We start from the raw sequence: 72,089 nt of genomic DNA on the forward strand, positions 1-72,089 counted from the left end.
TGCAGGGATGAATTATCCTTGACACCTCAGGATCTGTGGACCCCACAGGATCCCCACCTACCCTACCCCTCTCTCCACCCTATATAAATCCATCTTTACCCCCTCATTTTCACACATCATACATACTACTTCTCCATCTCCTCTATTTTCTTCTTCTTCTACTCCTTTCTTTCTTCTTCTGCTCGAGGACGAGCAAACCTTCTAAGTTTGGTGTGGTAAAAGCATTGCTTTTTGTTTTTTCATAACCATTTATGGCATCTAAGGCCGAAGAAACCTCTAGAAAGAGGAAAGGGAAGGCAAAAGCTTCCACCTCCGAGTCATAGGAGATGGAGAGATTCATCTCAAAAGCTCATCACTAAGAAATGGATGGAGCAAACAAGAGCTTGAGAAAATTCCTCATCATGAAATCCCTGAGATGCCTCAAGGGATGCACTTCCCTCCACAAAACTATTGGGAGCAAATCAACACCTCCCTAGGAGAATTGAGTTCCAACATGGGACAACTAAGGGTGGAGCACCAAGAACATTCCATCCTCCTCCGTGAAATTAGAGAAGATCAAAGAATCACGAGAGAGGAGCAACAAAGAAAAGGAAGAGACATTGAGGAGCTCAAGCACTCCATAAGATCTTCAAGAGGAAGAACAAGTCGCCATCACTAAGGTGGACCCGTTCTTTAATCTCCTTGTTCTTTGTTTTTCTGTTTTTCGAATTTTTATGCTTATGTTTATCTATGTTTGTGTCTTATGATCATTAGTGTCTTAGTGTCTATGCCTTAAAGTTATGAATGTCCTATGAATCCATCACCTTTCTTAAATGAAAAATGTTCTTAATTGAAAAAAGAGAGGAATTGCATGAATTCTGAATTTTATAACAGACTAATTATTTTGATGTGGTGGCAATACTTTTGGTTTTTGAATGTATGCTTGAACAGTGCATATGTCTCTTGAATTTGTGGTTCATGAATGTTAAAATTGTTGGCTCTTGAAAGAATGATGGAAAAGGAGAAATGCTATTTGATGATCTGAAAAATCATATAATTGATTCTTGAAGCAAGAAAAAGCAGTGAATACAAAAAAAAAGAAAAAAATGAAAAAAGAAAGGGGAAAAAGAAAAAGAAAAAAATAATAATGATAAAGTCGTGATCCAAGGCAAATAAGAGTGTGCTTAAGAACCCTGGACACCTCTAATTGGGGACTCTAGCAAAGCTGAGTCACAATCTGAAAAGGTTCACCCAGTTATATGTATGTGGCATGTATGTATCCGGTGGTAATACTGGAAGACAGAGTGCTTTGGGCCACAGCCAAGACTCATAAAGTAGCTGTGTTCAAGAATCATCATACTTAACTAGGAGAGTCAATAACACTATCTGGATTCTGAGTTCCTATAGAAGCCAATCATTCTGAATTTCAAAGGATAGAGTGAGATACCAAAACTGTTCAGAGGCAAAAAGCTAAAAGCCCCGCTCATCTAATTAATACTGATCTTCATAGATATTTTTGGAATTCATTGCATATTTTCTTCTTTTTATCTTATTTGATTTTCAGTTGCTTGAGGACAAGCAACAATTTAAGTTTGGTGTTGTGATAAGCGGATAATTTATACGCTTTTTGGCATTGTTTTTAGTATGTTTTTAGTATATTTTAGTTAGTTTTTATTACATTTTTATTAGTTTTTAGTTAAAATTCACTTTTCTAGGCTTTACTATGAGTTTGTGTATTTTTCTGTGATTTCAGGTATTTTCTGGCTGAAATTGAGGGACCTGAGCAAAAATCTGCTTCAGAGGCTGAAAAGGACTGCAGATGCTGTTGGATTCTGACCTCCCTGCACTCGAATTGGATTTTCTGGAGCTACAGAAGCCCAATTGGCGTGCTCTTAATTGAGTTAGAAAGTAGACATCCTGGGCTTTCCAGAAATGTATAATAATCGATACTTTGCCCTAGATTTGATGGCCCAAACCGGCGTTGCAAATCAGCTTCAGAATTCCCGGTGTTTAACGCCGAAACTGGCACAAGAATTGGAGTTAAACGCTCAAACTGGCATAAAAGCTGGTGTTTAACTCCAGAAAAGTCTCTACACATGAAAGCTTCAATGCTCATCCCAAGCACACACCAAGTGGACCCCGGAAGTGGATTTTTATGTCATTTACTCATTTCTGTATACCCTAGGTTACTAGTTCACTATTAATAGGACCTTTTGATATTGTATCTCTACCTCATGACACTTTACATGTTTCTTATTGTATCTTCTATGGCATGAGTCTCTAAATCCCATGGTTGGGGGTGAGGAGCTCTGCTGTGTCTTGATGGATTAATGCAATTACTACTGTTTTTAATTCAATCACGCTTGCTTCTATTCTAAGATATCACTTGTTCCTAAACTTAATGAATGTGATGATCCGTGACACTCATCATCATTCTCACGTATGAACGTGTGCCTGACAACCACCTCCGTTCAACTTTAGATTGAGTAGATATCTCTTGGATTGTTTAATAAGAATCTTCGTGGTATAAGCTAGAACTGATGGCGGCATTCAAGAGAATCCGGAAGGTCTAAACCTTGTCTGTGGTATTCTGAGTAGGATTCAAGGATTAAATGACTGTGACGAGCTTTAAACTCCTGAAGGCTGGGCGTTAGTGACAGAAGCAAAAGAATCACTGGATTCTATTCCAACCTGATTTAGAACCGACAAATGATTAGCCGTGCTGTGACAGAGCGCATTGAACATTTTCACTGAGAGGATGGGAGGTAGCCATTGACAACGGTGAAACCCTACATACAGGTTGCTATGGAAGGAGTCTTGCGTGCATGAAGAAGAAGACAGTAGGAAAGCAGAGATTCAGAAGATAGAGCATCTCCAAAACCTCAACCTGTTCTCCATTACTGCAAAACAAGTACTTATTTCATGTTCTTTTACTTTTCACAATTAAACCTGATAATTATTGATATCCTGGCTAAGAGTTACAAGATAACCATAGCTTGCTTCAAGCCGACAATCTCCGTGGGATCGACCCTTACTCACGTAAGGTATTACTTGGACGACCTAGTTCACTTGCTGGTTAGTTGTGCGGAATTGCAAAAGTGTGATTGCAATTTCGTGCACCAATGAGCTATCTTCTTACAAGTTTACTTGTCAAAATATGATTTGAATTAGTGGAATTTGAATTATTTTTGTCTTGGAGAACTTATTTACTTTTAACCAAGTAGGTAGAATCATTTTTGCATGTAGTTGTATTCATATAGATATGTTGCATTTCATAAATTCTACCATTCCCCTTCACTCTTTTAGTTCTCTTGAGCTTAGCATGAGGACATGCTAATGTTTAACTGTGGGGAGGTTGATAAACCACTATTACATGGTTCATCTTGTGCTCAATTGAGTGGTTTTTATCAACTCTTTACCCATTTATTCATACTAATCGCATGTTTTACGTTTTCCTTCCGGAATTTGTGCTATGATTGAAAACATGCTTCTTTGGTCTTATATTTGCTAATATTAATCCTCTCTTATTACCATTAGATGCTGTGATATGTGTGTTTAGTGATTTCAGGGATTATAGGGCAGGAATGGCTTGGAGGATGGAAAGGAAGCATGCAAAAGCGGAAGGAATACAAGAAATTGAAGGAACTACAAAGCTGTCAACCTGAACCTCTTGCACTAAAACGGTCATAACTTGAGCTACAGAGGTCTAAACGATGCGGTTTCAGTTGCGTTCGAAAGCTAACGTCCGGGGCTTCGATTTGATATATAATATGCCATAGTTGCCCAGAAGCTAGGCGACGCGAACGCGTCATCCACGCGGACGCATCGCAGTTACGAAAATCAGCGTGGCAGATTTCTTCTCCAGTGATTTCTGGGCTGTTTTCGACCCAGTTTGCGGTCCAGAAAACAGTGATTAGAGGCTATAAAGTGGGGAAATCCATTCATTCATAATCAAGCTTTCATAAATGACAATTTTAGTTTTAGATGTAGTTTTTAGTGAGAGAGTGATGAGCGGATAATTTGTACGCTTTTTGGCATTGTTTTTAGTATGTTTTTAGTATGATCTAGTTAGTTTTTAGTATATTTTTATTAGTTTTTAGTTAAAATTCACTTTTCTGGACTTTACTATGAGTTTGTGTATTTTTCTGTGATTTCAGGTATTTTCTGGCTGAAATTGAGGGTCCTGAGCAAAAATCTGATTCAGAGACTGAGAAGGACTGCAGATGCTGTTGGATTCTGACCTCCCTGCACTCGAAGTTGATTTTCTGGAGCTACAGAAGCCCAATTGGCGCGCTCTCAATGGCATTGGAAAGTAGACATCCTAGGCTTTCCAGCAATGTATAATAGTCTATACTTTGCCTGAGATTTGATGGCTCAAACCGGCGTTGCAAATCAGCCTCAGAATTTCCAGCGTTTAACGCTGGAACTGGCATAAAACTTGGAGTTAAACGCCCAAACTGGCACCAAAGCTGGCGTTTAACTCCAGAAAAGGTCTCTACATGAAAAGTATCAATGCTCAACCCAAGCACACACCAAGTGGGCCCCGGAAGTTGATTTTTACGTCATTTACTCATCTCTGTATACCCTAGGTTACTAGCTTACTATTAATATGATCTTTTGACATTGTTTCTATACCTCATGACACTTTACACGTTTCTTTGTGTATTTTCCACAGCATGAGTCTCTAAACCCCATGGTTGGGGGTGAGGAGCTCTGCTGTGTCTTGATGGACTAATGCAATTACTACTGTTTTTCATTCAATCATGCTTGCTTCCTTTCTATGATATTACTTGTTCTTAAACCGGATGAATGTGATGATCCGTGACACTCATAATCATTCTCAACTATGAACATGTGCCTGACAACCACCTCCGTTCTACCTTAGATTAAGTAGATATCCCTTGGATTCTTTAATCAGAATCTTCGTGGTATAAGCTAGAACTGATGGCGGCATTCAAGAGAATCCGGAAGATCTAAACCTTGTCTGTGGTATTCTGAGTAGGATTCAATGATTGAATGACTGTGACGAGCTTCAAACTCCTGAGGGCGGGGCGTTAGTGACAGACGCAAAAGAATCACTGGATTCTATTCCGGCCTGATTGAGAACCGACAGATGGATAGCCATGCCGTGACAGGGTGCGTTGAACATTTCCACTGAGAGGATGGGAGGTAGCCACTGACAATGGTGAAACCCTCGTATACAGCTTGCCATGGAAGGAGCCTTGCGTGCTTGAAGAAGAAGACAGTAGGAAAGCAGAGATTCAGAAGATGGAGCATCTCCAAAACCTCAACGTGTTCTCCATTACTGCAAAACAAGTACTTATTTCATGTTCTTTTACTTTTCACAATCAATCCTGATAATCTCTGATATCCTAACTAAGATTTACAAGATAACCATAGCTTACTTCAAGCCGACAATCTCCGTGGGATCGACCCTTACTCACGTAAGGTATTACTTGGACGACCCAGTGCACTTGCTGGTTAGTTGTGCGGGATTGCAAAAGTGTGATTGCAATTTCGTGCACCAAGTTTTTGGCGCCGTTGCCGGGGATTGTTCGAGTTTGGACAACTGACGGCTTGTCTTGTTGCTTAGATTAGGACTGTTTTATTTTTGTTGGTTTAGAGTCCTTTAGTTGAGTCTAGTTTCATATTTTAAGTTTGGTGTCAATTGCATGCTTTTGTTTTTTCTTTTAATTTTCGAATTTGCATGTCTTTAGTCCCTTTTTGATCCGTAAAAATTCTAAGTTTGGTGTCCTCTTTGTGTTTCTCTTAAAATTTTCGAAAAGTAGTGTTTGATTTTATAAAAATTTTAAGTTTGGTGTCATTTTGTTGTTTTTCTCTTTCCTCATTTTAAAAATCAAATCTTTTTCATAAAAATTTTTCAATCATATCTTTTTAATTGCTATTTTCAAAATCTTTTTAATTAACTAATTGATTCAGTTCTCAATTTGCTTTGATCTTATTTTCTTTTTAATTTTCGAATTTTTATTTTATCTTCCTTTTTTTTATTTTATTTTTTTTTTCGTTTAATTCAATATATATATATATATATATATATATATATATATATATATATATATATATATATATATACTTTGCTTGTGAATCCATATCATTTCCCTTTATCCATCATGGACCTAAGTGGAATTGAACAGTCCAGAAGGACTCTGGGGTCTTATGCTAACCCCATTACAGCTGCATATGGGAGTAGCATCTGTACACCTCCCATCAAAGCAAGCAGCTTTGAGCTAAATCCTCAACTCATTATCATAGTGCAGCAAAATTGCCAGTATTCCGGTCTTCCACAGGAAGAGCCTACTGAGTTTCTAGCACAATTCTTATAAATTGCTGACACAGTACATGATAAAGAGGTGGATCAGGATGTCTACAGACTATTACTGTTTCCATTTGCTGTAAAAGATCAAGCTAAAAGGTGGTTGAATAACCAAACCTACAGCAAGCATAAAGATATGGAAACAGTTATCAGACAAATTCCTGAATCACTTTTACCCTCCAAAGAGGATGACACAGCTAAGGCTAGACATCCAAGGCTTTAAACAAGAGGATAATGAATCCCTTTATAATGCCTGGGAGAGGTATAGAGGTATGCTAAGAAAATGCCCCTCTGAAATGTTTTCAGAGTGGGTACAGTTAGACATCTTCTACTATGGGCTTACAGAAAAAGCTCAGATGCCTTTAGACCACTCAGCTGGTGGATCTATACACATGAGGAAGACAATTGAAGAGGCTCAAGAGCTTATAGACACTGTTGCTAGAAATCAATATTTGTACTCTAGCAATGAGTTCTTACCAAAAGAGGAAGTCATGACAGTAGTCACTGATCCTAATCCTCAAGAACAGATGATTGAGCTTAATCAACAATTGCTCCTGATGATAGAACAATTAGCAGAATTTAAAGAGATGCTCCACGAAACTAAAGTTGCTAACAAGAACATAGAACTGCAGTTGAATCAAGCAAAACAGCAAATATCTAAACAGATAACAGAGGAATGTCAAGCAGTTCAACTGAGGAGTGGGAAGACACTGAATAACACTGCTCAAAAGAGCAAAAGGCCAAATAAGGAACAATTGACAGAGGATAACCAACCCACTATTCAAAATCCCTCTGAGGACAGTAAGAGCCCAGAGAGGAATACTTTTGGCGTTCAAACGCCAGAGAGGGAAGGAAAGTTGGCGTTAAACGCCCATTCCTTGCCCAGTTCTGGCGTTCAAACGCCAGAAAAGGGGGAAAAGTTGGCGTTAAACGCCCATTTTCCACCCAATCCTGGCGTTCAGACGCCAAGGGAAGATCAGACACCTGAGAGTGCTGACAGTAATCCCTCTAACAAGGCTTCTTCAACCACTTCTGTAAGGAATAAACCTGCAGCATCTAAGGTTGAAGACTATAAAGCCAAGATGCCTTATCCTCAAAAACTCCGCCAAGCGGAACAGGATAAGCAATTTGCCCGCTTTGCAGACTATCTAAGGACTCTTAAAATAAAGATTCCGTTTGCAGAGGCACTTGAGCAAATACCTTCTTATGCTAAGTTCATGAAAGAAATCTTAAGTCATAAGAAGGATTGGAGAGAAACTGAAAAAGTGTTTCTCACTGAAGAATGCAGTGCAGTCATTCTGAAAAGCTTACCAGAAAAGCTTCAAGATCCAGGAAGCTTTATGATACCATGCACATTAGAAGGTGCCTGCACTAAGACAGCCCTATGTGATCTTGGAGCAAGCATCAATCTAATACCTGCATCCACTATCAGAAAGCTTGGGTTGACTGGAAAAGTCAAACCAACCCGGATATGCCTCCAACTTGCTGATGGCTCCATTAAATATCCATCAGGCATAATAGAGGATATGATTGTCAAAGTTGGACCATTCGCCTTTCCAACTGACTTTGTGGTGCTGGAAATGGAGGAGCACAAGAGTGCAACTCTCATTCTAGGAAGACCTTTCCTAGCAACTGGACGAACTCTCATTGATGTACAAAAAGGGGAAGTAACCCTGAGAGTCAATGAGGATGAGTTCAAGTTGAATGCTGTAAAAGCTATGCAGCATCCAGACACACCAAATGACTGCATGGGCGCTGACATTATTGACTCTCTGGTAGAAGAGATCAATATGACTGAAAGCCTAGAATCAGAGCTTGAGGACATCTTCAAAGATGCTCAACCTGATCAAAAAGAACCAGAGGAAACAAAGGAATTTTCGAAAATTCCTCAGGAGGAGGATAAGCCTCCCAAACCTGAACTCAAACCACTACCACCATCCCTGAAGTATGCATTTCTGGGAGAGGGTGACACTTTTCCAGTGATTATAAGCTCTGCTTTAAATCCACAGGAAGAGGAAGCACTGATTCAAGTGCTAAGGACACACAAGACAGCTCTTGGGTGGTCCATAAGTGATCTTAAGGGCATTAGCCCAGCTAGATGCATGCACAAGATCCTGTTGGAGGATAATGCCAAACCAGTGGTCCAACCACAAAGGAGGCTAAATCCAGCCATGAAGGAGGTGGTGCAGAAAGAGGTCACTAAATTACTAGAGGCTGGGATTATTTATCCTATTTCTGATAGCCCCTGGGTGAGCCCTGTCCAAGTTGTCCCCAAAAAGGGAGGCATGACAGTGGTTCATAATGAAAAAAATGAACTGGTTCCTACAAGAACAGTCACAGGGTGGCATATGTGTATTGACTACAAAAGGCTCAATACAGCCACCAGAAAGGATCATTTTCCTTTACCATTCATAGACCAAATGCTAGAAAGACTAGCTGGTCATGATTATTACTGCTTTTTGGATGGCTATTCAGGCTACAACCAAATTGCAGTAGATCCTCAGGACCAAGAGAAAACAGCATTTACTTGCCCTTCTGGCGTGTTTGCCTATAGGAGGATGCCTTTTGGTCTGTGCAATGCACCTGCAACCTTTCAGAGGTGCATGCTCTCTATCTTCTCAGATATGGTAGAGAAATTTCTGGAAGTCTTCATGGATGACTTCTCAGTATATGGAGACTCATTCAGCTCCTGTCTTAATCACCTAGCACTTGTCCTGAAAAGGTGCCAAGAGACTAACCTGGTTTTAAACTGGGAGAAATGTCACTTTATGGTGACTGAGGGAATTGTCCTTGGGCACAAAATTTCAAGCAGGGGAATAGAGGTGGATAAAGCAAAGGTAGAAGTAATTGAAAAATTACCACCACCTGCCAATGTTAAGGCAATCAGAAGCTTTCTGGGGCATGCAGGATTCTACAGAAGGTTTATAAAGGATTTTTCAAAAATTGCAAAACCTTTAAGTAACCTGCTAGCTGCTGACACACCATTTGTGTTTGACACACAGTGTCTGCAGGCATTTGAGACCCTGAAAGCTAAGCTGGTCACAGCACCGGTCATCTCTGCACCAGATTGGACATTGCCATTTGAACTAATGTGTGATGCCAATGACCATGCCATTGGTGCAGTGTTGGGACGGAGGCATAACAAGCTTCTGCACGTCATTTATTATGCCAGCCGTGTTCTAAATGATGCACAGAAGAATTACACAACCACAGAAAAAGAGTTACTTGCAGTGGTCTATGCCATTGACAAGTTTAGATCCTATCTAGTGGGATCCAAAGTGGTTGTGTACACTGACCATGCTGCTCTTAAATACTTACTCACAAAGCAGGATTGAAAACCCAGGCTTATAAGATGGGTGTTGCTTCTGCAAGAGTTTGATATAGAAATAAGAGACAGAAAAGGGACAGAGAACCAAGTAGCTGATCATCTGTCCCGAATAGAACCAGTAGCTGGGACGTCCCTCCCTTCTACTGAGATCTCTGAGACTTTTCCAGATGAGCAACTCTTTGCCATTCAGAAAGCTCCATGGTTTGCAGATATTGCAAATTATAAAGCTGTGAGGTTCATACCCCAGGAGTACAGCAGAGTGCAAAGAAAGAAATTAATTTCAGATGCCAAGTACTACCTATGGGATGAACCATATCTCTTTAAGAGATGTGCAGACGGAATGATCCGCAGATGTGTACCCAGAGAAGAAGCACAAAGGATCCTATGGCATTGCCATGGATCACAGTATGGAGGACATTTTGGAAGTGAGCGAACAGCCACTAAAGTCCTCCAATGTGGCTTCTACTGGCCTACTCTCTATAAAGATTCCCGAGAGTTTGTGCGTAACTGTGATAGTTGCCAAAGAGCTGGTAACTTGCCTCACGGATATGCCATGCCTCAACAAGGGATATTAGAGATAGAATTGTTTGATGTATGGGGCATTGACTTCATGGGGCCATTCCCACCATCATACTCAAACACTTACATTCTGGTGGCAGTGGACTATGTATCTAAGTGGGTAGAAGCAATAGCTACACCCACTAATGATACCAAGACCGTGCTAAAATTCCTTCAGAAACACATCTTCAGCAGGTTTGGTGTTCCCAGAGTACTAATCAGTGACGGGGGCACTCATTTCTGCAATAGACAGCTATACTCTGCTATGGTTAGATATGGAATTAGCCACAAAGTGGCAACTCCGTATCATCCACAGACAAATGGGCAAGCTGAAGTCTCTAACAGAGAGCTAAAAAGAATCCTAGAACGGACTGTGATAGCCCGAAGAAAGGATTGGGCAAAGAGCTTGGATGATGCTCTGTGGGCATACAGAACAGCATTCAAGACTCCTATAGGAACCTCTCCATACCAACTGGTGTATGGTAAGGCCTGTCATCTGCCCGTGGAACTGGAACATAAAGCCTACTGGGCAACCAGATTCCTAAACATGGATGCTCAGTTAGCTGGTGAAAAAAGATTGCTCCAGCTAAATGAGCTAGAGGAGTTCAGACTCAATGCCTTTGAAAATGCAAAAATTTATAAGGAAAAGGCAAAGAAGTGGCATGACAAGAAGTTGTCATCCAGAGTCTTTGAGCCAGGACAAAAAGTTCTGCTCTTCAACTCTAGGCTCAGATTGTTTCCAGGAAAACTTAAATCCCGATGGAGGGGTCCATATGTGATTACAGGAGTATCACCATACGGGTATGTTGAGCTTCAGGATATTGATTCTGACAAAAAGTTCATTGTTAATGGACAGAGAATCAAGCATTATCTTGAAAGCAATTTTGAGCAGGAATGCTCAAAACTGAGACTTGAGTAATTCTCAGTAAAGGTCCAGCTAAAGACAGTAAAGAAGCGCTTGCTGGGAGGTAACCCAGTCATTAGCAGGTTATATGTTTTGATTTTACAAAGGCAAGTATCAAAAATGAAGGAGTTCACAGAGTTACAGAAGGATTCAGTGCAAAAAGCATAGAAAAAGAGCTTACTGGCGAAAAAACGCCAGTAAGGGGCATTTTGGGCGTTAAACGCCAGAATGGGCACCATTCTGGGCGTTTAACGCCAGTAAAGGTGCCATTTTGGGCGTTAAACGTCAGAATGGGCACCATTCTGGGCGTTTAACGCCAGGTGTGCAGCATCCTGGGCGTTTAGCAAAACGCCCAGTGATAAAGGAATTCTGGCGTTTAACGCCAGCCAGGGCACCTGGCTGGGCGTTAAACGCCCACAATGGGCAACAAATGGGCGTTAAATGCCAGAATGGATGCCATTCTAGGTGTTTAACGCCAGAAAGGTGGGGGGACCAAGATTTTGCTTTCCAATCAAATTTTTTTCAAACTTTCCTTTTCTTACCCATACTTTTCTACATAAACACAATTCAACCTTTCATCATTCACTTTCAAATCTTCAAAAATCAAAATCATTCTTCAAATCTCTCTCAAATCAATCCCAAATCTTGTTCAAAAACTCACCCTTCTCTCAAATTCTCTCCATATTTTCTCAAATCTCCTTTCAATTTTTTCGAAATCTCCTTCCCCCCCTTATGAAAACACGTTCGGCCCCTTCATTCGCCCACACCATTCGAATTTTCTCTTCTCCTCTTTCTCTTCTTTTCATTTCTTTTGCTTGAGGACAAGCAAACCTCTAGGTTTGGTGTTCTTTTCCGTGATCACTAAGCCAAGATTCATCAAGATCATGGCTCCTAAGGGAAAACAAACCAATTTAAGAGGAAAGAAAGAGAATAATCCAAAGAATCTTTGGAATCAAGAGAAGTTCTTAACCAAAGAACATGAAGACCATTATCACAAAATAATGGGTCTGAGGTCAGTGATCCCGGAAGTTAAATTTGATCTGGAAGAAGATGAATATCCGGGGATCCAAGAGCAAATTCGAAACAGAGGATGGGAAGTTCTAACCAATCCTGAAATAAAGGTTGGAAGGAATATGGTTCAGGAATTCTACTCAAATCTGTGGCTAACAGATAAGCAGAGAATGACTGGAACTACTTACCATACTTACAGAACCATGGTCAGAGGGAAAGTTATGTACTTCCATCTGGACAAAATAAGAGAAATCTTCAAATTGCCTCAACTGCAGGATGATCCTGAATCCTTTAATAGGAGAATGGTGAGAGCAGATAAAGGGTTGGATCAAGTTCTAGAGGACATATGCCTCCCTGGAACTAAGTGGATAACCAATTCAAAGGGTGTCCCAAACCAACTCAAGAGGGGAGACCTCAAACCAATTGCAAGAGGTTGGCTAGACTTTATTGGGTGTTCCATATTGCCCACTAGCAACCGTTCTGAGGTCACTATCAAGAGAGCAGTGATGATTCATTGCATTATGCTTGGAAAAGAAGTGGAAGTTCATCATGTGATTGCTTGTGAGATCTACATAATTGCAAATAAGAATTCCACTGAAGCCAAACTGGCCTACCCAAGCTTGATTTCCTTGCTCTGTAAAGAGGCTGGGGTAAAGATGGGAGTAGATGAATTCATACCCATTGAACATCCAATCACCAAGAAGTCAATGGAAGGACAAATGCAAGACAACACTATCAAAAGGAGGGCGCAGGAGTTCCTCCCTGAATTTCCTGAAATTGGCTACTGGGCCAGCCTAGAAGCATCTATCACCAAGTTGCAAGAAACTATGGAGCAACTTAAGGAAGAACAGCAGAATCAGAACTGCATGCTCTGCAAATTGCTGAAGGAACAAGAGAAGCAGGGGCGTGAACTTCAAGAACTGAAACGCCAAAAATTCTCTCCTCAATTTGAGGGAGCATCCACTTCTCAAAATCAAGGTTGTTGAGTCCTAACTCTGTGAAAACCTCTATCATTAGGAGCCTATTTAAATTTTTTGTTTTCTATTTTTCTATTTTTAATCTCATCTTATATCTATCTTTGAGTCTTGTTCTTAATTAATAAAATTTAAAATTCATGTCTTAAAGCTATGAATGTCCTATGAATCCATCACCTCTCTTAAATGAAAAATGCTCTAATCACAAAAGAACAAGAAGTACAGGATTTCGAAATTTATCCTTGAAACTAGTTGAATTAATTTGATGTGGTGACAATACTTTTTGTTTTCTGAATGAATGCTTGAACAGTGCATATGTCTTTTAATTTGTTGTTTTGAGAATGTTAAAATTGTTGGCTCTTGAAAGAATGAGGAAAAAGAGAACTGTTAGTGAGGATCTAAAAAATCATCAGATTGATTCTTGAAGCAAGAAAAAGCAGTGAATACAAAAAAAAAAGAAAAGAAAAAGAAGGAAATAAAGTTGTGATCCAAGGCAAAAAGAGTGTGCTTAAGAACCCTGGACACCTCTAATTGGGGACTCTAGCAAAGCTGGGTCATAATCTGAAAAGGTTCACCCAAGTATGTGTCTTTGGCATGTATGTATCTGGTGGTAATACTGGAAGACAGAGTGCTTTGGGCCACAGCCAAGACTCATGACATAGCTATGTTCAAGAATCATTATACTTAACTAGGAGAATCAATAACACTATCTGAGTTCTGAGTTCTTATAGATGCCAATCATTCTGAACTTCAAAGGATAGAGTGAGATGCCAAAACTGTTCGGAGGCAAAAAGCTACTAGTCCCGCTCATCTAATTGGAGCTAAGTTTCCTTGATATTTTGGAGTCTATAGTATATTCTCTTCTTTTTATCCTATTTTGATTTTCAGTTGCTTGGGGACAAGCAACAATTTAAGTTTGGTGTTGTGATGAGCGGATAATTTGTACGCTTTTTGGCATTGTTTTTAGTATGTTTTTAGTATGATCTAGTTAGTTTTTAGTATATTTTTATTAGTTTTTAGTTAAAATTCACTTTTCTAGACTTTACTATGAGTTTGTGTGTTTTTCTGTGATTTCAGGTATTTTTTGGCTGAAATTGAGGGTCCTGAGCAAAAATCTGATTCAGAGACTGAGAAGGACTGCAGATGCTGTTGGATTCTGACCTCCCTGCACTCGAAGTTGATTTTCTGGAGCTACAGAAGCCGAATTGGCGCGCGCTCAACGGTATTGGAAAGTAGACATCCTGGGCTTTCCAGCAATGTATAATAGTCTATACTTTGCCCGAGATTTGATGGCCGAAACCGGCGTTGCAAATCAGCCTCAGAATTTCCAGCGTTTAACGCTGGAACTGGCATAAAACTTGGAGTTAAACGCCCAAACTGGCACCAAAGCTGGCGTTTAACTCCAGAAAAGGTCTCTACACGAAAAGTATCAATGCTCAACCCAAGCACACACCAAGTGGGCCCCGGAAGTGGATTTTTACGTCATTTACTCATCTCTGTATACCCTAGGTTACTAGCTTACTATTAATAGGATCTTTTGACATTGTTTCTGTACCTCATGACACTTTACACGTTTCTTTGTGTATTTTCCACAGCATGAGTCTCTAAACCCCATGGTTGGGGGTGAGGAGCTCTGCTGTGTCTTGATGGATTAATGCAATTACTACTGTTTTTCATTCAATCATGCTTGCTTCCATTCTATAATATTACTTGTTCTTAAACCGGATGAATGTGATGATCCGTGACACTCATCATCATTCTCAACTATGAACATGTGCCTGACAACCACCTCCGTTCTACCTTAGATTAAGTAGATATCTCTTGGATTCTTTAATCAGAATCTTCGTGGTATAAGCTAGAACTGATGGCGGCATTCAAGAGAATCCGGAAGGTCTAAACTTGTCTGTGGTATTCTGAGTAGGATTCAATGATTGAATGACTGTGACGAGCTTCAAACTCCTGAGGGCGGGGCGTTAGTGACAGACGCAAAAGAATCACTGGATTCTATTCCGGCCTGATTGAGAACCGACAGATGGATAGCCGTGCCGTGACAGGGTGTGTTGAACATTTCCACTGAGAGGATGGGAGGTAGCCACTGACAACGGTGAAACCCTTGCATACAGCTTGCCATGGAAGGAGCCTTGCGTGCTTGAAGAAGAAGACAGTAGGAAAGTAGAGATTCAGAAGATGGAGCATCTCCAAAACCTCAACCTGTTCTCCATTACTGCAAAACAAGTACTTATTTCATGTTCTTTTACTGTTCACAATCAATCCTGATAATCTCTGATATCCTGACTAAGATTTACAAGATAACCATAGCTTGCTTCAAGCCGACAATCTCCGTAGGATCGACCCTTACTCACGTAAGGTATTACTTGGACGACCCAGTGCACTTGCTGGTTAGTTGTGCGGGATTGCAAAAGTGTGATTGCAATTTCGTGCACCAGAGAGGCTCTCTCCTCTCTCTTAGGATTTAGGATTAGGATTTTTAGAAATTAGGAATATTTCATCTTCATCTCAGGTTCAGTGTTCTTTGTATTTATTTATTTTCAATGTTCTATGTTTGGATTGATTTTCTTAATTAATGTTATTTGAGGTATTTCAGTTTATGATTGTTTTATTTATGAATGCTTTTAATTTAATTTAGATAGTTTCCCTTTTGGATTTGGTTGATTAATTGGTGACTCTTGAGTTATCAAACTCATTATTGATTGAAAATTGGAATTCTTCAAGAATTGATTCGAGATCCAATAACTCTAACTTTTCCCAAGGAAAGACTGGGACTTGAGGATTCGAATTAATTCTACCACTTAACTTACCTTCATAGTTAGAGGTTAATAAAGTGGGAGAAAAATCCAATTCTCATCACAATTGATAAGGATAACTAGGATAGGACGTCCAGTTCTTCAAACCTTGCCAAGAGATTTTATTTTATTTTCCTTTATGTCTGTGCCCATTGCCCAAATTCCAAAACCCCCAATTTACAAAACTCATAACCAATAATAAGAACACTTCCCTGCAATTCCATCAGAAGACGACCCGAGATTTGAATACTTTGGTTATCAATTTATTTAAGGGTTTGTTACTTGTGACAACCAAAACGTTTGCACGAAGGGATTTCTGTTGGTTTAGAATCTATATCTACAACGCGACTATTTTTGTAAAATTCTTTACTAGCAAAAATTTAACGTCAGATGTCCCAACAATGCTCTTAGCATTTGTGAAGCTCCATGGGAGCTCACTGTCAAGCTATTGACATTAAAGAAGCGCTTATTGGGAGGCAACCCAAATTTTTATTTATCTATATTTCTATTGTTCTTTTATGTTTTATTAGGTTTATGATCATGTGGAGTGACAAAACAATTGCAAAAATTAAAAACAGAATAAAAAATAGCAGAAGAAAAAGCACACCCTGGAGGAAGAGTTGTTTGGCGTTTAAACGCTAGAAACAAGCACCAAGCTGGCGTTTAACGCCAGAAACAAGCAACAGGCTGGCGTTAAACGCCAGAAATAGGCTACATTTGGGCGTTTAACGCCAGAAATAAGCTGCAGTCTAGCGTTAAATGCCAGGATTGCATACAGAGGGAGTTTTACACGCCTAAAAGGTGCAGGGATGAGAAATCCTTGACACTTAAGATCTGTGGACCCCACAGGATCACCTCAGGATCTGTAGACCCCACAAGATCCCCACCTACCCCACTTCTCTCTTATTCACACAATCCAATAACACTATACCCTTCACTAATCACCTCAATATCTCTTCTCCATTACCCCTTCACCAATCACATCCATCTACTCTTCCCCATAAACCCCACCTACCTTCAAATTCAAAATCTCTTTCCCACCCAAACCCACCCTAAATGATCGAACCCAAACCCCTCTCCCTCCACTATATAAACCCCTCCATCCTTCTTCATTTTCACACAACACTACCCTCTCTTCTCCCCCTTGGCCGAAACCCACACCTCTCTCCCTCTCCTCCATATCTTCTTCTTCTTCTTCTATTCTTTCTTCTTTTGCTCGAGGGCGAGCAACATTCTAAGTTTGGTGTGGTAAAAGCATAGCTTTTTTGTTTTTCCATAACCATTGATGGCACCTAAGGCCAGAGAAACCTCGAGAAAGAGGAAAGGGAAGGCAACTGCTTCCACCTCTGAGTCATGGGATATGGAGAGATTCGTCTCAAAAGCCCATCAAGACCACTTCTATGAAGTTGTGGCCAAGAAAAAGGTGATCCCAGAGGTCTCTTTTAAGCTCAAAAAGGGCGAATATCTAGAGATCCGACAAGAGATTAGAAGAAGAGGATGGGAAGTTCTCTCCAATCCCATTTAATACGTCGGAATCTTAACGGTTCAAGAGTTCTATGCAAACGCATGGATCACTAGGAACCATGATCAAAGTATGAACCCAAACCCAAGGAATTGGCTTACAATGGTTCGGGAGAAATGCTTATATTTCAGTCCGGAGAACGTAAGGTTGGCATTCAACTTGCCTATGATGCAAGAAGATGCACGCCCCTACACTAGAAGGGTAAAGTTCGATCAAAGGTTAGACCAAGTCCTCATGGACATATGTGTGGAAGGAGCTCAATGGAAAAGAGACTTAAAAGGCAAGCCGGTTCAATTGAGAAGACTGGACCTTAAGCCTGTGGCTAGAGGATGGTTGGAGTTCATCTAACGTTCCATCATCCCCACTAGCAACCGATCCGAAGTAACTGTGGATCGGGCCATCATAATCCATAGCATCATGATTGGAGAGGAAGTAGAAGTTCATGAAGTCATCTCTCTAGAACTCTACAAAGTAGCCGAAAAGCCCTCTACCTTGGCAAGGCTAACTTTTCCTCATCTTATTAAGAAATCCCTGAGATGCCTCAAGGGATGCATTTTCCTCCAAACAACTATTGGGAACAACTCAACACTTCTCTAAAAGGATTGAGTCATAACATGAACCAATTAAGGGTGGAACACCAAGAGTACTCCATCATTCTCAATGAGATTAGAGAAGATCAAAGAGCTATGAGGGAGGAGCAACAAAGGCAAGGAAGAGACATAGAGGAGCTCAAAGACACCATTGGTCCTTCAAGAAGAAGGCGCCACCCTCACTAAGGTGGACTCATTCCTTAACTTCCTTGTTCTTATCTCTCTGTTTTTTGATTTTATGCTATATGTTTGTCTATATTTTGAGTCTTTACTACATGATCATTAGTATTTAGTAACTATGTCTTAAGGCTATGAATAATTCCACGAATCCTTCACCTTTCTTAAATGAAAAATGTTTTTAATACAAAAGAACAAGAAGTACATGAGTTTCGAATTCATCCTTGAAATTAGTTTAATTATATTGATGTGGTGACAATACTTTTTGTTTTCTAAATGAATGCTTGAACAGTGCATATTTTTTATCTTATTGTTTATGAATGTTAAAATTGTTGGCTCTTGAAAGAATGATGAACAAAGAAAAATGTTATTGATAATCTGAAAAATTATGAAATTAATTCTTGAAGCAAGAAAAAGTAGTGAAAAGGAAGAAGCTTGCGAAAAAAAAGAAAGAAAAAAAAAGAAAAAGCAAGCAGAAAAAGCCAATAGCCCTTAAAACCAAAAGGCAAGAGTAAAAAGGATCCAAGGCTTTGAGCATCAATGGATAGGAGGGTCCAAGGAAATAAAATCCAGGCCTAAGTGGCTAAATCAAGCTGTCCCTAACCATGTGCTTGTGTCATGAAGGTCCAAGTTAAAAGCTTGAGACTGAGTGGTTAAAGTCGTGATCCAAAGGTTCACCCAGTCATGTGTCTGTGGCATTTATGTATCTGGTGGTAATACTGGAAAACAAAGTGCTTAGGGCCACGGCCAAGACTCATAAAAGTAGCTGTGTTCAAGAATCAACATACTTAACTAGGAGAATCAATAACACTATCTGAACTCTGAGTTCCTATGGATGCCAATCATTATAAACTTCTAAGGATAAAGTGAGATGCCAAAACTGTTCAGAAGCAAAAAGCTACAAGTCCCGCTCATCTAATTAGAACTAATATTCATTGATATTTTGGGATTTATAGTATATTCTCTTCTTTATATCCTATTTGATTTTCAGTTGCTTGGGGACAAGCAACAATTTAAGTTTGGTATTGTGATGAGCGGATAATTTATACGCTTTTTGGCATTGTTTTTAGGTAGTTTGTAGTAAGATCTAGCTACTTTTAGGGATGTTTTTATTAGTTTTTATGCAAAATTCACATTTCTGGACTTTACTATGATTTTGTGTATTTTTCTGTGTTTTCAGGTATTTTCTGGCTGAAATTGAGGGACCTGAGCAAAAATCTGATAGGAGGCTGAAAAAGGACTACAGATGCTGTTGGATTCATACCTCCCTGCACTCGAAATGAATTTTCTAGAGTTGCAGAACTTCGAATGGCGCGCTCTTAATTGTGTTGGAAAGTAGACATCCTGGGCTTTCCAGCAATATATAATAGTCCATACTTTATTCGAGTTTAGACGACACAAACTGGCGTTCAATGCCAGTTCTATGCTGCATTCTGGAGTAAAACGCCAGAAACACGTCACAAACCAGAGTTAAACGCCAAAAACATGTTACAACATGGCATTTAACCCCAAGAGAAGCCTCTGCACATGTAAAGCTTAAGCTCAGCCCAAGCACACACCAAAGTGGGCCCCGGAAGTGGATTTCTGCACTTAGACTTATTTCTGTAAATCCTAGTAGCTAGTCTAGTATAAATAGGACTTTTTACTATTGTATTTTCATCTTTGGATTATCTTTGGATTATCTTTGGATTATCTTTTGATCCTTTGATCACATTTTGGGGGCTGGCCTCACGGCCATGCCTGGACCTTTACACTTATGTATTTTTAACGGTGGAGTTTCTACACGCCATAGATTAAGGTGTGGAGCTCTGCTGTTCTTCGAGTATTAATGCAATTACTATTATTTTTCTATTCAATTCAGCTTATTCTTATTCTAAGATATTCGCTGCACTTCAACATGATGAATGTGATGATCCGTGACACTCATCATCATTCTCACCTATGAACGCGTGCCTGACAACCACTTCCGTTCTACCTTAGATTGAGCGTGTATCTCTTAGCCTCCATTCCGAAAGATCAGAGTTGGTGCACGAAATTGTGATCATCAATGGCGCCATCAACATGGTACGCACAATTGTAATCTCAACTCTTTATCACAACTTCGCACAACTAACCAGCAAGTGTACTGGGTCGTCCAAGTAATAAACCTTACGCGAGTAAGGGTCGATCCGACGGAGATTGTTGGTATGAAGCAAGCTATGGTCACCTTGTAAATCTTAGTCAGGCAAACGCAAATGGTTATGGATGATGCATAAATAAAACATAAAGATAAAGATAGAGATACTTATGTAATTCATTGGTGAGAATTTCAGATAAGCATATGGAGATGCTTTGTCCCTTCCGTCTCTCTGCTTTCCTACTGTCTTCATCCAATCCTTCTTACTCCTTTCCATGGCAAGCTGTATGTAGGGTTTCACCGTTGTCAGTGGCTACCTCCCATCCTCTCAGTGAAAATGTTCAACGCACCCTATCACGGCACGGCTAATCATCTGTCGGTTCTCAATCAGGTTGGAATAGAATCCATTGATTCTTTTGCGTCTGTCACTAACGCCCAGCCTTCAGGAGTTTGAAGCTCGTCACAGTCTTTCAATCATTGAATCCTACTCAGAATACCACAGACAAGGTTTAGACCTTCTGGATTCTCTTGAATGCCGCCATCAGTTCTAGCTTATACCACGAAGATTCCGATTAAGAAATCCAAGACATAAACATTCAAGCCTTGTTTGCTTGTAGAATGGAAGTGGTTGTCAGGCACGCGTTCATAAGTGAGAATGATGATGAGCGTCACATAATCATCACATTCATCATGTTCTTGAGTGCAAATGAATATCTTAGAATAAGAACAAGCTGAATTGAATAGAAGAACAATAGTAATTGCATTAATACTCGAGGTACAGCAGAGCTCCACACCTTAATCTATGGTGTGTAGAAACTCCACCGTTGAAAATACATAAGAACAAGGTCTAGGCATGGCCGATTGGCCAGCCTCCCAATGATCTAAGATAGCATAAGAATAAAGATAGCTACCAAGATGAAAATACAATAGTAAAAGGTCCTATTTGTAGAAAACTAGTAGCCTAGGGTTTACAAAGATGAGTAAATGACATAAAAATCCACTTCCGGTCCCACTTGGTGTGTGCTTGGGCTGAGCATTGAAGCATTTTCGTGTAGAGACTCTTCTTGGAGTTAAACGCCAGCTTTTATGCCAGTTTGGGCGTTTAACTCCCATTCTTGTGCCAGTTCCGGCGTTTAACGCCTGGCAGTTTTGAGCTGATTTGGAACGCCAGTTTGAGCCATCAAATCTCGAGTAAAGTATGAACTATTATACATTGCTGAAAAGCCCAGGATGTCTACTTTCTAACGCCGTTGAGACCGCGCCAATTGGGCTTCTGTAGCTCCAAAAAATCCGCTTCGAGTGCACGAAGGTCAGAATCCAACAGCATCTGCAGTCCTTTTTAGTCTCTGAATCAGATTTTTGCTCAAGTCCCTCAATTTCAGCCAGAAAATACCTGAAATCATAGAAAAACACACAAACTCATAGTAAAGTCCAGAAAAGTGAATTTTAACTAAAAACTAATAAAAATATACTAAAAACTAACTAAAACATACTAAAAACTTACTAAAAACAATGCCAAAAAGCGTACAAATTATCCGCTCATCACAATACCAAACTTAAATTGTTGCTTGTCCCCAAGCAACTGAAAATCAAATAAGATAAAGAGAAGAGAATATGCAATGAATTCCAAAAACATCTATGAAGATCAGTATTAATTAGATGAGCGGGGCTTTAGCTTTTTGCCTCTGAATAGTTTTGGCATCTCACTCTATCCTTTGAAATTCAGAATGATTGGCTTCTATAGGAACTCAGAATCCAGATAGTGTTATTGATTCTCCTAGTTAAGTATGATGATTCTTGAACACAGCTGCTTTATGAGTCTTGGATGTGGCCCAAAGCACTCTGTCTTCCAGTATTACCACCGGATACATACATGCCACAAACACATAACTGGGTGAACCTTTTCAGATTGTGAGTCAATTAGAGTCCCCAATTAGAGGTGTCCAGGGTTCTTAAGCACACTTTTTTTGCTTTGGATCACAACTTTATTATTTTTTTCTCTCTCTCTTTTTTTGTTTTTCTCTCTCTTTCTTTTTTTTTTCGTTTTTCTCTTTCCCTTTTTTTTTGTATTCACTGCTTTTTCTTGCTTCAAGAATCATTTTTATGATTTTTCAGATCCTCAGTAACATGTCTCCTTTTTCATCATTCTTTCAAGAGCCAACCATTCATGAACAACAAATTCAAAAGACATATGCACTGTTTAAGCATACATTCAGAAAATAAAAGTATAGCCACCACATCAAAATAATTAATCTGTTATAAAATTTAAAATTCATGCAATTCTTTTCTTTTTCAATTAAGAACATTTTTCATTTAAGAAAGGTGATGGATTCATAGGATATTCATAACTTTAAGGCAAAGACACTAAGACACTAATGATCATGAGACACAAACATAGGTAAACATAAGCATAATTTTTGAAAAACAGGAAAATAAGGAACAAGGAGATTAAAGAACGGGTCCACCTTAGTGATGGCGGCTTGTTCTTCCTCTTGAAGATCTTATGGAGTGCTTGAGCTCCTCAATGTCTCTTCCTTGCCTTTGTTGCTCCTCTCTCATGATTCTTTGATCTTCTCTAATTTCATGGAGGAGGATGGAATGTTCTTGGTGCTCCACCCTTAGTTGTCCCATGTTGGAACTTAATTCTCCTAGGGAGGTGTTGATTTGCTCCCAATAGTTTTGTGGAGGAAGGTGCATCCCTTGAGGTATCTCAGGGATTTCATGATGAGTGGGATCTCTTGTTTGCTCCATCCTTTTCTTAGTGATGGGCTTGTCCTCATCAATGGGGATGTCTCCCTCTATGTCAATTCTAACTGAATAACAGAGATGACAAATGAGATAAGGAAAGGCTAACCTTGCCAAGGTAGAGGACTTGTCCGCCACCTTATAAAGTTCTTGGGCTATAACCTCATGAACTTCTACTTCCTCTCCAATCATGATGCTATGAATCATGATGGCCCGGTCTAGAGTAACTTCAGACTGGTTGCTAGTGGGAATGATTGAGCGTTGGATAAACTCCAACCATCCCCTAGCTACGGGCTTGAGGTCATGCCTTCTCAATTGAACTGGCTTTCCTCTTAAATCTCTCTTCCATTGGGCGCCCTCTTCACAAATGACTGTGAGGACTTGGTCCAACCTTTGATCAAAGTTGACCCTTCTAGTGTAAGGGTGTTCATCTCCTTGCATCATGGGCAAGTTGAATGCCAACCTTACATTTTTAGGACTAAAATCCAAGTATTTCCCTCGAACCATTGTAAGCCAATTCTTTGGGTCCGGGTTCACACTTTGATCATGGTTCTTGGTGATCCATGCATTGGCATAGAACTCTTGAACCATTAAGATTCTGACTTATTGAATGGGCTTGGTAAGAACTTTCCAACCTCTTCTTCGGATCTCATGTCGGATATCCGGATATTCACTCTTTTTGAGTTTGAAAGGGACCTCGGGGATCCCCTTCTTCAAGGCCACAACTTCATAGAAGTGGTCTTGATGCACCCTTGAGATGAATCTCTCCATCTCCCATGACTCGGAGGTGAAAGCTTTTGCCTTCCCTTTCCTCTTTCTAGAGATTTCTCCGGCCTTGGATGCCATAAATGGTTATGGAAAAACAAAAAGCAATGCTTTTACCACACCAAACTTAAAAGGTTTGCTCGTCCTCGAGCAAAAGAAGAAAGAAGAGAGTAGAAGAAGAAGAAATGAAGGAGATGGAGATGGCTTTGTGGTTCGGCCAAAGGGGGAGAAGTAGTGTTTAGGTTGTGTGAAAATGAAGGGGTGAAGATGGGTTTATATAGGGGTGGAGAGAGGGGTATGGTTCGATTATGGGAGGGTGGGTTTGGGAGGTAAAGTGGTTTGAATTTGAATGGTGAGGAAGGTAAGGTTTTATGAAGGATGGATGTGAGTGGTGAAGAGAAGGATGGGATTTGATAGGTGAGGGGTTTTTGGGGAAGAGTGGTTGAGGTGATTGGTGAATGGGTGAAGAAGAAGAGCGAGGGTGGTAGGGTAGGTGGGGATCCTGTGGGGTCCACAGATCCTGAGGTGTCAAGGAAAAGTCATCCCTGCACTAAGTGGCGAGATAAAATGCTCTTCATGCCATATCTGGCGTTAAACGCCGGGCTGGTGCCCATTTCTGGCGTTTAACGCCAACTTCTTGCCCTTTCCTGGCGTTTAACGCCAGCCTGGTGCCCCTTTCTGGCGTTAAACGCCTAAAATGGTGCCAGACTGGGCGTTAAACGCCCAATTGCTGCCCTTACTGGCGTTTAAACGCCAGTAGGTTCTTCCTCCAGGGTGTGCTATTTTTCTTTCTATTTTTCATTCTGTTTTTGCTTTTTCAATTGATTTTGTGACTTCTCATGATCATCAACCTACAGAAAACATAAAATAATAAAGGAAAATAGATAATTATAACATTGGGTTGCCTCCCAACAAGCGCTTCTTTAATGTCAGTAGCTTGACAGAGGGCTCTCATGGAGCCTCACAGATACTCAGAGCAATATTGGAACCTCCCAACACCAAACTTAGAGTTTGAATGTGGGGGTTCAACACCAAACTTAGAAGTTGGTTGTGGCCTCCCAACACCAAAGTTAGAGTTTGACTGTGGGGGCTCTGTTTGACTCTGTTTTGAGAGAAGCTCTTCATGCTTCCTCTCCATGGTGACAGAGGGATATCCTTGAGCCTTAAACTCAGAGGATTCTTCATTCACTTGAATGATCAATTCTCCTCTGTCCACATCAATCACAGCCTTTACTGTGGCTAGGAAGGGTCTGCCAAGGATGATGGATTCATCCATGCACTTCCCAGTCTCCAGGACTATGAAATCAGCAGGGATGTAATGGTCTTTAACTTTCACCAGAACATCCTCTACAAGTCCATAAGCTTGTTTTCTTGAATTGTTTGCCATCTCTAGTGAGATTCTTGCAGCTTGTACCTAAAAGATCCCTAGCTTCTCCATTACAGAGAGAGGCATGAGGTTTATGCTTGAACCTAGGTCACACAGAGCCTTCTTAAAGGTCATGGTGCCTATGGTACAAGGTATTGAAAACTTCCCAGGATCTTGTCTCTTTTGAGGTTATTTCTGCCTAGACAAGTCATCCAGTTCTTTGGTGAGTAAAGGGGGTTCATCCTCCCAAGTCTCATTACCAAATAACTTGTCATTTAGCTTCATGATTGCTCCAAGGTATTTAGCAACTTGCTCTTCAGTGACATTCTCATCCTCTTCAGAGGAAGAATACTCATCAGAGCTCATGAATGGCAGAAGTAAGTCCAATGGAATCTCTATGGCCTCATTATGAGCCTCAGATTCCCATGGTTCCTCATTAGGGAACTCATTGGAGGCCAGTGGACGTCCATTGAGGTCTTCCTCAGTGACGTTCACTGCCTCTTCCTCCTCTCCAAATTCGGCCATGTAGGTCATGTTAATGGCCTTGCATTCTCTTCTGTATTGCTTGGAAGAGTACTAGGAGGGAGTTCAGTAGCATTCTTGCTCAGCTGTCCCACTTGTGCCTCCAAGTTCCTAATGGAGGACCTTGTTTCAGTCATGAAACTTTGAGTGGTTTTGATTAGATCGGAGACCATGGTTGCTAAGTCAGAGTGGCTCTGCTTAGAATTCTCTGTCTGTTGCTGAGAAGATGATGGAAAAGGCTTGCTATTGCTAAACCTGTTTCTTCCACTATTGCTAAACATGAGAGATTTGGATGATTTCTCCATGAAGAATTATAGGTGTTTCCATAGGGTTCTCCCATGTAATTCACCTATTCCATTGAAGGGTTCTCAGGATCATAAGCTTCTTCTTCAGATGAAGTATCCTTAGTACTGCCTGATGCATTTTGCATTCCAGACAGACTTTGAGAAATCAAATTGACTTGCTGAGTCAATATTTTGTTCTGAGCCAGTATGGCATTCAGAGTATTAATCTCAAGAACTCATTTCTTCTGATTAGTCCCATTGTTCACAGGATTCCTTTCAGAAGTGTACATGAATTGGTTATTTGCAACCATTTCAATTAGTTCTTGAGCTTCTGTAGGTGTCTTCTTCAGATGAAGAGATCCTCCAGCAGAGCTATCCAAAGACATCTTGGACAGTTCAGACAGACCATCATAGAAAATACCTATGATGCTCCATTCAGAAAGCATATCAGAGGGACACTTTCTGACCAATTGTTTGTATCTTTCCCAAGCTTCATAGAGGGATTCTCCTTCCTTATGTGTGAAGGTTTGGACTTCCACTCTAAGCTTACTCAATTTTTGAGGTGGAAAGAACTTTGCCAAGAAGGCATTGACTAGCTTTTCCCAAGAGTTCAGGCTTTCTTTAGGTTGTGAATCCAACCATATTCTAGCTCTGTCTCTTACAGCAAAAGGGAATAGCATAAGTCTGTAGACCTCAGGGTCAACCCTATTAGTCTTGACAGTGTCACAGATTTGCAAGAATTCAGCTAAAAACTGATGAGGATCTTCCAATGGAAGTCCATGGAACTTGCAATTATGTTGCATTAGAGAAACTAATTAAGGCTTAAGCTCAAAGTTGTTTGCTCCAATGGCAGGGATAGAGATGCTTCTCCCATAGAAGTCGGGAGTAGGTGCAGTAAAGTCACCCAGCACCTTCCTTGCATTGTTGGCATTGTTGTTGTTTTCGGCTGCCATGTCTTCTTCTTTGAAGATTTCTGTTAGGTCCTCTACAGAGAGTTATGCCTTAGCTTCTCTTAGCTTTCGCTTCAAGGTCCTTTCAGGTTCAGGGTTAGCCTCAACAAGAATGCTTTTATCTTTGGTCCTGCTCATATGAAAGAGAAGAGAACAAGAAAATATGGAATCCTCTATGTCACAGTATAGAGATTCCTTGAGGTGTCAGAGGAAAAGAAAAATAGAAGGAAAGGTAGAAGAACTCGAACTTATCAAAAGAGATGGAGTTCGAATTGTTCATTGAGGAATAGTGTTAGTCCATAAATAGAAGGATGTGAGAAGAGGGGAAGAATAAATTAAAAAGATTTTAAAAACATTTTGAAAAACTCTAATTGATTTTCGAAAACCAAAAGTGGAAAAGAAATCAAGTGATTTTTGAAAAATATTTTGAAATTAGAAATCAAAAAGATATGATTGAAAACTATTTTGAAAAAGATGTGATTAAGAAAATATGATTGAAAAGTTATGGTTTTAAAAAGATGTGATTGAGAAGATATGATTTGAAAAACAATTTAAAAAGATTTGATTTTGAAAATTAATGACTTGGCTAACAAGAAAAGATATGATTCAAACATTAAACCTTTCTCAACAGAAAAGGCAATATACTTGAAATGTTGAATCAAATCATTAATTGATAGCAAGTATTTTTGAAAATGGAAAGAAATTGATTTTGAAAAAGATTTGATTGAAAAGATTTGATTTGAAAAAGATTTGATTTTGAAAGGATTTTGAAAACTTGAAAAAAATTGAATTGAAAACAGAATCTTCCCTATTGTGCCATCTTGGCGTTAAATGCCCAGAATGGTGCACATTCTGGCGTTTAACGCCCAAAGCTCTAGCCTTTTGGGCGTTAAACGCCCAGCCAGGCACCCTGGCTGGCGTTTAAACGCCAGTTTGCCTTCCTCACTGGGCATTTTGAACGTCCAACTTTTTCTGTATAATTCCTCTGCTGTATGTTCTGAATCTTCAATTCTCTGTATTATTGACTTGAAAAGACACAAATTAAAAATATTTTTGGATTTTTAATAATGAGGAATAATCAAAATGCAACTAAAATCAAATAAACAATGCATGCAAGACACCAAACTTAGAAGTTTGTATATTACTGACACTAACAAGTTGAGAATACATATGAGAAACAACAAAACACTCAAGACAAGAGAATTTAAAGATCAGAGCAAGTAAATCATCAAGAACAACTTGAAGATCACTGAAGACACATGAAAAATGCATGCAATTGACAACAAACTTAACATGAGACATACAATATTTTTGGTTTTTTTATGATTTTGTAATTTTTTTTTTGGATTTTTCGAAAATTAAGTGGAAAAGAAAATAAAGGTATCCAAATTCTTAATGAGAATTCCAGGAATCATGCAATGTTAGTCTAAAGCTTCAGCAGGACATTGCATTCAAGAGCTAAATTGATGAAGATCAATCAGCTTTGGTGATGATAAGAACATCACCTTGAAACACTATAATTCATTCTTAAGAACTCTGAAAAAAAAATACCCAATCTAAGTAACAAGATAAACCGTCAGTTGTCCAAACTCAACAATCCCCGGCAACGGCACCAAAAACTTGGTGCACGAAATTGTGATCATCAATGGCGCCATCAACATGGTACGCACAATTGTAATCTCAACTCTTTATCACAACTTCGCACAACTAACCAGCAAGTGTACTGGGTCGTCCAAGTAATAAACCTTACGCGAGTAAGGGTCGATCCAACGGAGATTGTTGGTATGAAGCAAGCTATGGTCAACTTGTAAATCTTAGTCAGGCAAACTCAAATGGTTATGGATGATGTATGAATAAAACATAAAGATAAAGATAGAGATACTTATGTAATTCATTGGTGAGAATTTCAGATAAGCATATGGAGATGCTTTGTCCCTTCCGTCTCTCTGCTTTCCTACTGTCTGCATCCAATCCTTCTTACTCCTTTCCATGGCAAGCTGTATGTAGGGTTTCACCGTTGTCAGTGGCTACCTCCCATCCTCTCAGTGAAAATGTTCAACGCACCCTGTCATGGCACGGCTAATCATCTGTCGGTCCTCAATCAGGTTGGAATAGAATCCATTGATTCTTTTGCGTCTATCACTAACGCCCAGCCTTCAGGAGTTTGAAGATCGTCACAGTCATTCAATCATTGAATCCTACTCAGAATACCACAGACAAGGTTTAGACCTTCCGGATTCTCTTGAATGCCGCCATCAATTCTAGCTTATACCACGAAGATTCCGATTAAGAAATCCAAGAGATAAACATTCAAGCCTTGTTTGCTTGTAGAACGGAAGTGGTTGTCAGGCACGCATTCATAAGTGAGAATGATGATGAGCGTCACATAATCATCACATTCATCATGTTCTTAAGTGCAAATAAATATCTTAGAACAAGAACAAGCTGAATTGAATAGAAGAACAATAGTAATTGCATTAATACTCGAGGTACAGCAGAGCTCCACACCTTAATCTATGGTGTGTAGAAACTCCACCGTTGAAAATACATAAGAACAAGGTCTAGGCATGGCCGAATGGCCAGCCTCCCAATGATCTAAGATAGCATAAGAATAAAGATAGCTACCAAGATGAAAATACAATAATAAAAGGTCCTATTTATAGAAAACTAGTAGCCTAGGGTTTACAAAGATGAGTAAATGACATAAAAATCTACTTCTGGGCCCACTTGGTGTGTGCTTGGGCTGAGCATTGAAGCATTTTCGTGTAGAGACTCTTCTTGGAGTTAAACGCCAGCGTTTATGCCAGTTTGGGCCATCAAATCTCGGGCAAAGTATAGACTATTATACATTGCTGGAAAGCCCAGGATGTCTACTTTCCAACGCCGTTGAGAGCGTGCCAATTGGGCTTCTGTAGCTCCAGAAAATCTGCTTCGAGTGCAGGGAGGTCAGAATCCAACAGCATCTGCAGTCCTTTTTAGTCTCTGAATCAGATTTTTGCTCAAGTCCCTCAATTTCAGCCAGAAAATACCTAGAATCACAGAAAAACACACAAACTCATAGTAAAGTCTAGAAAAGTGAATTTTAACTAAAAACTAATAAAAATAGACTAAAAACTAACTAAAACATACTAAAAACTTACTAAAAACAATGCCAAAAAGCGTACAAATTATCCGCTCATCAGGAGTCTTCGTGGTATAAGCTAAAATTATTGGCGGCCATTCCTAAGATCCGGAACGTCTAAACCTTGTCTGTGATATTCCGAGTAGGATCTTAGATGGGATGACTGTGACGAGCTTCAAACTCGCAAGTGTTGGGCGTAGTGACAGACACAAAAGAATCACTGGATTCTATTCCAATATGATCGAGAACCTATAGATGATTAGCCTTGCGGTGACAGCTCAATTGGACCATTTTCACTGAGGACAGGAGGTAGCCATTGACACCGGTGAAACCCGAACATACAACTTGCCATGGAAAGGATTAAGAATGATTGGAGGAAAGTAGTAGGAAAGCAGAGATTCAGAAGGAACACAGTATCTTCATGCGCTTATCTGAAATTCCCACCAATGAATTACATAAGTATCTTTATCTCTATTTTATGCTTTATTTATCTTTATATTCAAAAACCATTATAACCATTATAATCTGCCTGACTGAGATTTACAAGATGACTATAGCTTGCTTCATACCAACAATCTCCGTGGGATCAACCCTTACTCACGTAAGGTTTATTACTTGGACGACCTAGTGCACTTGCTGGTTAGTTGTGCGAAGTTGTGAAGAATGTGTGTGAACCATAGTATTGTGCACCAAGTTTTTGGAGCCATTGCTAGGAATTGTTTGAGTTGTGAAAAGTATGAGTCACAAATTTTTCTATCAGTTTACACATTTAATTAACACATGAGTATGTACCCAATTCTCAATATTTTCAACAAAAAACAAAAACACAACATACTCTTACCTCAACCAATGTCCCAAATTTTCTCACACTTGAATGATATTCACACTCACTAGCTTAAGCTAATCAAATATCCAAATAAACTACATTTATTATTTTTCTCTTTAAGGCTTGTAATGTGCTAAATTAAAGAACAAAGTGGGTTAATCGTAGGCTCAAAGTTGGCTAACAATGGTAGGTAAAAGGTAGGCTATTTTGGTAAGTGAGCTAAATGAAATGATGGCCTCAATCATATAAATGCATGTATACATGGAATAATGGACATAAATAATGAAACAAATCAAAGATCACAATCATAGAAAGAGAATAATTGTACACAAGAAGGGAAAATAAGTGGTTATAAGATGTAACCACGCAATTAAGCTCAAAACTCATAAGCTTGTGTTCTTAGCTTAAAAACCATGTTCCAAAATAAATTCTTTCAAGCAAGTTCAACAAAAAATTTTTCAAATTGTTAGGGTGCCCTAAAATAGTTTCTTGGAAAAGAAATCATCACCTTAACCAAGTAGTCCTAATAAGAAAGAAGTGGTAAAATATGTACAAATTATAACTAACATGCAACCTCTCATGTAATGCAACAACTAACTAACAAAGAAAATTAAAAATTGGTGTTGAAAGAGGAAATTGTTACCCATGAAGATCGGTTGGACAACCTCCCAACACTTGGAGATTGCACCGTCCTCGGTGCATGCAAAGAAGAGCAAGGTGGACGGGTTGAAACAACTGATGAGCTTCTTCAAAAGACTGGATGACTTGTTTGTTGCCCCATTTAGAAACTTTTCCTTTTTCCTTTTTCCTTCTTGGTGGCCAACCTAAAAGGATAGAAAAAGAAAGAAAATTAAGCCTACAACAAAGATATCAAAGCAAGTAAAATATAGGCGGGGGCTAATGCCAAGGAAGAGTATGGTTCTCAACTACATGCATGGTAGCTACAACATGTAAATGAGAGAACAATATGCGCTAAGGCATATCAACTAATACTTGATGCAAGAGTAAAATCAAAGCATAAGTAAATGCCATGAAGAGCACGTTGAGCATCAAGTTTAAATAAGAAAGAGTGGGTCATAAAAAATAATATGAGGTCATATCAATGCACAAAGACACAAGAGTTATACAAGATTAAGCATTAATTTAAAAGTTTCATCACCCAACAATATCAAACAAGTCAAGAAGCACCAAAATAATACAAGAAATTCTCAACAATTGAGTAAGAGAATTCAACACCATTATAAAATAAGAAACTTAGAAAAGAAAATAAGAACAAGCTATAAAAACAAAATTGAAATGCAATAAATAAAAGTATGCAAATGCAATAAAAGAAAAAGGAAGAATTGAAAAAGAAAGAAAAAATTTATGAGTATTTTATTTATTTATTTTATTTTATTTTGATTTTTTTTCAAGAGAGGAAAAAGAGGAAAGGTAGAAAGAAAGAAGAAGAAAAAAAGAAAGAAGGAGAAAGGAGAAAGGAGAAAAATAGGGTGCGAATCCACGCATAAGCGTCATGCGTGCTTATGCATGGATGTGTCAGGGACAATCCACGCGTCAGCGTCATACGTGCTAACGTGTGGATGCAGCAGGGATAATCCACGCTAAGCATCATGCGTGCTTACGCGTGGATTGAGATTGTGCTCCCAGCACAGTTCCAGCACAAAGTTTGCATAACTCTTGGGTTTTTGTACCAGGAGTCGCGGAAGTGCAATCTACGCGTAAGCATCATGCGTGCTTAAGCGTGGATTGAAAAAAAATTTTTTATTTTATTTTTAGATGCATAAAAACAGAATTTAACACTCTCGTAACCTATAAAAATTCTAAAGTAAATAAAATTCAAATTTAACAAAAATCTTTAAGTTTTTGAAAAAATTTCAAAGACACAACAAACAAAACTTGCACTTCAAGCAACCTACTTTAACAATAATCTAAACTAATCAAAACACACGACAACGACCTATCAATCAAAACAAAATGTATAAAAGTATAGAAAAGAAGAAAACTACCTATAATGGCAACTCAAATCACTTATTAAGTATATATACAAAAGAATGGAAAGAGTTTACCATGGTGGGGTGTCTCCCACCTAGCACTTTTGTTTATTGTCCTTAAGTTGGACTTATGGGGAGCTCCTCTCAAGGTGGCTTGTGCTTAAATTCTTCTTGGAACTCCCACCAATGCTTGGTTCTCTATTGTGCCCCAAGATTTCTCATGAGTTGCTGATGGGAGCTATGTCGGTTTAGAATTGATCAAAATAAGAATCACTTCATTAGTAGCATAGTCCAAACCAAAAATGAACTCTCACAATCAAATTTAGTTCAAAAGGGTAGTCACAATCAAAACAGGATAACCGGGAGTTTGAAGTCCCGGGTTGTCTCCCAAGGAAGCACTTAAGAAGCAATGAGTGTGCAAATTCCGGTTGTAGCAATTAAGGGGTTTTCAATGAAGAAATAAACATATAAAGCAATAAAAGAACATGCAAAATTGTAATGATTGAACTAATAAAGAAATTAAAGAACCGACTATGTAATATGAACAAGTAAAGTATAAAAGAGATTAACATGGCAATGTATGAAAGGTTAAAAACTTAAAAAAGAGGTCTTGGCTTGGAATGAGCTAAGGATCCTTTCCTTGTTGGAACCACAACTATGACAGTTGTGTTGGATTAGTCTCTTTTGATCAACCCTCACATCGGAAGGTAAGTTAAATGAGCATAAGTGTTATTAACTCACAAATCCTAAATTGCTTGCTAATTGCCTTAGCAACAAATTAGCGTTAGTGGGAACAAGAACAATTAACAACCCAAGAAATGACACTAAATATTGGACATTCCAACTTTAGGAACCCCATTACTCACTTCATCCAAGCCAAGAAGCAAAAATTTAGCCTAAAACCATGTTTGACATTTTGTCAAACACTTGGTGTGCAAAAAGCTTAATCGAGAAAAATAAGAAAAGACTTGGAATTAGAAGCAACAATTAATCTCAATCAACAAGAATAACATAAGAAATCATGAAATGAACATCAAATATCAAACTCATTAACAAGAAAGTGAAATTGCTAAAGAGAAACAAAAATTGACTATATCTTGCATGAGAAGAAAGAGTAATGATAATATAACCATAAAGAGTAATAACAAGAGAATACTTACAATGAAATTAGCAAAATCCAATGATAAAAAATGGAAAAAGCACTTGGAATATAAAACCCTAATAAAACCCTAATGGAGAAGATGAGAAAAATTACAAAAAATTGAACTAAAAAAACCTCTTTTCTAGTCCTAAAACTATACTAATGCCATGCTATCCTATTCCCTTCATTTCCCCTCCAATATGAGCTCTAAGACTTCAGAAATGGGCCCCCAAAGCCCTCAAATCGCGAGGCACGTGCTTTTCTAATGAGGTCATGCGCGACACACTTTGCGAAAATTCCCTCCTGTGCGTACGCACAAGAGGCTGTTGACGATCAGATTTTCTATCGGTAAAAAAAATTTAAAAATATAATCGGTTGTAGGTATAGTTTCGAAACCAACAGAGAATCCTTTCATGCAAAAGTTTTGGTTGTCACAAATAACAAACCCCTAATAAAATTGATAACCGAAGTATTCAAACCTCGGGTCGTCTTCTCAAGGAATTGCAGGGAGGTGTTCTTATTATTGGTTATGGAAAAAGTATCTTTTTGGGGTTTTTAAATAGGTTGAACAAGAAAAGTAAATTGCAAGAAATTAAATTAATAACTAATAAAGCTCTTTGCAAGGTATGAGAACTGGAAGTTCTATCCTAGTTATCCTTATCAATTGTGATGAGAATTGGCTTTTGCTCCCACTTGGTCAACCTCTAACTATGAAGGTATGTTAAGTGGATAAATCAATTTGATTCCTCAAGTCCTAGTCAATTCCTAAGAAAAGACTAGAGTTAGGAGAATTCAAATCAATCAGCAAAGAATTCCAATTTTCAATCATCAGCTGAGTTTGATAACTCAAGTGTCACTAATTACTCAACCAAAGCTAAGAGTGTAAAGAGATAAATTAAAATCATAAATATGAAATACCTCAAATTGCAATAAATAGAAAATCAAATTAAACATGAGAATTCATAAACCAAATAACAACATAAAGTAATCAACAAGGGAAAGTAAATAAACTAAAGTACTAGAAGAAAAAGTAGAAGAGAAAACTAATAAGAAAAGCTAATCCTAAAACCTTAAAACCTACAAGAGAGGAGAGAGCCTTTCTCTCTCTAGAATCTACATCTAATCCTAAAATTATGAATAATGAATGTTGTGTATGAATTGTTCATTGAGTCTCTGCATGTTCCTTGGCTTTATTCTTTGTTTCTGGGCCAAAAACTGGGTCAAAACGTGGCCTGAAATCGCCCCCAGCATTTTCTGAATTTTCTGCAGATTGCGCATGTCACGCATACACGTCGGTCACGCGTACACGTTGTTTGACGATTTTTCTCTCCATGCGTGCGCGTCAGGCACGCGCTCGCATCATTTGCGTGAAGTCCAATCCACGCGTACGCGTCAAGCACGCGTACGCATCGCTGTGATTTTGTCCAAATCGCACGCACGCGTCAGCCATGCGTGCACGTCGCTGTTCACTGGTTGTCTCCTTTATTTCTTGTGCTCCTTCCCTTTTTGCAAGCTTCCTCTCTATTCTCTAACCATTCCTGCCCTATAAAGCCTGAAACATTTAACACACTGATTACGGCATCGAATGGTATAAGTGAGAATTAAAATACACAATAAAAAGATCTCTAGGAAGCAGGTTTTCAACCATGGAACAATTTTGGGAAGGAATTGTAAATACATGCTAATCATATGAATAAATGGGTAAAGACTTGATAAAACCACACAATTAAACACAATATAAATCATAAAATAATGGTTTATCAGCTGTGCGCACGCACACTAGGCGATGCTAGGCGGGACGCGCGACGCTCTCGAACTGATCCACGTGCTCTGCTTGGGCTCCTGTGCGGGCGCACAGATGGCTGTGTGCACACACATGTCTCTAAACTCTTCTCCTTTGATTCTTCATGCTTCCTCCATTTTGCAAGCTCTTCTTCCATTTTCTCCAACCCGTTCTTACCTTATAAACCTGGATTCACTCACAAACAACATTAAGGCATCGAATGGAAGGCAAATGAAATAAAAATAGATCAAATTAAGCATAAAAGAGCATATTTTCAATATCAAGCACAATTTGGGAGGAAAGTTCAAAAGCATGCTATTCAAGGGAATAAGTGCAGGTTTATGTGATGAAATCCATTCAATTCTAACCAAAAAATCATCATCAAATATGGATTCATCAGTTGCACCATGTCTTAATGGAGTTTTTCACAAGCTTGGGGCTCCCAAAGTCGATCCTCTTCTTGTAATCTGGGATCCCATACTTTATTTTCACACCCATCTTGAAGTCAATCATTATTAGTCCATCCGGGTGGTAAGCAAGACGAATTCTCAATGAAGTGCCCAACAATCCTCCTAGACCCATATAGTTGAGCTCTATTCCAACCTTTATATTTTATCTTTGATGTATCAACCATAATGAGCCTCAATTTTCAATGCCAACCACGAAACATCTTTCTTTTACGCTTCATCCCACAAAGCATCCTAAGTTGACCATCCATTTCAAGCAAGCCATATTCGAGTGGGGTAATAAAGCTAATAGAAATGAATTTTACCCACTCAAATGAAGGAGTAGATGACAACCTAGGTAAAGAATCTTCCAAGGATCCTAATAAAGTGTATCCAATTCTCGTCCTTCTTTTTCTAAGGACTTCTACCTCCTCACAAGATTTCTCAAATGAAATCCTTTGTTCAACAATTTTATCTAAGCCTTTTCCCTTACTCAAATCATAATTGGGAGGATGAGAGAAGTTTACCTCCACAACACTTTCAAATTTACTGGGAGAAGGTTTTTCAAGCTCAGGATTCTTTACCACTAAGATTGGATGCATGATCTTCATTGCCAAGGAAACTCAATTCTTGCTCTATCCCGTCAAAGTCTTCATATGGGATATACCTTGGAGGTTGTGCACATTCCTCCTTAGCATCAAACTCAATCTTCTTGGAGGGGTTTTCTTCAACTCTATGTTCCCATGGGGGTTCTGCATCCCCTAAGTCCTCAACCACTTCTTCCTTCTCTTCAACAATGGTGGCTTCCTCCAATTGTTCCAACACAAAGCAACATTCCTCACTATCCACCAGAGTTTTCAATCTCTCCTTCATGCTACGCTCTTCATTTTATTCTCTGCATGTTGCCGTGGGAGTTCTTTGAGTGTCCAAGCATTGGGAGGCTAATCGGTTTACTACCTCGGCCAAGACGACCGTGAATTCTAGTACCTCCCTTTTCATCTCCTGTTGGTCTTGAATAAGAACATAAAGGATGTCATCCATTGGAGGTTGGGGTGGATGGAATGGTTCATCATTTTGGAAGAAGGACTCATAGTAGGAAGGTGGTTCATCATAATTGAGATGGTGGTGGCTCAATATGTGGCTCATATGGCTCAAGAGGTGATTGGTATGGTGGATATGGATTAAGGTCATATAAAGGTGGTTGGTGAAAAGGGGCTTGTGAGTATGGTTGAGGGTTATGTTAAAGGTATGGCTCATAGACAAATGGTGGTGGTTCTTGAAAGTCACAAGGAGATTCACCATAGCCATTTGATTGGTATGCATCATAGAATGGCTATTGTTCATAGTGTATTGGTGGAGGTTGTTGCCATGAAGATTGATCATATATATATGGCTCCTTCCACCTTTGAGTGTCCCATCCTTGAAGCATTTTGGTGGACGAAATTGTGATCCGCAAAGTTGGTCTCTTTGTATTTGTATGAAATCAAAAATACCCCAAAGAGATCATGGTGTGATAAATTGGGATCTTAATAATCCCTGGTGTGATCATAACTCCGTTCAACTTAACCAGCAAGTGTACTGGGTCATCCAAGTAATACCTTACGTGAGTAAGGGTCGATCCCACAGAGATTGTTGGTATGAAGCAAGCTATGGTCACCTTGTAAATCTCAGTTAGGCAGATTAAATTGGTTTATGATGAGTTCAAAAATTAATAATAAATAGAAAATCAAAGGGATAGAAATACTTATGTAAATCAATAGTGGAAATTTCAGATAGGCGTATGGAGATGCTGTGCTCCTCTTGAATCTCTACTTTCTTATTACATTCATCCAATCCTTCTTACTCCTTTCCATGGCAAGCTGTATGTAGGGCATCACTGTTGTCAATGGCTACATCCCATCCTCTCAGTGAAAATGGTCCTATGCTCTGTCACAGCACGGCTAATCATCTGTCGGTTCTCAATCAGGTTGGAATAGAATCCCTTGATTCTTTTGCGTCTGTCACTAACGCCCAGCCTTCAGGAGTTTGAAGCTCGTCACAGTCATTCAATCCCAGAATCCTACTCGGAATACCATAGACAAGGTTTAGACTTTCCGGATTCTCATGAATGCCGCCATCAATTCTAGCTTATACCACGAAGATTCTGTTGGGGAATCTAAGAGATATGCGCCCGGTCTAGAGTAGAACGGAAGTGGTTGTCAGTCACGCGCGTTCATAGATGAGAATGATCATGAGTGTCACAGATCATCACATTCATCAAGTTGAAGTGCAACGTATATCTTGGAATAAGAATAAAAGAGAATTGAATAAAAAGTAATAGTAATTGTATTGAAACTTGAGGTACAGCAGAGCTCTACACCCTTAATCTATGGTGTGCAGAAACTCCACTGTTGAAAATACATAAGTGAAAGGTTCAGGCATGGCCGAATGGCCAGCCCCCTGAATGTGATCAATAGCCTCCTAAGATGAAGAATAAAACAAAACTGAGACCAAAGATGTCTAATACAATAGTAAATTATCCTATTTATACTAGACTAGCTACTAGGGTTTACATAAGTAAGTAATTGATGCATAAATCCACTTCTGGGGCCCACTTGGTGTATGTTTGGGCTGAGCTTGATCTATCCACGAGCTGAGGCTTCTCTTGGAGTTGAACTCCAAGTTATAATGTGTTTTGGGCGTTCAACTCCGGATCATGACGTGTTTCTGGCGTTTAACTCCAGACAGCAGCATGTACTTGGCGTTCAACGCCAAGTTACGTCGTCAATTTCCGAAAAAAGTATGGACTATTATATATTGCTGGAAAGCTCTGAATGTCTACTTTCCGTCGCCGTTGAGGGCGCGACATTTGGAGTTCTGTAACCCCAGAAAATCCATTTTGAGTGCAGGGAGGTTAGATTCCAACAGCATCAGTAGTCCTTTTGTCAGCCTTTTTCAGAGTTTTGCTCAAGTCCCTCAATTTTAGCCAAAAATTACCTGAAATCATAGAAAACACACAAACTCATAGTAAAGTCCAGAAATGTGAATTTAACATAAAAACTAATGAAAACATCCCTAAAAGTAGCTTGAACTTACTAAAAACTACCTAAAAACAATGCCAAAAAGCGTATAAATTATCCGCTCATCACATTTCTTCATTGTAACTCCCATTTCCTACAACATAGTTGGAAACAAGCTCATAGCCAAGGTGAGAATTCATGGTAAAAAGAGAAATTAAGAAACAAAGGCCTAAAACTAGCAAAAATTAACAAGCAATCCGAAAATCAAGCTATTCACAATATTCACATAAATACAATAACCAATAACATAACACCATTGCAACTCCCCAACAACGGTGCAATTTTGATGAAGAGAAATTGGTCGTGTGGTTTAGAATTTCATAAAGCAATCTCGTTGTAAGCATAGTTCTAAACCAACAAATAATTTCTTCAATCAAAAATTTGGTTATCACTAAAACAAACCTCAAATAAAAATAACCAAAGTATTTAAACCTTGGGTCATTCTCCCTATGAATTCCAATAAAGTGTTCGTGTTATTGGTTAGTGGTATGTTTTGGGGTTTTTTAGTATTGGAAACAAGAATTGTAAATTGCAATTAGAAAAACTCTTGGCAAGGTATGAGAACTAGAAGTCCTATCCTAGTTATCCTTATCAATTGTGATGAGAATTATCCATTGCTCCCACTTAGTTAACCTCTAACTATGAAGGAAAGTCAAGTTGATGAATTAACTTGAATCCACAAGTCCTAGCCAAATCATAATGAAAGACTAGCTTTTGTGGCATTCAAATCAATGAGCAACTTCTAATTATCAATCAACAAAAGAATAAGATAACTCAAGAGTCACCAATTACTCAACCAAAACTAAGAGGAACAAAATCTACCTCATAACTAGAAGAAACATTTTAACAAACACAAAGAAGGTAATAAAGGCAAACATTATTAATTTCAAGAATTAAAGAAATCTACAACTACAAAAGCAAGAGATTAACAATAGAAAGGCAAAATAATTATGAAACAACAAAGAACTTACCAATTGCATTGAAGAAGAAATGTAGATCTACAAAAGAATTCAAAAAACTACAACTAATAATACAAAGAAACTACAAGAGAAGTAGAATGCTACAACTACAACGGAGCAATTAAAGATGAAAAAGGAAATTAAGCAAGAGAAGAAGTAGATCTAGATCTAAACCTAATCCTAATTCTAGAAAGAAGAGAGAGCTGCTCTCTCTAGAAACTAACTAAAACCTCATGAAAACTAAACTAAAACTAGTTAACTAACTGATTGGTTCATCCCTCTTCAATCCTTGGGTTCATCCCACGAGTTGCCTTTAGTGAGTCACGTGCGGCTTCCCACGCGTACGCGTACATCACGTGTACGCGTCCCTAACCGCCAGGAAAATATGGCAAATTCTATTTTATTTTGAAGCCTCGGATGTTACCTTTCCAATGCAACTAGAACCACCTCATTTGAACCTCTGTAGCTCAAGTTATGATCGATTAAGTGCAAAAATGTCAAGATTGACAACTTTTCGATTCCTTCATTTCTTCATGAGTTCTCCATTTCTACATGCTTTTTCTTCGTTTCCTCAATCCAATCTTTGCCTCCTAAAACGGAAATCACTTAACAAACATATCAAGGCATCTAATGGAATCAAGGTGAATTAAATTTATCTATTTTAAGACCTAAAAAACATGTTTTCACTTTTAAACACAATTAAAGGAGAGTTTACAAAACTATGCTATTTTAGTGAATAAATGGGAGAAAAGTTAACAAAACCCTCTAAATGCAACACAAGATAAACTCTAAAAGTGGGGTTTATCAGAATCCTTAATTCCCCAATTCTGACCAAGAGTCTTCTTGCATGTTTATTTAATTTCTCGCTATTTACATTTCTTGCATATCTTGTCATCCAAACCCCCAATTCCCTCATAGCCAATAATATGACACTTCATTTCAATTCCTAGGGAGAACGACTCGGGAATTAAAATTCCCGGTTATTTTGTATTAAATTTTAACATTTGATTAAGAGAATCATTGTTGGTTTGGACTATGCTACCAACGATGTAATTCTTGCCTTAATTGATTCTAAACCGACATAAATTCCCGTTATCAAATTTGGTGCCGTTGCCGGAGAGTTGCAATGGTGTTTATTTTGGCTATTGTGCATATGTGAATATTGTAAATAGCTTGTTTTTGGTTGATTGTACATATGTTGCTTGCTTGTTTTTGACCTTTGTAAATATGTTGATATGTGAATAGCTTGCTTTTTGTTTGATATTATGAATATGTTTTTCTTATTTGTTCTTGTTTTTCTTGTTGGGAGCTTATGGCTTGTTGGACACTCCATCAATGTTTGGTGCAATCAATGGAGAGATTGGAGACCCAAGCATTGTTAGAGCTTCTAAATAAGGTCCAACTTAAGGACTCTAAATAGAAGTGCTAGGTGGGAGACACCCCACCATGGGATGAGTTACCATAAGCAACAAGGGAAGTGGGAGGAAGTCGCCACACCCCCTTGCTCATCTTTGATTGCACGGAGGACCGTGTAAACCTTTAAGTGTGGGGAGGTCGTCATCGATCTACAACCTTGGGTGACAAACTCTAATCCTAACACCTTCGCATTTTTTTGAATTCTTAGTTGCATTTTTTCTTTCTTAGTTGTATATATTTTAGAACTTTAATTGCATCTTTCTTAGTTTATTGCATGTCTTTGTATACATATAATAAGCTTAGTTAATATAATAAAAATTTTCGAAGAAAAATATTATGGATAGGGCAATATCATCCAAATTTATTTGAGTTGATATTTGGTTAATTGAAACTTGCCTGAAATTTATTGTGGAACATATTTTTGAGCTAAGAACACATAAGCATGTGATTTTTTGAGCCTTATTGTGTGGTTGCATCATATAACCACTATTTTCATTCTTGTGTGTGTTAGTCTCTTTTTATTATTGCAATCTTTGATTTGTTTAATTCTTTATGTACATTGTTTGATGTATATATGCATGTACATGATTGAGGCCATCTTTTTATTTAGCTCACTTACCCAAAAAGGCTACCCTTTTATCTTCTCTTGTTAACCAACTTTGAGCCTATGATTAATCCCCTTTTGTTCTTAATTTTAGCCCATTACTAGCCTTAAAGCGGAAAACAATAAATGTCATTTATTTTGATCTTTGATTAGCTTAGGCTAGTGAGAGTGTGTATCATCTAAGTGTGGGAAAGTTTGGAAACTTTGGTTGAGGTAAAAGTATATTTTTTTACTTGTGGAAAATCTCGGAAATTGGGTACATACTCATGCAAGAATTGCTTAAACCATGTGCATTGACACTTTTCGTATATATTTTAGTTTAAAAAAAAAAAGAGAAAGAAAAAAAAGAAAAGTATAGTAATAAAAGGGGGACAAAATGCCCCAAAGTATAATTGATTCACTCAAAAACTGTCTCTCAACAATTTTCATACCGGCAAGTGCACCAGATTGTCTTCAAGTAAAAACTCACTATAGAATGCGGTCGAATCCCACAGGGATTGGTTGGTTGAGCAACTTTAATTGGAGAATTGTTCTAGTTGAGCGAAATCAGAAATTGAATTGATGTTGCAGAATGTAAATTGGTAGAAAACTTAAATTGCAAGAAATTAAATGAACAGAAACTAAATTGCAGAATATAAAGAGCAGAAACTTAAATTGAAAGTAATTAAATGGGAATGGGGATTAAGCACGAAATTGAAGAACATAATGTAAAGAGAATGGGTAGATCAGAGAATGGGGAGCTCATTAGGGCCAGGAGATGTCATAATTCTCCGGATCAAGTTCATTTTCATCACTTCCTCAATCAATGCATTCATTGATCTCCTTGGCAATCTTAGGTGATTAGATTCCAATTCCTTGGCAATCTAATCTCTCTAAGCATGAATAATTTCTCAATTCCTTGATTTAAGTGCTCATGGGAAGAGATGTAGTATGGTCACTGATTATACCACACATATTCATAGATCAAAGTATTGGTAGGATTACATGTCACGATATCCATCCAAATCCCAATCTAATCCAATGTGAGAAAGCATTTCTAGCATGATCTTCTCATTCCTCTTCCAAGGTTCAAAGGAGATCCAATTATGAATAGCTTCTTTCCCAAGATAACTATCCAATTGGATGAAGACCGAAAGCTTTCTAGCAAAATCAAGAGAAAAGAAAGAAGAAGATGAATGAAAACTAATATTGATCCATTGAATTACATAGAGCTCCCTAACCCAATGAAAGGGGTTAGTTGTTCATAGCTCATTTCAAATTACAAAGAAAAGAAACTGCAGAAAAGTAAGAAAATACAAAAGGAAATGTTGCAGAAAAAGAAAGTACATGCAACTAAAGGAAAAATTGCAGAGGAAATGAAATCAGGGTCTGAACCCCCCAGATCCCCCTTCATGGCATCCCAGAGAGCTCCTTCAATTTTCAACAATTCTTCTATTTATAACCCTATTCTCATCTTCAATTCAATTGGATCAAGTAATTGGATGTGGGCCGTCGTTGAAGCAGTTAGGAGTGATTCTTTAGTGATGGGCATCGGCAACTAATTTTCATATTCTGTATAGGTGCAATTTGGAATTGAATTGGCCTTAACATTGGAATCCACGTTTTATGGCCAATGTTGAATCAAACGTCTTCTTAAAAATTTAATTCTTCTTGCTGTCATTGGCGTTTGACTCAACATTGGAGTGCCAACGTTCTTCTACCCACGCATACGCGTGCCTTGGCCGTCTGCGCGTTTGGGTCCAGAATACGCATCCACGCATACGCCTCATAGACGCGTACGCATCGCTTCCAATTTTCCAATTCTAGATTTGCTTTCTGATCGCGCACGTTGGCCTTAGCATTGGACTACAAATGCTCCCTCCAACGTTGGCACATCCACGCGTGCACATCACCTACAATGTGCGTGGATGCTAAATTCTCAAATTCCAAAATTGAATGTTGCACATCAAGCCGTTACTTTGTCCTCTTGTCAACATTGCCAATTACATGCCCACTATAAACTATTATATATGGTTGGAAAGCTATAAATATCAGCTTTCTAACCCAGCTAGAATCATCACAATTAGACATCTGCAGCTCAAGTTATGCTCCTTTGAAGGGGACAGGGTCACTGGCATCGGTGTGCAACGTTGGAGGCAACGTTGGCACACCAACGTGGTCAAAAATGCCAGATTCTGGAGCTCAAACGCATTGTCCACCCCATACTATTATATATTGTTGGAAAGCCCTGAATTTCTACTTTTCAATGCCATTGGGAGCGCGTAGTTTGGATCTCTACAACTAGAGTTATACTCCATGGAAGATGTCGAGGTCACCTGACCATACTACATGTTGATACTATGTTCATCTTTGCACTTTCGAGGCAAGTTTTCTCTCTCAAATTAAGTATCCACCGTGCAGTGCCATATATGCTTGGAAATCTCTATATTCATACTTTCCAATGCCATTGGAATCATTTCATTTGGAGCTCTGTAGCTCAAGTTATTCTTGTTTGAAGTATACCCCTTTAGGCTGTGAGGAACAACGTTTCCAGCAATGTTGGAGCACCAACTTTGGCTCCAACATTGCTTCTCTTTGATTTCTTTCATGGCTTTCTTGTTGCTCCTTTGCCTTCCCTTTTCTTAGCTTCTTCTTACCTATCGTCAACCAAACAAAATGCATCAAAGTATTGCCTTAATCACAAGATAATGCATCATTCATAGCATCAAACAATTCTTTGCATAAATCTCATGAAAATGCACAAAAATAAAAATGTTTGAATGAATCAAGGTAAGCATGAATTTCTCATCCAAATACTTACTTATTTCCTAAGAAATGCCTTAAACTACTTTAAAACAGGCTAAAATGGCTTGTGAAACTAGCCAAGATGCCCTGACATCAAGAATAACAAGAACAATGCATATCAGATGTGAATTGAAAAGGATGCATGCGTATGTGGAAAAGTGAGGAATGAGTAGTTAGGTTTGCTTTAAATTGTATAGGTTATTATGAAGGTTAGGTGAGTGCTTAGGCTAATCAAAGATGCAAATATTAAGCTCACTTGACCATATATAACCTCACCTTTTCCCTAGCCCCATTACAACCATGGAAAGTCCTCATGATACTTATATGCATACATCAAATGATCGTTGATTATTATATGAGGAACAAATATTAGAAAGCATGAGCAGAAGAGAATTGAGTGAACCAACCCTAAACACTTGAGCAATTAGAGTGTAAACACATCCGGTGAGGGGTTCGATTATGGATTTGAATTGCTTTAGCCCTTATGTGTATATATGTATTCTTGGAAATTGATTTATTTTGACTAAGTGGTTGCATTCATATAGGTAGATTGCATATAGGTAGTTTCCTTGCTTTGAATAAATGTTAGTTCCCTTTCTCATCTTCCTATGGTGTAGCATGAGGACATGCTATTGTTTAAGTGTGGGGATGTGATGAATCCACATTTTATGATATTTATTTGCTCTATTTTAGGTGGATTTCACTGACTTTTCTTGCAATTATCCATTGAAATAGCATACTTTTGTGAATTCTTTCTTAATTGTGCTTAATTGTGAAAAATATGCTTTTTATGCTTAAATTGCCAATTTTAATTCACTTTTCTCCTATTCGATGCCTTGATATGTTAGTTTGAGTGATTCAAGGTTTTGAAGGCAAGAATGGCCTGAGAAAGTGGATGAAAAGCATACAAAGTGGAAGAATTCAAGAAAGGAATGATTTAGAAAGCTGTCCATCCCGACCTCTCGGTACTAAATTGATCATAACTTGAGCTATAGAGGTCCAAATAAGGCGGTTTCAGTGGCATTGAAAAGCTAACGTCCGGAGCTTCAAAATAATATGCAATTTGCTATAGTGGACATAAGTCTAAGTGTGCATACACATAGGTACTTGTGCATACGCATAGGTCAACTTTCAGCCAAGTGTGCAGACGCATACATCTGTGCATCCGCATAGGACCCTGCACATGACCTCATTAATTGCAACTCACTGGCTGCGATTTTTAAGCCACCAGAACCCCAACTCATTTCTAAAGCTATTTCAAGCCAAATTGAAGCTTGGAATAGAGGAGAGCACTTAGGTTTAGATTTTTACATGTTTTAGCTTCGTCTTCTAAAGAGAGAAGCTCCCCTTTCTCTTTAGAATTAGGGTTCTTTAGTTTAATTTCTTGTAATTTCTACTTTTAATTCATGTTTTCATTTATTTTTCCTTGTAATTTATTATTATTGCATCTTTGTTCTTCTTCATTTCTCTTATTATTTCCTTTATTTTGTCACTTTTATGTTATGAACACTCTTTGTCAATTTTAATTTCAATTAATGCAAATTTATATTTTTATATCATTTATTGCTTTCTTTAGTTGTTGTTATGATTTTCTTGCTTTTGGTAGTTAGAATTTAACTTTTATGCATTTTAATATTATTTTATTTTCATGCACACCAAGTGTTTAATAAAATGCTTGGCTTAGTTTTTACTTAGTTTTTCTCCACTTTTGGCTTGAAATTGTTGGTTTTGGTGATCCTTGAGTCATTGATGTCCATTCTTGTTTGATACATTAGAGTAGTTAGTTGATTTGGTGTCTATTGACACTATGTGACCCTTAGTGTTGACATAGGACTTATGAATTGAAATCAACTATGCCTATTTGACTTATCCTTGATTTTAGGGTTGACTAAGTAGGATTAACTCTTCATAATCATCATATGTTTGTGGTCAATGTCTAGGATAGGTAACCTTAGCTCTCAATTACTTGCCAAGAGGTTTCTTGCACTTTAACTTTCCTTGCTTTGACTTTTAGTTTCTTGCATGTTTAGCTTTTCACACTCTTGGTTGAGAAATTGGGTATTTGGGTGGAATTGAGTTGTGGATGTCCATTCCGCATTGTGTGAGAATTGTTAATTGGTTTGGTTTCCCTTGACTCTAAGTGACTCACTAGTGTTGACTTAAGACTTAGGGATTGGAATAAATTATGCCCTTTTGACTAATTCTCAAGTAGGATTGACCAATTGGGATTAATTCACACACAACTACCATGTTTGTGGTCCATAACTAGGATAGAAATCATTAATTCCCCAATTCTCACCAAGAGTCTTCTTGCATGTTTATTTAATTTCTTGCTATTTACATTTCTTGCAGATCTTGTCATCCAAACCCCCAACTCCCTCATAGCCAATAATATGACACTTCATTGCAATTCCTAGGGTGAACGACCTGGAAATTAAAATTCCCGTTTATTTTGTATTGAATTTTAACATTTGATTAAGAGAATTCATTGTTGGTTTGGACTATGCTACCAACGAAGTGATTCTTGTTTTAATTGATTCTAGATTCTCTTATCAGATACCATAATGTAACACCCTAACTTTTAGCACATCATGATCATACCAAAAGTGTGGCGTTACTGACCTGTCTTCTGTATTTACTATTTAATACTGAGCCTTTATTTTGATTTTGCGTTTCAATTTTTAAGAAACAAGCTGAAAAGTTTTGTGTCTATTAATTAAAATCATATATCAAAGATGTCCAAGCAATACTAATAACATGGTTATTATTAATAATAAATACCATACAAAAGAATTCAAAAGAAACTCAGATACAATTTCTATCCCTCTATATAAAATAAAATCTTAACTAACAAAGGAGAGGGAATTCTAGGAAGCGACTCAACACATAAACTTAACTCAAATAAGACTAATAATCGTCTGCAGCTTCAAACTGAGTCTTCGAACCTATGTCATTGAAAGGATGGAAGATTTTGGGGTGAGAACAAACCACGGGTTCTTAGTAGGGAATGGGAATGTGGTGCACGAAATTGTTATCCCTTGGCATGGCTCCAAAAACTTGGTGCACAATACCATGATTCACACGTCTCTTCACAACTTCGCACAACTGACCAGCAAGTGCACTGGGTCGTCCAAGTAATACCTTACGTGAGTAAGGGTCGATCCAACGGAGATTGTCGGCTTGAAGCAAGCTATGGTCATCTTGTAAATCTCAGTCAGGCGGATTCAATTGGTTATAGAGTTTTGATAATTAAAAGATAAATAAACATAAAATAAAGATAGAGATACTTATGTAATTCATTGGTGGGAATTTCAGATAAGCGTATGGAGATGCGTTATTCCTTCGGAATCTCTGCTTTTCTACTTTCTTCATTCAATCATTCATACTCCTTTCCATGGCAAACTGTATGTTGGGAATCACCGTTGTCAATGGCTACCTCATGTCCTCTCAATGAAAATGGTCCTCTATGGTTTCTGTACGACTAATCAAGTGTTGGATTTCTTATCTCGAATGAAAACTACCAAGCACAGCTACCGCATGACTAATCAACTGTCGGTTCTCGATCGTGTCAGAATAAGGTCCAATGATCCTTTTGCGCACTGTCACTGCGCTCCACAGTCGCGAGTTTAAAGCTCGTCACAGTCATTCCTTCCCAAATCCTACTCGGAATACCACAGACAAGGTTTAGACTTTTCCGGATCTCAGGAATGCTGCCAATTGATTCAAGCCTATACCATGAAGATTCTAATCTCAGATTCATATGCCCCATTGTTAGAGGGAAAATGATGTGAATCGTTGAAGAGAGATTGAAGAGATATGCATTCAAGCTTGTTTTCATGTAGAACGGAAGTGTTTGTTAAGCACGCGTTCATAAGTGAGAATGGTCATGAGTGTCACTTGATCATCACATTCATCATGTTCTTTGTGCGAATGAATATCTTGGAATAAGAATAAGCTTGAATTGAATAGAAGAACAATGGTACTTTGCATTAATACTCGAGGAACAACAGAGCTCCACACCTTAATCTATGGTGTGCAGAAACTCCACCGTTGAAAATACATAAGTGATGAAGGTCTAGGCATGGCCGAATGGCTAGCCCCCATAAAAGTCTAAGATAGCCCCCATAAAAATCTATGGCTAGCCCCCATAAAATTCATGATTTTTCAGATTATCAATAACATTTTTCTTTGTTCATCATTCTTTCAAGTGCCAAAAATTTTAACATTTATAAACTTCATTATAAAAAATATGCACTGTTCAAGCATTCATTCAGAAAACAAAAAGTATTGCCACCATATTAAAATAATTTAAACTAATTTCAGGATAAAATTTGAAATTCAAGTACTTCTTGTTCTTTTATAATTAGGCACAATTTTCATTTAAGAGAGGTGAAGGATTCATGGAATTATTCTTAGCTTTAATAATCATGTAATAAAGACACAAACATGGATAACATATAAAGCATAAAATAAAAAAAACAGAAAAATAAGAACAAGGAAATTAAAGAACGGGTCCACCTTAGTAATGGCGGCTAGTTCTTCCTCTTGAAGATCCAATGGAGTGCTTGAACTCCTCTATGTCTCTTCCTTGCCTTTGTTGCTCCTCCCTCATAGCTTTTTGGTCCTCTCTGATTTCATGGAGGATAATGGGGTGCTTTTGGTGCTCCATCCTTAGTTGCTCCCAATAGTTGTGTAGAGGAAAATGTATCCCTTGAGGTATCTCAGGGATTTCTTGATGAGGGAATTCCTCATGCTCTTGTTGAGGTCCATCAGTGGACTCTCTTGTTTGCTCCATCATTTTTCTAGTGATAGGCTTTTGAGATGAATCTCTCCATCTACCATGACTCGGAGTTGGAAGCAATTGCCTTCCCTTTCTTTTTTCTAGAGGTTTCTCCGGCCTTAGATGCCATAAATAGTTATGGAAAAAGAAAGCAACGCTTTTTTCCACACCAAACTTAAAAGTTTTGCTCGTCCTTGAGCAAAAGAAGAAAGAAAGAAGGGGAAGAAGAAGAGAATGAAGGAGATGGAGGGTGGTATGTGGTTCGGCCAAGGGGTAGAAGTAGTGTAGGTAATGCGTGAAAATGAAGGAGTGTGGAGGAGTTTATATAGGAGTGGGGGGAGAGGTAGGTTTGTGTATTTGGGGTTGGGTCTGTGAGGAAAAAGATTTTGAATTTGGAGGTAGGTGGGGTTTTTGGGGAAGAGATATGGATGTGATTGGTAAAGGGTATTTAGGGAAGAGTGTTATGAAAAGGTGTGAGAGAGAGAATGAGTTGAGGTTGATGGAGATCCTGTGGGGTCCACAGATCCTGAGGGGTCAAGGACTTCTCATCCCTACTCTATTTAGGCGTGCAAAAATGCCCTTAGAGTGCAATTCTAGTGTTTAACGCCAGACTGCTGCCTGTTTCTGGCGTTAAACGCCAGCTTTTATACCTTTCCTGGCGTTTAACGCCAAGCTGTAACTTATTTCTGGCGTTAAACGCCAGTCCGGTGCCCATTTCTGGCATTAAACGCCTAGAATGGTGCCAGACTGGGCGTTTAACGCCCAACCTGCAACCCTTACTGGCGTTTAAACGCTAGTAAGTTCTTCCTCCAGGGTGTGCTGTTTTTGAATTTGCTTTGATTTTTGCAGTTGTTTTTGTGACTCCACATGGTCATCAACCTAAAGAAAATATAAAATAATAATGGACGATGGAAATGTAACATAGATAATAAAAAATTGGGTTGCCTCCCAATAAGTGCTTCTTTAATATCAATAGCTTGACAGAGGGGCTCTCATGGAGCCTCACAGATAATCAGAGTTTGGTTGTGGCCTCTCAACACCAAACTTAGAGTTTGGTTGTGGCCTCCCAACACCAAACTTAGAGTTTGAATGTGAGGGCTTTGTTTGACTCTGTATTGAGAGAAGCTTTTCATACTTCTTCTCCATGTGTACAGAAGGAGAACCTTGAGTCTTTAATACAAGGTAGTCCTCATTCAATTGAAGAACCAACTCTCCTCTGTCAACATCAATCACAGCTTTTACTGTGGCTAGGAAAGGTCTGCCAAGGATGATGGATTCATCCTCATCCTTTCTAGTGTCTAGGATTATGAAATCAGTAGGGATGTAAAGGCCTTCAACCTTCACTAGCACACCCTCTACTAGTCCATAAGCCTGTTTCATTGATTTGTCTACCATCTCTAGTGAGATTCTTGCAGCTTGTATCTTAAAGATTCCTAGTTTCTCCATTACAAAGAGTGGCATGAGGTTAATACCTGACCCTAGGGCACACACAGCCTTCTCAAAGGTCATGGTGCCTATGGTATCGAGTATTAAAAATTTGCCAGGATCCTGTTTCTTTTGAGATAAAGTTTGCTGAACCCAGGTATTCAGTTCATTAATGAGCAATGGAGGTTCATCCTCCCAAGTCTCATTACCAAATAGCTTGGTATTCAGCTTCATGATTGCTCCTAAATATTAGGTAACTTGCCCTTCAGCAATGTCTTCATCTTCTTCAGAAGATGAATAGTCATCAGAGCTCATGAATGGTAATAGGAAGTTCAATGGAATCTCTATGGTCTCTGTATGAGCCTCAGATTCCTTTGGTTCCTCAGTGGGGTACTCCTTAATGGCCAGTGGACGTTTCATGAGGTCTTCCTTACTGAGAATCACTGCCTTTTCACTCTCTCCAGGTTCGGCCATGTTGGTCACAGTTATGGCCTTGCACTCTCTTTTGGGATTCTCTTCTGTATTACTTGGGAGAGTGCTAGGAGGAGTTTCAGTAACCCTTTTACTCAGCTGACCCACTTGTGCCTCCAAGTTTTTGATGGAGGACCTTATTTCATTCAAGAAACAGAAAGTGGCCTTAGATAGATTAGAGACTATATTTGCTAAGCTAGATGGATTCTGCTCAGAATTCTCTGTCTGTTGTTGAGAGGATGATGGAAAAGGCTTGCCATTGCTAAACCTGTTTCTTCCACCATTATTATTGTTAAAGCCTTGTTGAGGCTTTTGTTGATCCTTCCATGAGAAATTTGGATGATTTCTCCATGACGAATTATAGGTATTTCCATAAGCTTCACCCATGTAATTCACCTCTGCCATTGCAGGGTTCTCAGGATCATAAGCTTCTTCTTTCTGGATCTCAGGAATGCTGCCAATTGATTCTAGTCTATACTACGAAGATTCTAATCTCAGATTCAGATGCCCCATTGTCAAAGGGGAAATGATGTGAATCGTTGAAGGGAGATCCAAGAGATATGCATTCAAGCTTGTTTTCATGTAGAACGGAAGTGTTTGTCAAGCACGCATTCATAGGTGAGAATGGTGATGCGTGTCACTTGCTCATCACATTCATCATGTTCTTGTGTGTGAATGAATATCTTGGAATAAAAATAAGCTTGAATTGAATCGAAGAACAATAGTACTTTGCATTAATACTTGAGAAACAGCAGAGCTCCACACCTTAATCTATTGTGTGCAGAAACTGCACCGTTGAAAATACATAAGTGATGAAGGTCTAGGCATGGCTGAATGGCCAGCCCCCATAAAAGTCTAAGATAGCATAAAACTGATCAAATATCTCAGATGATAAAAGATTAGTCTAAGGACTAAACATCTAAAGATGTGAGTACAATAGTAAAAAGTCCTATTTATACTAAAACTAGTTACTAGGATTACATAAATAAGTAAATGGTGTAGAAATCCACTTCCGGGCCCACTTGGTGTGTGCTTGGGCTGAGCATTAAAGATTTCATATGTAGAGACTTTTCTTGGAGTTAAACGCCAGCTTTTATGCCAGTTTGGGCGTTTAACTCTAGCTTTTATGCTGTTTCTGGCGTTTAACGCCAGAATAAGGCAGGAAGTTGGCGTTTAAACGCCTGTTTGCATCGTCAAAACTCGGAAAAAGTATAGACTATTATATATTTCTAGAAAGCCCAAAATGTCTACTTTCCAACGCAGTTGAGATCGCGCCAATAGGGTTTTTGTAGCTCCAGAAAATCTATTTCGAGTGCAGGGAGGTCAGAATCTAACAGCATCTGCAGTCCCTTTTCAGCCTCTGAATCAGATATTTGCTTAGGTCCCTCAATTTCAGCCAGAAAATACCTGAAATCATAGAAAAGCACACAAACTCATAATAAAATCCAGAAATGTAAATTTTGCTTAAAAACTAATAATTATTTACTAAAAACTAACTAATTCATACTAAAATCTACCTAAAAATACTGCCAAAAAGCGTATAAATTATCTGCTCATCAGAATGCCGTAAAAGTAATGAATATAATACAAATAATTAACTTACTGATGTGCAAAAAATTTCCGATTAAGAATTTATAATGGAAATTAACGTTGCAAGTATAGTTCTTAACCGATAGAAATTCCGCATAATAATTTAAAAAGGGTTGTCACAATTTAAGAATATAATACTGAGAGTAGAATTCCTAGGTCGTCTCCCAACGAGTTGCTAAGGGAGTGCTATTTATTGGTTAGGAGTTTTCTGAGAAATTTTTGGAGTTGAGGAATGGAAAAATAAATGATTATAAATTAAAGCAATGGAAATTAATGAGAGATTTTTAAGTAATTATAATAAGAAGCCTTGACTAGGAGAAGATTAATCGGAAGTTCGATTCTTGTTGGATTTTCCCAAGATTAATGGTAATAGGTTGTTGTTTCTACTTAGTTAACCTTTACCGAATAAAGGAAAGTCAAGTTGTTGAGCCCACTCCAATTCACGAGTCCTAATCCTCTCCCTTGGGAAGGATTAGCGTTAGTGACTAGAGAGCCAGCCAACAACTTCCAGTTAGAAGTTAACTCTTGAGTATTCCAACTTAAGGGTCTCCTATTAATCAACTCCAAAGTCAAGTTGAGAACCTACTCCATTGACATGGATGCCATTTTCACATGCATGTAAAGGGAGTAGAGAGAAGACATCGTAATTTAAATTGAATTAAAATAATTAAGCAAATGAAGGAATTAAATAGAAAATACTCTCTGCATTAATAAATTCCAAAATTGAAAGTATCCATATGTAACTCTGAACAGGGTAAATGGGAAATAAAAGAGTAAGAGAATAGAAAACAAACTATAATGATAAAGACTTCAACAGAGGTAGTGACTCTCCTCAATATCCAATCCAAAGCAGAGAACTAGAAAATCTGTGACTATGAAGAGTGAATGTGTTAATGTGTTAATGTCTCCTGAGTCTCTACTATCCTCTGGCTTTAGTCTGTGTTTCTGGGCCGAAAACTGGGTCCAAACTCACCCCAAAATTGCACACAGTGAATTCTGCAGTTACAACGTATTATACACGTCGCGTGTTCGCGTTAGTCACATGTACGTGTCAATGGTCTTCTGCACATGTCATGCATCCGCGTCAGGTACGCGTGCACGTCGCTGTGGAATGCGCCAAGTCACGCGCACGCGTGAGCCATGCGTGCGCATCGATCCTCACTGGTCAGCTCCTTAGTTTCTTGTATTTCTTCCATTTTTGCAAGCTTCCTTTCCATCCTCTAACCCATTCCTTCCCTATAAAGCCTGAAAGCACATAACACATGGATTACGGCATCGAATGGTATTGATGACAGGTCATCATATACCTATTTTTCTATGCTTTTTCATACAAGAAATTGATGATTTATGCTTAAATATTGAATGCTTTTGTGCTTAAATGATATATTTTCTTGATCTTTTAATTTTATAAATCTTGTAGGAAATAAGAAGAAAAAGAAGCAAAGAAGCACAAAATAAGCTAAAAAGGAGAAAAAAAGAGCTTTGGGGTACACTTTGAAGTTGGGGTGCACTTTGGAGCCTTAGGCCACGCCCATGACCAAATTAAAGGAGGAAGCAACCAGCACGCACACTGCCTTGCCCTTGCCAAGGGCAGGGCAATATCGTGAAAACAAAGTGAGGTTGGAGAAAATTTTCGCTAAGTTAAATTTGGGGCGCTAACAGCATGACCATGCCTACTTCAAAGGGCTATAACTTGAGCTACAGACGTCCAATTGATGTGCTTTCAGTTGCATTGGAAAGCTGACATTCAGAGCTTTCCAATGATATATAGTAATCAATATTTGGCATACAATTGAGGCATGAGTGAAAGGCATCTTTAAGGGCCAAAAATAAGCAAAAATAAACCAAAGTGGTTCCACCAAGGTTCGAAGCTGGAGCCTCACTCCAAATTAAAGTAGCGCTCATTATTCTGCTCTGCCCTCTTGGAGAGCAGGGCAATGTCGTGCTCTCTTCATGAAAAATTAAGGAAAATTGCTCCCCCAAATGCTTTCACAAGGGTTTGAACTTGGGAACTCTCCTTGGCGCACACAAGCATGAGCGCATGACATGGCCAGCAGCACGCACGCACAGGAAGCAAGGCAAAGCGCACCATGGCAACATTGCCCTGCCCTCCACAAGCAGGGCAGCATCCTGATGCCTATCCCACACTTGGCACGCAACATGCTCTGCCCTCCACAAGAGCAGGGCAGCCTCCTGGGAGCAACATATGGGCCAAAATCAACCAAAATTCAATTTAATTTAATTCCTCACCAAATTGAATCAATGCCAACCAAACCCATTTCTCCTCAAATCCAAAGCAAGCAAAGCCCACATCATCACTCAAAGGCACATGGATCAATTAAATTAGGATTTTCATTTTTGTAATTTGTTTTAATTTCATTTTCATTTTTCATTTTGTAAAGCCTATATAAAGGCATCAATTAGAGCCCGATTAGAAAGAAGGCTAGCTCCATTAGGGAGGAGTAGTAGTAGAGAGCTCTCTCTTTAGTTTTTCTCTTTGTTTTGAAATTTTGGATTGAGGTTGGAGGAATTCTGTTTCAATCTTTGATCTGAAATCCATCTTTGTTCATCTTCTGCATAATTGCTAAGAATTGAAAGTTAAATCTGAGTTTTCATTTACTGTTTTCATCTTCATTTCTTCTTTCTTCAGCAAACTTGTTTTTTGTTGGATCAAGGAAGGGAGTGAGATCTAGACTTGTTCTCTAGTCTCATCCAACCCCTAAGATCTTCAACTTTCCTTTAGCTATTGCAATTGAGTTGCATTTTACTTTCTGTTTGGTTCCTCAATTCAGTTTACATTAACCTTGCTGCAAATCTCATTTACATTTCCTGCACAATTTTAATTCCTCTGCAATTTCTCTAAGTTCCGATTTGCTTATCTGTTTACATTGCTCCCAATTTACTTTCCTACAATTTAAGCTTGCTACAAGAGTTTTGAGTTCTGATCTATTGCTCTATTTAATTTCCAGTACCCCAGCCCCTTTACTTTTCATGCAATTTACATTTCTTGTCATTTAAGTTCTTTGCAATTTACATTTCTTGGTCTTTAAGCTTCCTGCCTATTTACATTCTGTCATTTACAATTCTTGTCAGTTTACTTTCTGTTGGCTACGATTTCACTCAATTTCACTTCAATGCTAGCTTGACTAAACTAATCACCCACTAAAGTTGCTTGATCCATCAATCCTTGTGGGATCGACCTCACTCTAAGTGAGTTATTACTACTTGATGCGACCCGGTACACTTGCCGGTTAGATTTGTGTGTTGGAAATTCGTTTTTCCGCAAAAACACTATCAAGTTTTTGGCGCCGTTGCCGGGGATTGATTAGATCAACAATGATTAAGTGGGTGAGAAGTCTAGATCAAGCATTTTCTTTTCTTTGTTCTCTGTTTTAAAGTTGAAATGAAGGTGTTTGTGTTTTTTGCCTCACTAAGCAAAACTCATCTCTGATATGAGTAATTTCAATTTTCATTGGTGTTGTGTTTTACAAAATTCAAATGGAGTTCACCTCATCTTTTAGTCAAACAAACTTCATGGGATATTGCCCGCCATCACAATATGATTCAAGTCAATATTCTAATGATGGCTGGGAATATCACCAAGAAGACACAAATTCTGAGCACTCCAATCCATGGAGATTTGCTTTAGAACCCCAAGATGAGCAAGAGAATTATGAGGGATACCAACCACCACCACAAAATGATTCATATCATTATCCTCATGGTGGATGGGAGTATCACCAAGAAACTACAAATTCTGAGCAGTTAAATCACATGAAAAATTATCCACCCTCACTTCCCAGTTTCTCATTTGAAAGTTCTTCATCACTTGATTATGCCTCAATACAAAGTTTTCTCCAAAATCCATACAAGTCATCCTACCAACCACAAAATTCATCCCACAACTCACAAAACTCATTCCACACCCCTCAACACAACTTCACCACAACAAGCCAATGTCAAGCCATTGAAATACACAGACAACTCGTGAAAAGACACACACAATCCCAATCTTGGAAAAAATTCCTCTTCAAGAAGATGAATAAGCCCTCAGAGCAAACAAGGAGGAACTTAGAACCATCAAACAGAGAGGATGAAGACCAATTTATGGGTGAGGAAGTGGAAAAGCAAGATGAGGAAGCCTTTGTGTCAAGTGAAATTTCAATGAAAAATGAGGTGGTGGAGGTATTTGAACCTGAACTTGCATATTCACAGAAGCCACTTGAGATGATAAAGGAACATGAAAGCTCACACCCCCACAAACCTCCCTGAACCAAAGATGCTCAACACTGATTGAATGATATGAAGAGGAGATGAAGAAATCATGGGAAGAATAACAAACCTCTTCTATGAAAGTGCTATTAAAACAAATGTTGAGTGTAAAAGAGGAAGTGGAAGAACAAGAAAGTGAGGAGGACAATCAAGGACGTCCAAACTCAAGTGAAGCAGAGAAGTGCAAAGAGGAACAACTCATGGAACCACCAATGCAAGAGGCTCTTGATGAAGAAATTACTCCAAAAATCACATAGCAACCATGTCTTGACATCCAAAAAGTGAAGGCAATTAACAAAGGCACCAAGAAGAGGATTGTGACCAAGATACCAAGGACAACATTCAAGAGAAGGTCAACTGCAAGCAATCCTTCCCCTGGACCACTAGCAAGCAAGCTCAATCAAGCCATGTACAAAAGGAAGCTTGCTGAGGAAAAACCAAGAAAGGGGACAATAACTGAAACTTCTCCCCCCTTGAGGTTATTCCTCTTAACAAACTGGAAGAAGAGGAAGAAAGTGAAGAACAATATGTCAAGCTAATGACACTAAAAGAGCGTTTGTTGGGAGGCAACCCAACCTTAGGTAACATTTCATTTCTCTGCTTGGTTTATTCTCTTTCCTTGCCTTGTTTAAATTTCAATAAATTGGCATATGATCACATTCTAAGTTTGGTGTTGCCCTGCAACAAATTGTTTTCAATTCCTTTGGATGATTGCATCAATTCTACATGAAAGTGTCACACTAAGATTCTAAGTTTGGTGTGCCACTTATTTTTCTATGCAACTCATCCAGCAACATCACTTGTCTGCATAATCATATTGCCTTTGCATTGTTATTTTTCTTTTGTTTTGACATTTCGTTTGCATTCTCTTTGTTTTAGTCATTTTTTTCTTTTATTACCTGTTTTTGTTAATACATCACCAAGAGATCCTTATTCATGACAAATCTTGGCTTGGTGATTGTATTCAACAAATAACAGTTTCTTTTGTTTAGTTTTAGTTCAAATAAATTGACATATGGTTGCATTCTAAGTTTGGTGTTGCTATGCAACAAAAATTTGGTTCCCATATCTACTAGATACTTGCATCAGTTCCAAGTGAAAGTGTCACACTAAGTTTGGTGTGCCACTTATCTTTTATGCAATGTATTGTGCTCACCTTCTTATGTTTGCAATCAAAATGTCTCTGTCTCTGGTGCCTTGATTGTTATCTTTCATTTTGCTTGCTTAAAACACATGTACTACTAACATTTCATTGTATAAGACATTCATGATCCATCTTAGCCCCATAGCCATTGTTCTAATTGTTGCTTGAGGATGAGCAAGCATTATGAGTTTGGCAAGGGAAAGAGGAAGAATAGAGGAAAAAGGACAACAATAATGAAGATGAACTACAAGGTTGTAGAGTTCCATTTCTTCTCATTTGTTTCCAGCATTTAAATTGCAAGATTGTCTTCATCTTTTCTGTTTACATGTGTGTATGAATAAAGCATAGCTTGAATTTTGAATTATAACATGGTGCTGTACCATTATGACTACCAACTTGAATCCTGTGAGTTCAAAAGCAAAAAAGCATCATGATCATAAACAAACAAGGAATTAAAGAAGATTTTAGCATGTGCATACAAGTATTGGAAAGCTAGTATGATTGATTGTTGCTCAATTGCATTGGATTTTATTTAATTGAAGTTTTTCATCTAGTACATTTTGTGAAATCTTTTGAAATCATGAAAACCTTGAAAGAAGCAAATACAATTAAAGCAAGAAAAGAAAAAGGGAAAGAATGAGAAAGTTGAAGGCTCTGAGTACCAATGGCAATTTATTTGCTAAGTGCTTGTGGTGTTTATGTATCAAGCCAAATGCTTGAAAACAAAACACTTAGAAGTCAAGGCTAGGCTCAAGTGCAAAAGCACTCCCTCAAAGCTCAAGGCTCTGAGCATAAATGATTAGAGAGTCAAGAAAAGAAAAGAAAAATGAGCTTAATGAAGTCCTCTAATTAAATGCTTGTGGTGCTTATGTATCAAGTGGTAATACTTGAAAAGAAAGCATTTAGAAGTCGTAGCTTTGTTATTAACTCATGGGGCAAAGCACCCAAAAGGAGAAGCTAAAAAAAATCAAAAGCTTGTTTCAAGGAAGAATTATAAGAAAAAGATTTCATAAAGTGAGCTAGATAGAAGCATCAATCATTTACATTTCTTTTGTGATTGAAGCACGCATAGAAAACTAGCTAACCATGAACATTGCGTTGCTATTCTTCTTACCTTGGATTGTCAATATTTATTGCATGATTCTTTTCTTGCTTGGGGACAAGCAAGGTTTAAGTTTGGTGTTGTGATGACAAGTCATCATATACCTATTTTTCTATGCTTTTTCATACAAGAAATTGATGATTTCTGCTTAAATATTGAATGCTTTTGTGCTTAAATGATATATTTTCTTGATCTTTTAATTTTATAAATCTTGTAGGAAATAAGAAGAAAAAGAAGCAAAGAAGCACAAAATAAGCTAAAAAGGAGAAAAAAAGAGCTTTGGGGTAAACTTTGAAGTTGGGGTACACTTTGGAGCCTTAGGCCACGCTTTTAAAAGCGTGGCCCATGACCAAATTAAAGGAGGAAGCAACCAGCACGCACACTGCCCTGCTCTTGCCAAGGGCAGGGCAATATCGTGAAAACAAAGTGAGGTTGGAGAAAATTTTCGCAAAGTTAAATTTGGGGCGCTCACAGCATGACCATGCCTACTTCAAAGGGCTATAACTTGAGCTACAGACGTCCAATTGATGTGCTTCCAGTTGCGTTGGAAAGCAGACATTCAGAGCTTTCCAACGATATATAGCAATTCATATTTGGCGTAAAATTGAGGCATGAGTGAAAGGCATCTTTAAGGGCCAAAAATAAGTGAAAATAAACCAAAGTGGTTCTACCAAGGTTCGAAGCTGGAGCCTCACTCCAAAGCAAAGTAGCGCTCATTATTCTGCTCTACCCTCTTGGAGAGCAGGGCAATGTCGTGCTCTCATCATGAAAAATCAAGGAAAATTGCTCCCCCAAATGCTTTCACAAGGGTTTGAACTTGGGAACTCTCCTTGGCGCACACAAGCATGAGCGCATGACACGGCCAGCAGCACGCACGCACGGGCAACAAGGCAAAGCGCACCATGGCAACATTGCCCTGCCCTCCACAAGGGCAGGGCAGCATCCTGATGCCTATCCCACACTTGGCACGCAACATGCTCTGCCCTCCACAAGAGCAGGGCAGCCTCCTGGGAGCAACATATGGGCCAAAATCAACCAAAATTCAATTTAATTTAATTCCTCACCAAATTGAATCAATGCCAACCAAACCCATTTCTCCTCAAATCCAAAGCAAGCAAAGCCCACATCATCACTCAAAGGCACATGGATCAATTAAATTAGGATTTTCATTTTTGTAATTTGTTTTAATTTCATTTTCATTTTTCATTTTGTAAAGCCTATATAAAGGCATCAATTAGAGCTCGATTAGAAAGAAGGCTAGCTCCATTAGGGAGGAGTAGTAGTAGAGAGCTCTCTCTTTAGTTTTTCTCTTTGTTTTGAAATTTTGGATTGAGGTTGGAGGAATTCTGTTTCAATCTTTGATCTGAAATCCATCTTTGTTCATCTTCTGCATAATTGCTAAGAATTGAAAGTTGTATCTGAGTTTTCATTTACTGTTTTCATCTTCATTTCTTCTTTCTTCTGCAAACTTGTTTTCTGTTGGATCAAGGAAGGGAGTGAGATCTAGACTTGTTCTCTAGTCTCATCCAACCCCTGAGATCTTCAACTTTCCTTTAGCTATTGCAATTGAGCTGCATTTTACTTTCTATTTGGTTCCTCAATTCAGTTTACATTAAGCTTGCTGCAAATCTCATTTACATTTCCTGCACAATTTTAATTCCTCTGCAATTGCTCTAAGTTCCGATTCACTGCAATTTTGCTTCTCTGTTTACATTGCTCCCAATTTACTTTCCTGCAATTTAAGCTTGCTACAAGAGTTTTGAGTTCTGATCTATTGCTCTATTTAATTTCCAGTACCCCAGCCCCTTTACTTTTCATGCAATTTACATTTCTTGTCATTTAAGTTCTTTGCAATTTACATTTCTTGCTCTTTAAGCTTCCTACCTATTTACATTCTGTCATTTACAATTCTTGTCAATTTACTTTCTGTTGGCTACGATTTCACTCAATTTCACTTCAATGTTAGCTTGGCTAAACTAATCACCCACTAAAGTTGTTTGATCCATCAATCCCTGTGGGATCGACCTCACTCTAAGTGAGTTATTACTACTTGATGCGACCCGGTACACTTGCCGGTTAGATTTATGTGTTGAAAATTCGTTTTTCCACAAAAACACCATCAGGTATAAAGGGGAATTAAAAATACACAATTTACGGGCTTATGAAGCAAGTTTTCAACCATGGAACAATATTAGGAAGAATTTGTAAAACCATGCAAATTGTGTGAGTAAGTATGCAAAGAATTGATAAAGACCACTCAATTTAGCACAGGATGAACCATGAAATAGTGGTTTATCAATCTCCCCACACTAAAACATTAGCATGTCCTCATGCTACGCTCAAGGAGATCAAAAGAATGAATGGGGGAAGGTAAGACTCATGCAATGCAACCTATGTAAATGAATGCAACTATATGCTAAGATGTTTCTACCTACTTGGTTAAAAGTAAACAAGTTCTCCAAGACAAACAAAAATCAGATTCCACTAATTCAAATCACACAATAATAGGCAAGTAAACTTGTAAGAAGATAGCTCATGAAAGCCGGGAACATAGAATCAAGCATTGAACCCTCACTGGAAATGTATATGCACTTTAATCACTTAGGTGTTTAGGGTTAATCCACTCTAGTCTCCTCTAGTCATACTTTCTAAAACTTTGCCCTTCATCTAACCAATCAACAAATATCTAACGTACAAATGCAAACAACATGAGGTCTTTTCAAGGTTGTAATGGGGCTAAGGTAAGGGTGAGGACATACGTATGGCCAAGTGAGCTATGAATTGAATCTTTGACTAACCTAAGTTCTCACCTAACACATACACACACTCTATATAATTCTAAGATCATGCCTAGTGATGAGCGGATAATTTATACGCTTTTTGGCATTGTTTTTAGGTAGTTTTTAGTAAGTTCAAGCTACTTTTAGGGATGTTTTCATTAGTTTTTATGTTAAATTCACATTTCTGGACTTTACTATGAGTTTGTGTGTTTTTCTGTGATTTCAGGTAATTTCTGGCTGAAATTGAGGGACTTGAGCAAAACTCTAAAAAAGGCTGACAAAAGGACTGCTGATGCTGTTGGAATCTGACCTCCCTGCACTCGAAATGGATTTTCTGGAGCTACAGAACTCCAATTGGCGCGCTCTCAACGGCGTTGGAAAGTAGACATCCAGAGCTTTTTAGCAATATATAATAGTTCATACTTTATTCGGAAATTGATGACGTAACTTGGCGTTGAACGCCAAGTACATGCTGCTGTCTGGAGTTAAACGCCAGAAACACGTCATGATCCGGAGTTGAACGCCCAAAATACGCTATAACTTGGAGTTCAACTCCAAGAAAAGCCTCAGCTTGTGGATAGATCAAGCTCAGCCCAAGCATACACCAAGTGGGCCCCGGAAGTGAATTTATGCATCAATTACTTACTCATGTAAATCCTAGTAGCTAGTATAGTATAAATAGGATAGGCTACTATTGTATTAGACATCTTTTGATAGTTTAATCTTTGACTGTTCTAGTCTTTGATCATTCGGTCTTTTGATCATTCAGAGGGCTGGCCATTCGGCCATGCCTGAACCTTTCACTTATGTATTTTCAACAGTGGAGTTTCTGCACACCATAGATTAAGGGTGTGGAGCTCTGCTGTACCTCAAGTTTCAATACAATTACTATTACTTTCTATTCAATTCTCTTTTATTCTTATTCCAAGATATACGTTGCACAACACTTTGATGAATGTGATGATCCGTGACATTCATCATCATTCTCACCTATGAACGTGCGTGACTGACAACCACTTCCGCTCTACTCTAGGCCGGGCACATATCTCTTAGATTCCCCAACAGAATCTTCGTGGTATAAGGTAGATAGATGGCGGCATTCATGGGGATCCGGAAAGTCTAACCTTGTCTGTGGTATTCCGAGTAGGATCCCGGGAATCCGGAAAGTCTAACCTTGTCCGTGGTATTCCGAGTAGGATTCCGGTATTGAATGACTGTGACGGGCTTCAAACTCGCAATTGCTGGGCGTGATGACAAACGCAAAAGGATCAATGGATCCTATTCCAACATGATCGAGAACCAACAGCTGATTAGCCGTGCTGTGACAGAGCATTTGGACCATTTTCACTGAGAGGATGGGATGTAGCCATCAACAAGGGTGATGCCTCCAGACGATTAGCCGTGCAGTGACAGCGCATAGGACCATTTTCCCGAGAGGATTAAAAGTAGCCATTGGTAATGGTGATGCCCTACATACAGCTTGCCATGGAAAGGAGTAAGAAGAATTGAATGAAAGTAATAAGAAAGTAGAGATTCGAAAGGATTCTAGCATCTCCACACACCTATCTGAAATTCCCACTATTGATTTACATAAGTATTTCTATCCTTTTTTATTTTATTTATCTTTTAATTATATAATCCAATTACATTTGACCCTATGAATCCACTTAATTGAGATTTACAAGGTGACCATAGCTTGCTTCATACCAACAATCTCTGTGGGATCGACCCTTACTCACGTAAGGTATTACATGGATGACCCAGTACACTTGCTGGTTAAGTTGAACGGAGTTGTGTCCACACATAGTTGAAAGAGCAATGAATTTTACAAAATACATAAACATATGAATCACAATTTCGTCCACCAAGTTTTTGGCGCCGTTGCCGGGGATTGTTCGAGTATGGACAACTGACGGTTCATCTTGTTGCTCAGATTAGGTAATTTTCTTTTCAAAAATCTTTTTTCAAAATTTTTCTTTTATTTTTCATTTTTTTTTTCAAACTTTATTTTCGAAAAAATTAATAAAAATCCAAAAAAAATTCATAAAATCATAAAAAACCAAAAATATTTTGTGTTCTTATTTGAGTCTTGAGTCAATTTTTAAGTTTGGTGTCAATTGCATGCTTTAAAAATTTTTCTTGCATTTTTTTCGAAAAATTCATGCATTCATAGTGTTCTTCATGATCTTCAAGTTCTTCTTGGTAAGTCCTCTTGTTTGATCTTGATGTTTTCTTGTTTGGTGTATTTTCTTGTTTTTCATATACATTTTTTGTTTGTTAGAGTCCATGCATTAAAGATTTCTAAGTTTGGTGTCTTGCATGTTTTCTTTGGATCAAAAATTTTTCAAAATTATGTTCTTGATGTTCATCATGATCTTCAAAGTGTTCTTGTTGTTCATCTTGACATTCATAGTGTTTTTGCATGCATTATGTGTTTGATCCAAAATTTTCACATTTTGGGTCATTTTTATGTTTTTCTCTCTCATCTTTAAAATTTCAAAAATAAAAAAAAATATCTTTTCCTTATTTCCCTCCAAATTTTTGAAATTTTGGGTTGACTTGGTCAAAAATTTTTAAAATTAGTTGTTTCTCACAAGTCAAGTCAAATTTTCAATTTTAAAAAATCTTATCTTTTTAAAATCTTTTTCAAAAATCATATCTTTTCAATTTTATCTTTGTTTTTCGAAAATTTTCAAAAATCTTATTTAAATTATTTTCAAAATCTTTTTCTTATCTTTATATCATATTTTCAAAATTACACTAACAATTAATGTGATTGATTCAAAAAATTTAAAGTTTGTTACTTTCTTGTTAAGAAAGGTTCAATCTTTAAGTTCTAGAGTCTTATCTTGAAGTTTCTTGTTAGTGAAGTAAGTAAGTTTAAATTTAAAAATTAAATCTTTTCATCTTTTATCTTATCTTTTTCAAAAATTTTATCTTTTTCAAAATTTGATTTCAAAATATCTTATCTAACCTCTTATCTTCTTATCTTTTCAAATTTGATTTTAATATCTTTTTCAACTAACTATTTGACTTTTTGTTTGTTTCTTATCTTTTTCAAAACCACCTAACTACTCTTTCCTCTCTAATTTTCAAAAATATCTCACCCCTTTTTCAAAAATTCTTTTTAATTAACTAATTGTTTCAAATTTTAATTTTAATTTTAATTCATCTTTAATTTTCGAAAATTACTAACCCTTTTTTAAAATTATTTTCGAATTTTCTATCTCTTCTCTCTTATTCTATTTAATTATTTAATTACTAACACTTCTCTTCACCTCTCTTCACCTAAATATCCGAACCCACTCTTCTTCATTCTTCTCCCCTTTCTTTTTCTAATAACATAAATGAATCTCTATACTGTGACATAGAGGATTCCTCTTCTTTTCTTGTTTTCTTCTCTTTCATATGAGCAGGAATAAGGAAAAAGGCACTCTTGTTGAAATTGATCCAGAACCTGAAAGGACTCTGAAGAGAAAATTAAGAGAAGCTAAGTTACAACAATCTAAAGGTAACCTTTCAGAAACATTAGAACAAGAGAAGGAGATGGCAGCTGAAAATAATAATAATGCAAGGAGAATGCTTGGTGACTTCACAAAGCCAATGTCCAAATTTGATGGAAGAAGCATCTCCATTCCTGCCATTGGAGCCAATAATTTGAGCTGAAACCTCAGCTAGTTGCCTTAATGCAACAAAACTGCAAGTTTTATGGACTTCCATCTGAAGATCCTTATCAGTTTTTAACTGAGTTCTTGCAGATCCGTGAGACTATTAAGACGAATGAAGTTGATCCTGAAGTCTACAGACTCATGCTTTTCCCTTTTGCTGTGAGAGACAGAGCTAGAATACAGTTGGATTCACAACCTAAGGATAGCCTGGACTCTTGGGATAAGCTGGTCACGGCCTTCTTGGATAAATTCTTTCCTCCTCAAAAGCTGAGCAAGATGAGAGTGGATGTCCAAACCTTCAAACAAAAAGATGGTGAATCCCTCTATGAAGCTTGGGAAAGATACAAGCAGCTGACAAAAAGGTGTCCATCTGACATGTTTTCAGAATGGACCATATTAGATATATTCTATTATGGTCTATCTAAATTTTTGAAAATGTCATTGGACCATTCTGCAGGTGGATCTATTCACCTAAAGAAAACGCCTGAAGAGGCTCAAGAACTCATTAATATGGTTGCAAACAATCAATTCATGTACACTTCTGAGAAGAATTCCGTGAATAATGGGATACCTCAGAAGAAAGGAGTTCTTGAAATTGATGCTCTGAATGCCATATTGGCTCAGAACAAAGTGTTGACTCAACAGGTCAACATGATCTCTCAAAATCTGAATGGATGGCAACATGCATCCCACAGTACTAAAGAGGCAGCTTCTGAAGAAGCTTATGATCCTGAGAACCCTGCCATGGCAGAGGTTAATTACATGGGTGACTCTTATGGAAACACCTATAACTCATCATGGAGAAATCATCCAAATTTCTCATGGAAGGATCAACAAAAGCCTCAACAAGGCTTTAACAATGGTGGACGCAATAGGCTGAGCAATGGCAAGCCTTTTCCATCATCTTCTCAGCAACAGACAGAGAATTCTGAATAAAACACTTCTAATTTAGCCAATCTAGTCTTTGATCTGTCAAAGGCCACTTTCAGTTTAATGAGTGAAACAAGATCCTCCATCAGAAATCTGGAGGCACAAGTGGGCCAGCTGAGTAAGAAAATCATTGAAACTCCTCCCAGTATTCTCCAAGCAATACAGAAGAAAATCCAAAAGGAGAGTGCAAGGCCATTGATATAATCAATATGGCCGAATGCACAAGGGAGGAGGAGGACGAAAATCCTAGTGAGAAAGACCTCCTGGGACGTCCCTCAAGCAAGAAGGAGCTTCCTATTAAGGATCCACAGGAATCTGAGGCTCATATAGAGACCATAGAGATTCCATTAAATATCCTTCTGCCATTCATGAGCTCTGAAGACTATTCTTCCTCTGAAGATGATGAAGATGTGACTGGAGAGCAAGTTGCTCAATATTTAGGAACTATCATGAAGCTGAATGCCAAGTTGTTTGGTAATGAGACTTGGAAACGTGAACCTCCCTTGCTCATTAGTGAACTGGATACCTGGATTCAGAAAATTTTACCTCAAAAGAAACAAAATCCTAGCAAGTTTTTGATAGCTTGTACCATAGGCACCATGACCTTTGCAAAAGCTCTGTGTGATCTGGGGTCAGGGATAAATCTTATGCCACTCTCTGTAATGGAGAAGCTGGGGATCATTGAGGTACAACCTGCCTTGTTCTCATTACAATTGGCAGACAAGTCAGTAAGATAACCTTATGGATTAGTAGCGGACGTGTTAGTGAAGGTTGAAGGCCTTTACATCCCTGTTGATTTCATAATCTTGGACATGAGGAAGGAAGAGGATGAATGCATCATCCTTGGAAGACCTTTCCTAGCCACAGCAGGAGCTGTGATAGATGTCAACAGAGGTGAATTAGTCCTTCAATTGAATGGGGACTACCTTGTGTTTAAGGCACATGGTCATCCCTCTGTGACAAAAGAGAGTAAGCATGAAGAGTTTCTCTCAGTTCAGAGTCAAGAAGAGCCCCCACAGTCAAACTTTAAGTTTGGTGTTGGGAGGCCACAACCAAACTCTAAGTTTGGTGTTGGGACTATACAACATTGACCTGATCACCTTTGTGGCTCCATGAGAGCCATTGTCAAGCTATTGACACTAAAGAAGCGCTTGTTGGGAGGCAACCCAATTTTATTTTTCTAATTTTTATTTTATTTTATTTTATTGTTATTTTGTGTTTTATTAGGTACATGATCATGTGGAGTCACGAAAAAATAGAAAAATTAAAACAGAATCAAAAACAGCAAAAGAAAAATCACACCCTGGAGGAAGCACAGGCTGGCGTTCAACGCCAGTAAGGAGCATCTGGCTGGCGTTCAACGCCAGAACAGAGCATGAATCTGGCGTTCAACGCCAGAAACAAGCAACATTCTGGTGCTGAACGCCAGGAATGTACCTAGAGGAAAAGCTGGCGCTGAACGCCAGCAACAAGCATGAAACTGGCGTTCAACGCCAGAAACATGTTACATGTGGGCGTTGAACGCCGAGAATGTGCACCACTCGGAGTTTAAACACCAGAATGGTGTGCAAAGGCATTTTACATGCCTATTTGGTGCAGGGATGGAATTCCTTAACACTTCAGGATCTGTGGACCCCACAGGATCCCTACCTACTATATTCCCACCTTACCTCCTAATCCTATTTTACTCCTCCCCATGTCACACTTCCCAAAAAACCCTTCACCAATCACCTCAATCTCTCTTCCCAATCACCTATTCACCACTAACATCCATCCACTCTTCCCCATAAACCCCACCTACGTTCAAAATTCAAAAATCTTTCCCACCCAAACCCACCCTAAAATGGCCGAACCTGCCCTCTCCCCTTTCCCTATATAAACCCCTCCATTCTACTTCATTTTCACACAACACAAATCCCCTCTTCTTCACCTTGGCCGAATCCATCTCCCCTCACTCTCCTCCATTTTCTTCTTCTTCTTCTTCTTCTCTTCTTTCTTCTCTTGCTCGAGGGCGAGCAATATTTTAAGTTTGGTGTGGTAAAAGCATAAGCTTTTTGTTTTTCCATTACCATCAATGGCACCTAAGGCCGGAGACTCCTCTAGAAAAGGAAAAGGGAAGACAAAAGCTTCCACCTCCGAGTCATGGGAGATGGAAAGATTCATCTCCAAGAGCCATCAAGACCACTTCTATGATGTTGTGGCAAAGAAGAAGGTGATCCCTGAGGTCCCTTTCAAGCTCAAGAAAAATGAGTATCTGGAGATCTGACATGAGATCCGAAGAAGAGGTTGGGAAGTCCTAACCAACCCCATGCAACAAGTCGGAATCTTAATGGTTCAAGAGTTCTATGCCAATGCATGGATCACTAGGAACCATGATCAAAGTATGAACCCGAGTCCAAAGAATTATCTCACAATAGTTCGGGGGAAATACTTAGATTTTAGTCCGGAAAATGTGGGGTTGGCATTCCACTTGCCCATGATGCAAGAAGATGAATGCCCCTACACTGGAAGGATCAACTTTAATCAAAGGTTGGACCAAGTCCTAACGGACATATGTGTGGAAGGAGCTCAATGGAAAAGAGACTCCAAAGGCAAGCCAATTCAACTAAGAAGACTGGACCTCAAGCCTGTGGCTAGAGGATGGTTGGAGTTCATTCAACGCTCCATCATTCCCACTAGCAACCGATCTGAAGTTACTGTGGATCGGGCCATCATGATCATAGCATCATGATTGGAGAGGAAGTAGAAGTTCATGATGTCATCTCCAATGAAATCTACAAAATAGCCGACAAGCCCTCCACCATGGCAAGGCTAGCTTTTCCTCACCTTATTTACCATCTATGTTACTCAGCTGGAGTTATCATAGAAGGAGACATCTCCATTGAAGAGGATAAGCCCATCACAAGAAGAGGATGGAGCAAGCAAGAGAGACCCTCCACGGATCTCAAGAGATGCATGAGGAAGCTCATCATCAAGAAATCCCTGAGATGCCTCAAGGGATGCACTTTCCTCCCAACAACTATTGGGAACAACTCAACACTTCCTTAGAAGATTTGAGCCACAATGTGGAACAATTAAGGGTGGAACATCATGAGCATTCCATCATTCTCCATGAAATAAGAGAAGATCAAAGAGCAATGAGGGAGGAGCAACAAAGGCAAGGAAGGGACATAGAAGAGCTTAAAGACATTGTTGGTCCTTCAAGAAGAAGACGCCACTGAGGTGGATTCATTCCTTGTTCTTATTTCTTTCTTCTTTTCGGTTTTTTTTTATATGTTGAGTTTATCTATGTTTTGTATCTCTACTTCATGATCATTAGTATGTAGTAACCATGTCTTAAGGCTATGAATAAAATCCATTAATCCTTCACCTCTCTTAAATGAAATATGCTTTAATTCAAAAGAACAAGAAGTACATGGATTTCGAAATTATCCTTGAATTTAATTTAATTATATTGATGTGGTGACAATACTTTTTGTTTTCTGAATGAATGATTGAACAGTGCATATGTCTTTTGATATTGTTGTTTATGAATGTTAAAATTGTTGGCTCTTGAAAGAATGATGAACAAAGAGAAATGTTATTGATTATCTGAAAAATCATGAAATTGATTCTTGAAGCAAGAAAAAGCAGTGAAAAAGAAGAAGCTTGCGAAAAAAAATAGAAAGAAAAAGAAAAAGCAAGCAGAAAAAGCCAATAGCCCTTAAAACCAAAAGGCAAGGGTAAAAAGGATCCAAGGCTTTGAGCATCAATGGATAGGAGGGCCAAAGAAAATCAAATCCAGGCCTAAGCGGCTAAATCAAGCTGTCCCTAACCATGTGCTTGTGTCATGAAGGTCCAAGTGAAAAGCTTGAGACTGAGTGGTTAAAGTCATGATCCAAAGCAAAAAGAGTGTGCTTAAGAGCTCTGGACACCTCTAACTGGGGACTCTAGCAAAGCTGAGTCACAATCTGAAAAGGTTCACCTAGTTATGTGTCTGTGGCATTTGTGTATCCGGTGGTAATACTGGAAAACAAAATGCTTAGGCCACGGCCAAGACTCATAAGTAGCTGTGTTCAAGAATCAACATGCTTAACTAGGAAAGTCAATAACACTATCCAAAATTCTAAGTTCCTAGAGAAGCCAATCATTCTAAACTTCAAAGGAAAAAGTGAGATGCCAAAACTGTTCAGAAGCAAAAAGCTACAAGTCCCGCTCATCTAATTAGAATTAATATTCATTGATATTTTGAAATTTATAGTATATTCTCTTCTTTTTATCCTAATTGATTTTCAGTTGCTTGGGGACAAGCAACAATTTAAGTTTGGTGTTGTGATGAGCGGATAATTTATACGCTTTTTGGCATTGTTTTAGGTAGTTTTTAGTAAGTTCAAGCTACTTTTAGGGACGTTTTCATTAGTTTTTATGTTAAATTCACATTTCTGGACTTTACTATGAGTTTGTGTGTTTTTCTGTGATTTCAGGTAATTTCTGGCTGAAATTGAGGGACTTGAGCAAAACTCTGAAAAGGCTGACAAAAGGACTGCTAATGCTGTTGGAATCTGACCTCCCTGCACTCGAAATGGTTTTGCTGGAGCTACAGAACTCCAATTGGCGCGCTCTCAACGGCGTTGGAAAGTAGACATCCAGAGATTTCCAGAAATATATAATAATCCATACTTTATTCGGAAATTGACGACGTAACTTGGCGTTGAACGTCAAGTACATGCTGCTGTCTGGAGTTAAACGCCAGAAACACGTCATGATCCGGAAGTGAACGCCCAAAATACGCTATAACTTGGAGTTCAACTCCAAGAAAAGCCTCAGCTCGTGATAGATCAAGCTCAGCCCAACCATACACCAAGTGGGCCCCGTAAGTGAATTTATGC

Source organism: Arachis hypogaea, chromosome 5 (assembly GCF_003086295.3).
Source record: "Arachis hypogaea cultivar Tifrunner chromosome 5, arahy.Tifrunner.gnm2.J5K5, whole genome shotgun sequence".
In the NCBI taxonomy this organism is placed as follows: domain Eukaryota; kingdom Viridiplantae; phylum Streptophyta; class Magnoliopsida; order Fabales; family Fabaceae; genus Arachis; species Arachis hypogaea.